The sequence below is a fragment of the Lepidochelys kempii genome, chromosome 3 (assembly GCF_965140265.1).
Source record: "Lepidochelys kempii isolate rLepKem1 chromosome 3, rLepKem1.hap2, whole genome shotgun sequence".
In the NCBI taxonomy this organism is placed as follows: Eukaryota; Metazoa; Chordata; order Testudines; family Cheloniidae; genus Lepidochelys; species Lepidochelys kempii.
In genome coordinates, this window is record NC_133258.1 from 140,722,499 (window position 1) to 140,783,446 (window position 60,948).

Sequence of the window (60,948 nt, forward strand, 5' to 3'; positions counted from 1 at the left end):
ATGCACATTCTACCACCATTCTGCACTTGCTCAGCCTGTAGTTGAACAGCTCCTGACTACTGTCCAGGCTGCCTGTGTATGGCTTCATGAGCCATGGCATTAAGGGGTAGGCTGGGTCCCCAAGGATAACTATAGGTATTTCAACATCCCCAACGTTTATTTTCTGGTCTGGGAATAAAGTCCCTTCCTGCAGCTTTTGAAACAGACCAGAGTTCCTGAAGATGCGAGCGTCATGTACCTTTCCCGGCCATCCCACGTTGATGTTGGTGAAACGTCCCTTGTGATCCACCAGTGCTTGCAGCACTATTGAAAAGAACCCCTTGTGGTTTATGTACTCGCCGGCTTGGTGTTCCGGTGCCAAGATAGGGATATGGGTTCCATCTATGGCCCCACCACAGTTAGGGAATCCCATTGCAGCAAAGCCATCCACTATGACCTGCACATTTCCCAGGGTCACTACCCTTGCTATCAGCAGATCTTTGATTGCGTTGGCTACTTGCATCACAGGAGCCCTCACAGTAGATTTGCCCACTCCAAATTGATACCCGACTGACCGGTAACTGTCTGGCATTGCAAGCTTCCACAGGGCTATTGCCACTCGCTTCTCAACTGTGAGGGCTGCTCTTATCTTGGTAATTCTTGCGCCTCAGGGCAGGGGAAAGCAAAGTCACAAAGTTCCATGAAAGTGCCCTTACGCATGCGAAAGTTTTGCAGCCACTGGGAATCGTCCCAGACCTGCAACACTATGCGGTCCCACCAGTCTGTGCTTGTTTCCCGAGCCCAGAATCGGCGTTCCACCGCATGAACCTGCCCCATTAGCACCATGATGCCCACATTGCCAGGGCCCATGCTTTGAGAGAAGTTTGTGTCCATGTCCTCATCACTCTCGTCACCGCGCTGACGTCACCTCCTCGCCCGGTATCGCTTTGCCAGGTTCTGGTGCTGCATATACTGCTGGATAATGCGCGTGGTTTTACTGTGCTCCTAATTGCCAAAGTGATCTGAGCGGGCTCCATGCTTGCCATGGTATGGCGTCTGCACAGAAAAAAGGTGCGGAATGATTGTCTGCCATTGCCCTGATGGAGGGAGCGACTGACGACATGGCTTACAGGGTTGGCTTACAGGGAATTAAAATCAACAAAGGGGGTGGCTTTGCGAGAAACTGAATGGCCCCCTCAAGGATAGAACTCAAAACTGGGTTTAGCAGGCCATTGATTTCATGGAGGGAGGGAGGAGAAAATGAATACAAAACAAATCTGGTCTATCTCTTGTTTTGAGCCACTTCATCTATCTTTATACATCTCGCTGGCAGCAGAGTGTGCAGTACGACCGCTAGCCATCATCATCTCCTGGGTGCTTGGCAGAAGACGGTGCAGTATGACTGCTGGCCATCATCTTCTGCTGGCTGCTGATTAAAAGACAGTGCACTGCCGGTAGGACTCAATCACCATGAGAAAAGGGAAATGACCTGGCTGAGTCACTCCCATGTTTGCCCAGGCACCCCAACCTCGTTGAGGTCGGTTAAAAGAGCACCCAGGACTACGTCGACGACGGCTACCAGTCATACTGCACTGTCTGCTGCCAAAAGGCAATAAACTGCTGCTGTGCAGCAATGCAGTACCGCGTCTGCCAGCACCCAGGAGACATACGGTGACGGTTAGCTGAGCAGGCTCCATGCTTGCCATGCTATGGCATCTGCACAGGTAACTCAAGAAAAAAGGCGCAAAACGATTGTCTGCGCTTGCTTTCACGGAAGGAGGGAGGGAAGGGGGGCCTGACGATATGTACCCAGAATCACCCGCGACAATGTTTTAGCCCCATCCGGCACAGGGATTTCTACCCAGAATTCAAATGGGCGGCGGAGACTGCGGGAATTGTGGGATAGCTACCCACAGTGCAACGCTCCGGAAGTCGACTGTTGCCTCAGTACTGTGGACACACTCCGCTGACTACATGCACTTAAAGCATTTGTGTGGGGACACACACAATCGACTGTATAAAAACGCTTTCTACAAAACCGATTTCTATAAATTCAACCTAATTTCGTAGTGTAGACATACCCTTAGATGCCACTGACTCCCTGTGATGAGGTCTATCAGACCTTCTCTGCCCCCTGCTGGAGGCATCTGCACTCCAACACTCCTTGCCCAAGGAAAATCCACCCAGACCAGATGACCAACAAGACAATCCTACAGAGCAGTGGCTCTCAACCTTTCCAGACTACTGTACTCATTTCAGGAGTCTGATTTGTCTTGCATACCTCCAAGTTGCACCTCACTTAAAAACTACTTACTTATAAAATCAGACATTAAAATAGAAAAGTTTCACCACACACTATTACTGAAAAATTGCTTACTTTCTCATTTTACGATATAATTATAAAATAAATCAATTTGAACATAAACGTTGTACTTACATTTAAGTGTATAATATATAGAGCAGTATAAATAAGTCACTGTCTGTATGCAATTTTAGTTTATACTGACTTCACTAGGGCTTTTTATGTAGCCTGTTGTAAAAGTAGGCAAATAGCCAGATGAGCTGATGTACCTACTGGAAGAACCACTGCTCCAGAGGCCTAGAAGGGTCAAGAGGAAATACCAAGCAAGAACCAGCAGGCTAGTTGAGAAGGTTTGCTTGCATTTGCTTGAGGGCAGAGCTGGCTCAGACTGGGACAGGGGAAGTATGCCTCAGAACCAGGCCTGGCCCTAAGTACTCGCATTTTGAAGAGGTTTTTTTTCTTTGTTCACAAGCGCAGACAGCTGAATCCTGAGTCACTATTTTTGTTTAGAGATTGATGCCAAGCTTACAGCACAGGCCACCCTTCCCTGAGCGGGTGGCCAAACTTTGCAAACTGAGGTCTGGTCTACACTACAGAATTAGGTTGACACAAGGCAGCTTATGTTGACCTAACTGTGTAAGCGTCTACACAACAGTGTTGCTCCTGCCAATGTAACTCGCCCACTATGCCGACTTAATAACTCCACCTGAACAAGAGGCATAGCGCTTAGTTCGACATAGTTAGGTCGAACAATGTCAGTGTAGACACTGAATTACTTATGTCAACTTTAGTGGTCTCCAGAAGGTGTCCCATGATGCCCCACCATGACTGCTCCGGTAACTGCTTAGAACTCTGCTGCCTGGTGGTCAGGTACACAGGAGAACACCCCTCCCCTTTAAAGCCCTGGGAATTTTAAATTCCATTTCCTGTTTGCTCGGCATGGAGAGCTCACCTAGCAATTGCCCAGCTGACCATGTTGGCTCCATGCTGCAAACGCGCTCCTAACTGGAGTACACAGGAGGTGGTGGATCTCCTGGGTCTGTGGGGAGAAGAGTCTGTGGAGGTACAATTCCAACCCAGCCGTAGAAATGTCTACATCTATGAGCAGATTGTTCGGGGTATGGGGAAGAAGGGCTACAAAAGCGACATGTAGCAGTGTCGTGTGAAAGCTAAGTTTCTGCAGAAGGCATACCAGAAGCCAAGGGAGGCAAACAGTCACTCTGGTGCGGAGCTGCAGACATGCCACTTCTGCCAGGAGCTGCACGCCATCCTTGGTGGAGACCTCCCTCAAAGGCCCTGTCGATACTTCGGGGGAGCTGTAGTCACAGGCCATTACAGTGAACCCTGAGGATGAGGTTTTGGACTAGGAAAAGGAGGAGGAGAATGAAGGACTGGCGATTGGGGGATCCAGTGGTGCTGTGAGTCAGGACCTCTTTTTGACACCTGAGCAGTCAAGCCAGCAGTCCAACATGGGTGAGCCTGAAGCAGAGGGAGTAACCTCTGGTAAGTATGCAGTTTGCTTTGATATTGCTCGGACACATCTGTTCATTTATTCTTTTTTAGTCATGCTGCAAAAGGTAGTGAAATAACCAATAAAGGTAGAATTGTTATCTGCGTCTTAACAGTTAAGCAAAGGGAGCTCTGCAGAATAGTTTGTTTATGTGCACCGGGATGGCCTGTGAATCCTCCAGAGAGATCTCAAGGAAGCTTTCCTGGAGGTAGTCTGCAATCCCCTGCCGAAGGTTTCTGGGGAAGGCTGCCTTATTTCTTCTGCCGCGGTAGGACACTTTCCTGCGCAACTCTGCAATTACTTCAGCAGGCATGATTGCAGCACACTGACTAGCAACACATGGACCCAATCTGCAGCTGGATGCATGCAGGAGCTGTTCCCTTTCAGCCTTCATTACCCTCAGGAGTGAGATATCAGCTAAAGTCACCACTGCCTGTGGACAATTGTGCCAGTATTCAGTTCAGTTGCCCTATCCAAATACTCATGGCCTCCCCGCCTTTATTGTCTCAGCTGCCCACCACTACCCCTGTGGGCCATACTCATCATGGCTGAGAATGCCTCTGTGCCTCTGAATCCCAAGCAGATGTGAGAATGTAGTGCTTGTGACTTGCGTGGATCAAGGGGAGTGAATGCACTCACAATAGTACCTCTAGCCATTGTTTCTTTTACAGCTGCAAATGTGGCAAACTTAACTGCATGCAGTACTCAAGGTGTGGGCATACCAGGGATTTATATAATAGCATTATGATATTTTCTGTCTTATTATCTATCCCTTTTCTAATGATCCCTCATGTTCTGTTCGCTTTTTTGACTGCTGCTGCACATTGAGCAGATGTTTTCAGACAACTATCCACAATGACTCCAAGATCTCTTTCTCATGTGGTAACAGCTAATTTAGACCATATCATTTTGTATGTATAGTTGGGATTGTGTGTTCCAATGTGCATTACTTTGCATTTATCAACATTGAATTTCATCTGCCATTTTATTGCCCAGTCACCCAGTTCTGTGAGATCCTTTTGTAGCTCTTTGCAGTCTGCTTGGGACTTAACTATCTTGAGTAGTTTTGTGTGATCTGCAAATTTTGCAACCTCACTGTTTACCCCTTTTTCCAGATCATCTATGGAAAAGTTGAACAGCATTGGTCCCAGTACAGATCCTTGGGGGACCCTGGAATTTACCTCTCTCCACTATGAAAACTGACTATTTATTCCTGTCCTTGTTTCCTATCTTTTAACCAATTACTGATCCATGAAAGGAGCTTCCCTCTTATCCCATGACAGCTTACTTTGCTTAACAACCTTTGGTGTGGGACCTTGTCAAAGGTTTTTTTGAAAGTCCAGTACACTATATCAGCTGGATCACCCTTGTCCACATGCTTATTGATCCCCACAGAGAATTCTAATAGATTGGTGAGGCATAATTTCCCTTTACAAAAGCTGTGTTGACTCTTCCCCAACATACCATCTGTGACAACCTCTCTCCATATTCACCATTTTATAAGGTGATGATATACTTTGTACAAAGTATGTCTTGTGAGGTATCATTTGCAAAGGCATAATCTGCTGAACATTATTGTCCTGGTAAGATATGAGTGGCAACATGGTAAGTAAAGTTACAAGACTCTACATTGTTATAACGTGCTCCAAGGTTAAGAAAAGCAGGCCAAACCAGTTTTTCAGGGACAAAGACACACTGGCAGCTAAGCCAGGTGTTAAAGGGCTATCAGCAGCTTAAGCAGCCATTTTCCTGCAGGGGGCAGGGGTAAACAAAAAATTTACACTCCATCACAGGGATGGTTTAAGCTGCACATCCACAAGAGACTGTTTTGTCACCATGAGGATGTTTTTAGCACAAGAAATTGAGTTATAAAGAGGGAGGAAAACGCTTGATTTCACTATCCTCCTTCATCTGTGTTCATGACATCAACAACTCTTAAAGAACTAAACTTGTGGGGGAGGGAGTCCGGGCTGGAGGCTTTTCAGCCAGTACAGATTGCTGTAAATGTATGGTGAGATAAAACCTTTTTGATTTTAAGTTCACTTAGTTAAGTTAGGTATTAGCAAATCTTCCACATAAATATGTTAAAACTGTGGTGAGCTCAAGAAAGGTTATTAACAGATTCCCAGGGACCTCCCTGAGGATCTGGGTCCCCAAATACAAGAGCCAGCAAGCACTGAAAATGTGCCAATAGCAGAAAAGCTTCCTCCTCTCTTACGCTAGCAAGTAAGGAACTTACTGACCTACTACTATGACATGGTGTTCTCCATCCAGCCAGGGTGAACACATCTTATGAAACGACAAATCCAAACCAGCCCAGAAGTAAACCCAGAACATGAGACTTATGTTACTGAGCCGCTCCGCAAAACCATGGAACAGAAGGTACAGGCCATGTTAGACCTTGGAATCATTGTGGAGTGCAAGAGCCCCTGGTGTTGCCTGGTGGTTCTGGTTCCCAAATCTGATGGGGGCCATTCAATTTTTGTGTGGACTTCAAGAGGCTTAACTCAGTATCACATTTGATGCCTACCCAATGCTATACATTGATGAACTCATAGGCCACCTTGGGGAAGCTAAGTCTATAACCACATTTGATTTAACAAAAAGGCACTGGCAAATACCCCTGGACCCAGATTCCAAAGGAAAGATAGCACTTGCCACATATCTTGGGCTTTTTCAATTTACAGCCATTCCCCTTGAATTGCACAGGGCCCCAGCCACATTCCATACACTTATGGACTATGTCCTATGCCACCACAGTCAGTTCGCAGCAGCCTATTTGGATGACATTTTTGTACAATTTGGCAGTTGTATCTGCTACACCTGGCCTCTGTGTTGCAATCACTGAAGCAGGCAGGACTCACTGCTAATCCAAAAAAAGGTATGTTTGGGATGCAGGAAATCCAGTGTCTCATAGGGAATTGTCTGGGTTCAACCACTGCAAGATTACACAGGAAGACTCCCAGTTCCCACCACCAAGAAACAGGAACAGGCTTTCCTGGGTCTACCCAGTTATTACCAAAGTGTTGTGCCCCACTTCATGACACGTGTAGCATCATTGACAAACCTCGTGAAGGCCAATGTACCCCAAGCAGTCCAGTGGATAACTGAGTATAACAAGGCCTTTGCCTAATAAAGGATATCCTCGGTCAACAACCTGTGCTATGGTGTCGGGATTTTTCACTCCTGTTTTATACTTCAAATGGATGCCTCCACCATTAGACTGGGAGCATACTGTCACAAAACTTTCAGAGGTTGGAACAGCTAATACTATACCTAAGATGGAAGCTGCAGCCACAACAGATCCAGTATTTTATCACTGAGAAAGAGCGCTGGCCAACAAATGAGCTGGGGGGGCATGAGGCTATTACCTGTTAGGGGTGCCTTTGATCTAGTAACAGACTATGCACCCCTTAAATGGTTGCAGATGAAGGACATTAACTCTTACATTACTCAGTGGTATCTGGCTGCCACACTTCCCTCTTCTATTTTCTCTTGCTTTCTAGGCAAGTTGATCCAAACTGTGTGCCTTAGCTACATGACCATCCTTCCTTGAAATTATGCTTTCAGTTTCTTTGGTTGATTTAGTACAAACTACGAATAACTGTAAATGCATCTTTAGAGACTGAGATGAAACAAACACCAATGCCAGATGATACTTTGGTACCACCGGATCATTTATACAGCAGGCAAAATAAAGTGTTGATTTCATTATATAGTTTAATAACCAGCCACACACAGTTAAACAAACTGCAAACCCTGAACAGTAAGAAAAAAATTAAATGGCTATCATATACTGTAAACAAAACCATTTTTAGACATATTTATATAGGCACCCCTATATAGCAAATAGTGATAGTAAATCATGGTGCACTTAAAATAAAACTGGAAGCAGTGTTTAATCTCTGTGGGTTACCAACCTTTAATCCAAGGTGGATTATTAGATTTGTATTTCAACACTGCAAAAGCTTAACTATCAATTTAAAACGTGTAAGTGCATTGATTACTCGTTTGCCTCCTACCTGTATAACACACATGATCACAATATTCCTATATATACCTAGTTCTGTAAATATTTGCGTACAGGAGTAATTTTACTCATTCGAGTAGTGCCACTGAAGTCAATATAACTACTTATGTGTTTTCAGGATTGAGCACAATTTGATCACCAGAGACAGTAGAAATCTGTGACAGAATCCCTGACCCACTCTAATTTTGTGGAACTACTGTATAAATTCTCCAGAGATTTTGTTTTTATTTCTATTCTGTTTGGCCCTAGTCAAATATTTTAATGAGATACAATTCTGAGTCACAAAAGGTGACTAATTCATATAGCTTTATCAGGGCATTAAAATGAACTATTTCTGCTAGGACAATTTTTATAATATGTCTGGAGTGTCCATTAGCAGCAGTTTATTTTATCTTCATCTCTGAGGCAACTCCGACACTATGGGTGTTACAGTGGCACAACTGTGGTACAATAGCTATGCTGCTGTAATGCCATGGTGTAGATGCTTCCTATTGGGAGGGAAGTGTTTTTTTCTTAGCTGGAGGAATGCCATCTCTCTGAGTGACAGTAGCTAAGTTGATGGAAGCATTCTTCCATTGACCTAGCTCAGCTGTTATCAAACTATGGGTCAGGACCCCAAAGTGGGTTGTGACCCCATTTTAATGGGGTCGCCAGAGCCTGCGTTAGACTTGCTGGGGCCTTGGGTTGAAGCCGAAGCCTGAGGGCTTCAGCCTAGGGCAGCAGGGCTAGGGCTCTGACCCCTCTTCTCCCTCCCTGCTGGGGTCATATAGTAATTTTTGTTGTCAGAAGGGGGTCGCGGTGCAATGAAGTTTGAGAAATGCTGACCTAGCTGCAGAAGTTAGGTTGGAATAGCTACAACACTCAAGGGTGTGAATTTTTCATAGCTCTGAGCACTGTTACTATGTTGACCTAACTTTTATATGTAGACTAGGTTTAAGGCCTGGTCTACCTTATAATAGCTATACTGGTAAACCTTTTCTCTGAAGTGACTGACTTTTATTCCAGAATAGCATGTCTATACATGGAGCTATTCTGGACTAGCTATTGCAGAATAGTTTATTTTGCAATAGCTGTTCTGGTCAATTTCCTCATGTAGGCAAGCCTTAAAATTGATTGAATATGCAAAGGAATATCAAATAGAATAGTCTACCCTTTGCATATTTAAAGGTTGTTCCTACACAATGCTCTGCCAAATGAAAAGACTGTCAGGACATTGGAAAAGCAAGTTAACTTATTAGTTTTTAACAAGTGGATTCATCCTGAAATGGTTTATAATTTTAACCTTGAAATAGAAGTGGTAAAAATTAGCTTCTAAAAACCCAATTGAGATGAATGAGGAAGTCCACACTTCACTTATCCTGCGCTATTCAAGTCAGTCTGAGTTTTTTCATTGATTTTAATGGAAACAAGATTGAGCCCTTGAAGCCTGTCCCAAATCCCACTGGAATCCTTTCATTGATTTCAATAGGCATTGGATCAGACCCTCAAACCGAAATCCTGTACCATTACAGTCAATGTGTCTTACAGATTGACTTCAGTGGAACCAGGAATTATCTCTTTGTACTATTGTTTCAGTCTGTCTGCAGAATCAAAAGAACATTGCTGCATAAAATTATATTCTGGAAAAATAACTTGCAAAAACAGATGGTCTAGCTTTTTAAAAAAAATATGAAAACCTAACTTCTGGGGAAAACGGTAAAATCCACGGGAAGAGCTTACATCTATGGCTTTTCTTGTACGCAGATTTGTTATGTTCCAGATGATCACTGTAGTGGGGTGGACACCTGCTCAGGCCCAGAGGAGTTTAAGATAGCCCTGGGAGAGGGCTGAGGCAGGGGAAGGGCTGGGCTGATTGGCAGAGCAGCCACAGCTGCAGGCCACACCCCAAACAGACCCAGCGGGCCTTACAAAAGCCAGGAGCAGAAGAGCACTCTCTAGCTCTGAGAGGGAGGGATCTGGCTGCTGAGACCTGAATAGAGGACCCAGTTGGGAGCAGGGCTAGGGAAAGGCCAAGAGAGCCCTGGCCTAGGAAAGCCCCAGGCTGTGGGCCTGGTGAGGTCTACTAGATATGGGGGTTGCAGGGGCAGCCATGGGTAGGTAGAGGCAGCAGGTCCAAACCCAACCTTGCTGGTGATGAGTGGCTCATACTGCAGTTCCCCTCAGGGCATGGGGGCTAGCTGGTGACTGGCAGGAGCCTATGACTGAGGTGAGGTAGGGATAGTGGGTGTGGGGGGGGTTCCCCTGGGAGGGGGAGACCCACAACTGTGGGGTATTGCCAGGGGGCAGTACCCTGTGAAAGGGGCACTGGGGACATGGGAGCCAGCAGCAAGGCAAGACACTGGCCTGAAGAGGGTGCTCTGTAGGCTGGAACATTAAATCCCAAGGACAACCAGCAGGAGGCACTGCTGGTGAGTCTGTGCTCTGTGACAATCACCAATATAGTGAATGCAGCAATATATTGATATCTAAGAACATGTTAATAAAAGGCCTAAGAAAGAACAAAAAAACCCTCTTCCACATGCTATGAGAATGATTTTCAATAATTGTATACATGTTATATAAAAAGTGAGTTGTGACTTTTTTAAACTATTTACCCTAAAGTACCTACCCTCAAAAGTGAAAAGAATTTTCACTGTCCTAATCCAGAGTTAGGGGCATCTCTGACCCTTTTGGTGGTCTCTCTTTAACTGCATGCCCTTCCAGGCTTCAAGATTTTTTCTCCTTGGTGTGGAAACATTTGCAGACTGCGTGCTGGTATGCAGCCCCCTGTGTAACAACTGTGATTGCTCAGCACACCTGGCTGGGTTTGAGCTCTGCAAATCTTCCCTTTGGAAACTGACCAGTGTGTGAATACAGGGACTTAAAAGAATCTTTTATTATTTAATCTAACAGTAGGAAGAAAGCATAAGAATGAAGGGTTTAACACAAGTTGACACATGTATCTTATCTGACTTCCTAAAGCTGTCCTAGATAACCCCACCTCTGGGACTAGGGCACAGTCTGCACCCCTGCAGTCTCTGCCTCTCTCCCTGACATGCTTTAACGGTTGGCTCTTTATCCATATCTAAATTATTTGTCTTTCCCTGTGTCTCTTAAACTTGGTGACACCACTTTATGTGCCCCCACCAGGGGGTGAAGGATAGATTTAAAAGCAGTTGGTTTTTTGCTTTGCCCTTTAATTATCAGTAAGTGAGAAGTGTGTTCACTTTCCTTTCCACATGCAGCCTAACCTATGTCTGATCCAATCCCTTGTGTTCATGGAGCAAACAATAGAATAACAATCAAACAGATGATCATGTAATATCAAATATTACAGACCTCTTCCAGTCCTTCAAAGTCCCATTCCATTATGGTTGCTTAATTGACAAACCAAAGCTGATTATTTCGACTATCCGTCTATCTTTCTGTATCTATCAATTTGTATTCTTATATGGCCTGCTTCACTGTAGTATCTGAGTGCCTCCCACATATTAAAAAGCCACACATTCAATAACAGTATATCTTTGTCAGTTTCTTCCTTCCAAGTCTGTACAAGTAATAGTTTGATTAGTTTATAGGATTTGTTTTCTTTTGTTTGTCAAAGTTGGATTATGTTGTATGTGTCTGGTGTGAGTGTAAAGAAGTTACTGAAGGAAAACTATGCTGAAGGAATGACCTTTGCCTTTAGTTATGACTCTCTTGTAAAAGTAAGTTCCATTGTCTAAGTCCAGCTCCTGTGAAAGTTCTACCCGCCTCAGTCATGAGCTTCCTCTGTGGGCTGACAGTTTCGTTGTTTTGGTAGAACAGAGGTGTTATAGGAGATCATAGAAGGAGAGGCAATCATTCAGATAGTTAGGCTTTGATTATTAGTACAGGAAACTTCATTCTATATTCAATGGGGCACCAATGCGGAGAGTGGAGGACTGGTGAAGTGCTCATAACAGCCTATGTTGCGAAGCAGATGAGCTATTGCATTTTGTTCCAGTTGAAGTGTTCTCAAGGGTTTAGTTTCCAGACATAGTGAATTACAATAATCATGTGTCTTAAAGAATGGGGCATAGTCATCTGGATAGTTGCAGGTTGAAGAGGAGGTTTTTGCTGCTATGGCTACTTGGAATAGAGTTCAAAAGGACCCCAAGGCTGAGGAACCTCAGTAGTAGCCCTTGACAGTGAGGGATGTTAGTGAGGGGGCAAGTTCATTCAAGTGTTTCCCTCTGCCTATTACTATCACCCCTGTTTTGTCTAGGTCCAGCTTTTGCCAGCTGGGCTGATTTTATCCAAGTGCTGATCATGATAGGCATAGAGAAATCTGGGAGATAATGGTGTTCATGTTTAACATGAAGGAGAGGGAATGGTGTTCTCAGCATATTGCTGACACTTCAGCCCCTGTTGTCTCACCAACTCTCCCAGTGACTTCATGTAGATATCTAAGAATATTGGGAAAAGGATTGAGTCTTGTGGGACTCACTGAGACATTTGAAGGTAGAGGAACACTTACCCATAACTCCTCTCTGGGCTCAGTCTGAGGCGAAGGATCTGAGACATTTCTTTGTGGGGTGAGAAAGGAAGAATGAGTCCTTGTGGCACCTTAGAGACTAACTCATTTATTTGGGCATAAGCTTTCTTGGGCTAAAACCCACTTCATCAGATGCATGGAGTGGAAAACATAGTGGGGCGGTATAAATACACAGCATATGAAAAGATGAGTTCCCTTACTAAGTGGGTGGTCACTGCTAATGAGCCAATTCAGTTAAGGTGCAAGTGGGCTAGTCTCAACAGTTGACAAGAAGGGGGAGAGAAGTATTCAGAAATCAATATGCTCAAGTGCTGCTGAAAGTTCTAGCAGTATAAGTATGGATATATATTTAACTTGTCACAGGATGGGAGGAAGTTATCCAGCAGGGCTGTTTCTGTACCATACCCTCACCAGAAGCCTGACTGAGAGGGGACTGGAATTCTGACACCTTACAGGTGGCACTGTAGTGTTTTTTCTAGCTTCTAGTTAACTTGCTTAAAAAAGATTGTCTAATCCCCATGAAATAAGTGCCACTGATGCTCTTCTGTGTCTTATCCTTCGTTGCATTTGCACAATGAGAATGGTGGGGGAACCTCAAGCTTATTTAGCTCTTGATCCTTCCATTTTGGGTTACGACTAAACACAGAGGCCATTTGTGAATGCCTAAGGAAAGCAGCAATGAGCCATGTGGTTATGGAGAAATTAAGGGCTTGGTCTGAGAGTCCAGTGGAAAGCAAAGCTTCTCCCACCTCTCAAGATCACTGTTATGCTCTGGTTGGGGAGGGGGAGAAATATCTTCTCATCCCAAGTTTGACAACCAGTTCAGCCCTGAGCACGTGACCAAACTTTGTCATGGTTAAACCTTTAATCCCACTTATGCTCTGAGATACTATTGGTAACTAAGTAATTGTTCATTTCCATGCCCTGCCCTAAACTCCTAGAAGGTAGATTTTTGACAGTATATCTGGAGACAGAGGATTCCAAATGCTTGGACTTTGAGAATAATTCTTTACTTATGGTACTTATTTATTGAAATTGATTGGTTCCACATATCAGATCTCTCAGAGCTGGAACCCAAACTATTTCAAGTGAGCTGGGTTCTAATTTGGATTGCAAATCATCAACAGAATCATTAAGTAGGTGACATTAGATTACAGAGCCAAATTCTATCCTCTGTTACACCTGACAAAAGGAAAAAGCAATGAGGTTTCAGTAACGTAACTAATGGCACAATTTGGCCTGTAGACTATTAATTACAAGTGGTGATGCATGAGCCCAAAAGAACCCAGCTTGACCTTCAGATCCTAGATTGAGTTTGCAGAATTGGCAGCTAGAAACACATCCATTTACTTGTGAACTGAGCTTTTCTTGGTATGTCTCACTGAGACAACAAACATGGCATTTCCATGATGCCTATGTTAGAGTCCTTTTTCCACAGCAGACTGGTTCTTTAAGCACTTGAGCCTATTGTCATAAAGGCCCCAACTCAGGAAAGCATCTGATATGCTCTCCTCAGGGCACCCAGAAGCATAAGCCACTGTGCGCTCTCTCTCTGCCTCAGCAAGAATGAGCTTTGCTGGGGCTTAAACTGTGTGTCATCTCTCTGCCACACCAGTCTGCCTCCCTTGAGACAATTCCTTGAGACACCACTCATCTAAACCTGGCCTTATAGGTAACAATCAGTGAACCCTTCTGTCTGAGTTCCCCAGAGACATCTCTCTGTATTGTCCAGTCCCTCTCACCGGACACTCACAAAATTATGTTCACTGACTCCAAAGAGACAATATTCGCACCATCCTGTTGGTCTAGCTGAGGACTCACCCTTTACTTCAAAGTTACAGCACTGAGATATTCTTCATAGTAAAACTAAGTTTATTAATAAAGAGCATAGATTTAAGTGATACTAAGCAAAGGAAAAGACAGGATTACAAACCATGTTTTCTAGTGTCTAAGACTCACTTTATCAAACTACAATCTTTGCCTAAACAGCTTTCTCATTTATGTCAAGTTACCAGCATTTCTAGCCCTTCTGTCAGGAGGATCCAGTGCTCTGAGAACTAGAGGGTGCTGTCTTCTTTATCCCCTGAGTAATGGATAACTTAACTTTTTGCTCCGCTTATATTTGCCAGAGTCCATTGCCTTTGCTTAAAGAGCTAGGAAAACCTCCTGAGGGTTCAGACTCTGGTATGTCTCTCAGTGTGCTCACTGAGTTGTTACCTCTGCTGCTTGTTAACTTGTTGCTTTGCTTGCCTTATATATAAATGTACTTTCATTGTCTGACTTATAAACCTTGACCCAGACAGGTAAATCCACATTCCTTTGCCCAAGACAGGCTTATTTATCAACTCTCTCCACAACGTATTTTAGGAACATATTTCCAGCACACATACATAAATAACTCTTTATACACAACCCATAAACACACCAAGCAAGGATATTCTTGACTAGCGTGTCACCAGTTCTTATACCCTATAAGACACTGTTTGACTAAATATTCTGACAGTGTGTTGAGTGTGCCCTTTGCCAGCTGGCATAAAGGGACTTTTAGGGTTACAGCATCCCAGGTCAGGACATAAGTATATGCTTAAGGCCTAATAGGGCTTAAGCACATGTTTAAAGATTTCCCAGAATGGAACCCAGAGTAGGCAAAGGCCATTTGCTAAGTTTAGTGGCTCCTTTCTATGCTTTCCTAGAATTTGTAAATTAATATGAATGTAAGGTATTTATGCTCAGTGTAGTATTACTAGAGGGGATTCACCATGACCTTGTACAACTGTATAATTTGTCTTGTTTATAATTTAATGCAGGCCCCTATCATACCATTATTGGCCTTTGCTGCAATTGAACAGTGTTCCCACCTTCCATGTTACTGCTAACCAGAATCCCTAAATCCATTTCATAGTTAGTAATTTCCAATATTTTATCCAGCAGTGTAGAGGTTGCCTTTTTATTTGTAGATGCAGAATAAATACAATTGTTAATGTTAAAATTAACCATCCATTTCATAGATCCTAAAGCTGTCAATTAAGGTATAACTATTTCCAATTTTTATGCCATGAACAGCTTTCTCCATACTGTGGCTACACCATAATTAATGGAGAAGGAGAATGGAAAGAGCATGGAGAAGGGTGCCAGAAATGCAGTGAGTGAACTAAGCCAATGGTAGTTATACTTAATTTCTCCTGCTGAGATATTCCCTGTTCACATGGATTATTCTGAAGGGTAGCAGTGAATCTTTTAGTCTGAAACAGCATAAAATGGTTTTATAATCCCATTTTGTGTATTTCCTCCTCACAAGGCCAGCCTTTCTCAATGGACCTGGATCCACAAGATCTTTTCCCCTTCAACTATTAAGACTCAAGCTGTTTCCTTCCCAAATCTGTGTGATCACTAACTTGTATTCCAGGAATGAAGAATGTCGTACAAACTCCCTAGTTTGTTTTGGTTTTTAGGAGGTACAGTAGGTGTAAACTCAAACATTTAAAGACAATACACATATTTAAAAACACATATCAGCCATCTAATGTGTGTCTGGCTTAATTGAGGTAAGCCAGTTCTGCACAGAATATAGGTATTTAATTTTATTATTGCCTCTAGTAGTGGTTACTAATTCACTTTCTCCATGAGGGAGAATGCATAGATTTTTTTTCTTGCCCTTACCTGTGTGGATTTTTTAAAATTGTAATTGTTCCAACAGAGGGAGGTTCCAAAGTCAACGTCTTCTATGACAATTATTCAGAACGAAGTTTTTGTGCTTAAATACAGCAGCCATTCTATTGTATAGAGGTTTTTATACTATGCTTGTCACCATTGCAACTGGGTGCCTTCTAGTAGGGCATTAAGCAATGTGAATAACTGTCACATATTGGTGGTTCTCTCCTTCTCTTCCTTGGGGAAAGAGAACATGCAGTGGAGTGTTATTTTAGTAAGGTGGCTTTTCTTTTTTTTTTTTAATGTTGCTGTCTATTTGTTATAGAAGGCAAGGTCAAAGAAATGTACTTTGCACTTGGAGTGGAAAGTGATGAGGTTTGTGATGGTCATTAGTTCCTCCGGGAGATCATTCACCATATTCTTGGATTGGCCCCCGCAAAAGTTTCATCTCCTGCACAGATGAGTTTTAGCCTTGTTATGGAGCACTCCATTGTGCCAGAGGAGCAAAACTGTGGACCATGATCTTCATCTTGGACCTTTTAGACAGTAGTTTAGGCCATGGAGCACTTTGAAAAGTGGCTGAGACCTTGAACATGATAGTCTACTGGAAGCCAGTGTAGAGACCAGAAGACAGGTTTGATGTGCTTGTGGTAGCCATTATTAAGAACCTCTGCAGCATTCTGTACTATTTGGAATATCCTAAGTGCTGAGGGCTTATATATTAGTGCGCCAGAAAGGTGACAAAGGCATGAATAACTGAGGGCAGATCATCATCCACTAGGATGAGACAGACTTAGCCAAAAGTTATCTAAAATGCTACTCACGGAGGTTGCCATGTGGGGGTGTAGCATCAGTGAGGAATCTACAAGGCAACAGAAGGTATGTCTACTCTGCAATAAAAGACCTGTGGCACAGCTGTGGCTGGCCTGGACTGCAGGACTATAAAATTGCAGTGTAGATGTTTGGGCTTGGGGTGGAGCCCAGCCTCTGGGACCCTTTCCCCTTGCAGAACTCAGCTCCAGCTCCTAGCACAAACATCTTCACTGCAATTTTATAGCCCCACAGCTGGAGCCCCATGAGCTCATGTCAGGTGACCTGAGCCAGCCACAGTCTTATATGGCAGTGCAGACATACCCAGAGAGTCTGTACTTCAGACTACTAAATACCGCTAGGAACATATCTACTTAACATTTTGTTCAGCATTCAAAATATAGTACTAGAGTCTGTACGGAAAGTACCACCCAGGGTAGGTATAATAGGGGACCCTGGAATGTGGGAGCCTCTGAGGGTTGTTTGTGATGCAATCTCTGGGCACAAATGCATAGAGTTAAGAGTAACACCAATAACTTTAGTGGATTCAGTTCTTATATCAACAATGTTAGCTTCTTCCATTGCTGTCCCTTCCATTATTTCCCTACATTTGACACCATTTTTTCCTTTTAAAAAAGCTTAAGGGTACATTCTTTTCAGAACTCTTAAAAATTCTTGTGTGTAGCAGCTGACATTCCAAGCTGTTCAATTAGTTGCTCCAGGTTTCCTTTAGCATTTGTCTGTGCCAAAACATGATTAGTAATTTCAACCCACTCATACTCTTGAGTGAGACGTTTGTGCATTAAGTTTAAAAGGGACAGTGTCATAGTTTAGGTCGAACTCTTGATCACTATAATCGTTACAATTTTTCTACATGTCATTTTTCAAGGCATATTGCCAGGAAACTAAAAAAAAAAATAATCAAATCCCTGTTTTAAGAGACATCCAGCACTGTGTTCTGCTCTTGTAGTTAGCCAAGAGATTGAAGCCTTGAACATTCAGGAGAAAAACAGGTGCTGAATGTTCAAGGCTTCAATCTCTTGGCTAACTACAAGAGCAGAACACCAACTCCTTCCTGGAGCCCAAACCCCCTGCCACAGCCCTAAGCCTGCTCCTGCACTTTAAACCCCATGGCCCCAGGCCAGAGCCTACTCCCCAACCTCCTCATTTCTGGCTCCACCCTAGAGCCTTGGGGAAGCCCTGAGCCTCCATGTCGCACCCATGGGACTGTATGTGACCCCCCCCAACAAATGATTCTGTATACAAGTCAATGGCCCCGATAGGGAAAAAAGGCTCTCCAACCCTGTGCTAGGTCAATGTGATAAGCACTCTGGAGCTTCTGAATTCAGGACAGTATCTGTAAGTCTTTTATTGAATTAGGCAACCAGAGGAGAAAATGCCAGGGAAAGAGGAGTAACAGAAAAAGTGAAATTGCAGAGCTGGGTATAGGGAAAGAAGGCAATGGAAAAGTCCCTATGTTAGTTTTGAAATGATTTCTCACCATTTCTTAGTTTCAAGCATAACTGCTTGCAATGGGGTGCACGCACCTCTCACAAGCTGCACCTGGTCAAGTGTGTGCAGGCCTGCACTTTCTCTCCCTGTACCCTCCTTGGGCTTAGGTCCTTAATTAGTCCCATAGGCTATCACTGGTCTCAGCACCATACTTCCTGGCCCTCTCTGTGTGTTTCAGGCCCCAGCTCTCCTGCTGGGACACTAAAAAGTTCAGTTCCCCTTCTGGGGTGCATCAAAATCCAGGCCACTTCCCCCAGTGAGTAATGGGGTGAGGGGGACCCAGGCCCACCCTCTACTTCAGGTCCCAGGCCAGGGACCCTGTAGATAGCAGCCATCTACCATGTCCCTTCATCTAAGTCACACCACTACTCTAATTCCCTGAACCACTTCCCCATGGCCCACCATCTTCACCCTTACCTCAGGGCCTTGTCCTTATGGAGTCCAAGCAACCAGCCCAGAACTTTTTTTTTTTTTTTTTTCCTCTCTCTCTCTCTCTCTCATGACTGCCCTGTCCAAGGTCCTGCAATTTTCACTCACTCAATGCTCTTCCAGCAAGGAACTGATCTCATACTGGCCCTACAGCTACTCTTATACTAGCCTGCTCAGCTGTGATTGGCTGTGTCCCACACAGCTGCTCTAGGCAGTTTGGAGGACTTCTCTTCTGCCCTTTTCTGGGGTGGGGTGTGACAGGGCTGTGAGCCCTCCAGCAGGGGGCCTCCAAACCTAGTCTACCCCATCATGCAGCTCCACTGCAGAAACCCTCCTAGTCATTTTCCCAGTGTGAATTGAGAGCTCTATTTTGGTGGGGAGGTGGGACCACTAATAGTTAAGGCAGAGGTAAACTTTGACTGATTTTAGAGTGCTATGTTTGGGATTCTTCCTCCTTCTCCTGTCCAAAGAGTCCCTTTTTTCCTCTGTCCTGCCACCCTCCTCAAAGCACCTCCCCCAGAACTTTCATCAACTTCAGCTGGAATGGGCTCACACTCCTAATGAGGTCAATTTATTTTTTAGTAATATTTAATTCCGTGCACTGGTAGCATAGATCAGACAGACCACAACATCTCCTGCTGCATTACGGAGGCTGTGGATGAACTCCTAGGGAAACAGATCCTAAAGACAAAACCTTGGATCTCTTGACGCTGGCAGACCAAGTGCCAGCTCATGCCAAGACCCCAGGCCTCATTGAACACTGACCAATGCATAGCTGGAAACCAGTCTGGCTTACCAGAGTGTTTTTAGTATAGCTAAAATAGGTATTCTACTTTATGAAATGCTTATAAATTGCTGCAAGCATTAATCTCACTAATGGTATCTGTAACCCATATTATAAGGCAATACTTAAGTGTCTATTTTGTAACTGTAAAAAAATGTTTGCTCTGGAACTGTAAATCCAGTCAGGAAAGAAACATCACCAAGTGTGAAATACTGGTTTGCACCCATGAAGATGGGTTATCTCCAGCCCATCTGGAAGGCCTATTGAATCCAAATGGGCCATTGTAAGCTATCAAAGAACAAGGACCTTGTTTACTACTCCCAGCACACCCATGAAGGGGGATGTCCAGAAGCACTCATCCCATGAGCTTGGACTCTAGGGAGATGGGGATAAAAATCTCTGACCAGAAGGAATTTAAGTCTTTTTATGCTGTTTGGATTCCAAGGGGCAAAGATTCCTAAACATAAACAAGAGATCCCCAGGATTAACCTGGATTAGCCCGAAAGGATTTATAGAGCTGGCTTACTTCAGCAGCTCTATTGCCATCTGAAACCTAAGACTGCAGCTCATTTGTGTGTGTGTGTGTTTGCCTGTTTTAACCTTGTAGTCAATCCTATAGTAAACCAAGTATTAACTAAGAAAAATAAATGAGTGTTTGTTTTTGATGTGAGATCTAAGGTACAAATTGACCTGGGGCATGTGACTGGTCCTTTGGGGACTGGGAGTAACCTGAATATTTTGTGATCTTTGGTGTAGAGTGACCATCTATCACAGTTAAGCTTGCCTGGGTGGCAAGATAGATCAGAATGCCCAAGGGTACTGTCTGTGAATCCATGTTAAGGCTTTTGTGATGCCATATAAAAAGGGAGATGACTGTCTGCACTAATATAATACCACTGTTACAAAATTGCAATAAATCTTATACAAAGTGTGCCTTGTAAGGTATCACTGGAAAAGTTGTGATCTGTTGAACAATACTGTCTTGTTGAAATGCATGTATTATCACTGGGTATGAAGTCATGAAACTTTGCTATGTGTTTGTCTCAAATATGTTGTGTTCCTGGATAACACCCACAAAACAGATTTACATTGAGACTAGCCAGCCATGTGGTGATGGGTCATTAAGAAGAATCAACTCTTCCAGTGGTCCCCTCCTGAAGACGCCTCAAAGAGCACAGACAATGGATGCCTCCTGACTCAGCAAGGCACTAGAACACATGATTCACGACTCCATGTTTGAGACAGTATTTTTCCAGGTACATGGAGGTATAAATTGGAGACTCTGACATCACCTCTTTGCCTCATTCCTGCCTCTCATCTCTGGCCTGTGATTTCTAACAAAGGCAGCCTGACAATTGTATTGTGCCTAAGGAGTTTACACTTGTTTGGTGAAATCTACATACAGAACTCACAATAAGTCTGGGGTTTGTGCCCTTCTTAACAGTCTGCCCTGTTGGTATTCTTGCTTGTGAGCCACTCCAGACAAAGACACACATGGAGAATATTATCAAATTGTCTGATCAATGAAGGAAGCTAAGAGAACAAAAGAAGATGGATGAAACTGCAAGGGAGCAATATTCTCATATGACATGAGAAATAGATGCACTGATTAAAGTGCCAAAAGAAGATTGACTTGGACAACAGTGGATTGATATACAGAATCCTTTGCAGCAAATGCCATTAGGAAAATCTTCCAAACCCTCAAAACTCTTTTGAAAAGTTTCCCTAGCAGGGAAAATACCATTTCACTCAACATTTGGGGTAAGTATTGCTGATAACTGTATAATATGATCAAAATGAACTTTAAGTTGGAAGTGAGAGGCAGAGGGGATCTACTTGAGAAGCTTGACTTATCCTGACTCCTCCTCCAATCTACAAAGTTGAAGATGTGATGTGGACACTGAAAAGCAATAAGGCCCCTGGAGTGGATAACATACAAGCAGAACTAATTCAAAGTGGTGGAAAGGCATTCATCTTGGTATATCATAAGCTTGTCAATGTGATTTGGGAGTCTGAAAAATGGTCCAAGACTTGGACACAATCCCTGATGGTCCCTAGTCCTACAAAGGGGGACAAAGCTATCTCATTATTGACATATCCGAGCAAAATATTATTGCACATCATCCTGAAGAGAATTGTGCCCAAGATAAAGAACTTTCTGGCTAAAGAACAAGCTGGGTTTGGACCCAAGAGGTACAATGGAGCAAATATTCAATCGGTATGTGCTGTGTGGAAAAAGTGATGGAGATGGGCAGGTGGCCCATGCCTCTGGATTTTGCTAAGGCATTTGACAGCATATGGCACAAATCTCTTCAGGCTATCCTGGGGCTGAGTAGAGCTGGTGAAAATGTAATAAGGCTGATACAATATTTCTATGGAAATGCAATGGCTTCAGTATTTATGGGGTGTGAGCAAAGTAGTTGGTTTGACTTGAGGATAGGTGTCAGACAGGGCTGCGTGCTATCACTGACCCTCTTCAACTGTTATCTTGAAGAAATTTTAAGAAGATGCTCTGATGGAAACCTACAGGATGGTGTATCTGTTGGTGGATTGAAAAATTAGTCATCTGTGCTTCACTGACATTCACAGGATGGGATCATGGCAAGAAGAGGTGCCAGAACTGCTAGAGAGTAGTGGTGGAAAGAGAAATTAGGTCTTAAAATATCACACACAAAGACAATGGTGGCAGTTAAGTCTGCTGAAAAGGCAAAAATATTCCTACCCAAATCTGAGGAGGCCTTGAAGTGCATTGAGCACTTCACAAAGGTAGTGTGACAACGAGGGATGGTAAACATCACTTAGAGATCTGACACAGAACTGGAATCACAACTGTTGCTCTAGCGACACAGCCACATTTGGAGAAGCAAAGGAATTACCATGAAGTGTAAAATGAAATTTGCTGCCATCTCATCTGTAGCAAGATGCTGAATGCTTGTGAGATATGGATGCTTAGGCTATGTTTACACTACCACTTCTGTAGGTATAACTATGTTGATCAGGGTTGTGGGGGAAAAAAACCACACAGGAGCAACATAAGTTACACCAATAGAAGCACTAGTACAGACACTGCTATGACGGCAGGAGAGCGTCTCCTGCCAACATAGCTACTGCCGCTCATTGGGGGCGGTTGGTTTATGTTGTTGGAAGAGCTCTCTCTCCCATTGGAATAGAGCGGCTACATGAAAGATCTCAGTGGTGCAGCTGTATTGGTACACCTGTGCCGCTGTTAGCTCTGGTGTAGACATGACCTTAGGAAACAGGACACTGAAGGCAGAAAGTCTCTTAAATTGAAATTCTACAGACAATTGCTGTACATTAGCTATACCGTGTACCCCTGACTAATGAGGAGGTAATTGCCCAAATTTACAGCATAGCTGAAGCGATACCTGATATCATCAAGATGATCAAAGAAAATTTGAGTTTGCAGGACATGTGGGTGGGATGAGCAGAGGAAGATTGCTGAAACAAGTTTGCAGGGACTGATGCCTGCTGCCAGTGGCAGGAGAGTGCTCATGGCAAACATGGTTCGATGTGGCTAACTGGATGGGATGCATCATGGCATTTTTCTCAAGGCTGTGTGAAGAGCAGGAACTGTGGAGGAAGATTGCTGGCCAAAGACTTCCATCTGTTGTGTTTACTTTTAATTGTGATGTGACTCTGTGGTGCTTTGCACTAAGAGAGACTGTATGCATGTATGTAATATTTAGAGTAATTTGCCCTAATGTTTCCAATCCATTCATAACCATTCAAAAGCATCTATTTTATTCAGATAACATAAAAATGTTGTCCCAGTAGGCTAATTATATGTTGTCTTAGGACTCTTACCATGCCCATTTCTTAAATTTTACATTATGCTTGAGTAAAAGGAAAGACAAAAATAACTAATGCAAGGGGTACATGGTGTGGTCATTTCAGCAAATAACATGTTACAGTATTAGAAAAACATTTCTTTGATCAAGCAAAGAGGTTTGGCTTCTGTTCAATTTTATAGCTGAACTGGCTGTTCAAGTTTCAATTATTTTGCATGAACTCTGAACACACAATAGCTGTATGTTTAGGAAAAAACCACCTATCTCTGCTTTTGCTGTACTTCTACATTAGAAAAAGAAGCAGTGAGGGCAAGGACCAGGGTCTAGTTCTGGGGCTTTTATAATGAATGTGCTTGCTGTGAAATCCTACATGAATACTATAGATGCATCTCAGTGCATCCTTAACTTAAGATTATTTAGGGATATTAATGTTTTTTTCCTCACTTTAAAAAAAATAATACTCCAAAATAACAAGACACACTACTCTCAGTGCAGCTTAATTAACCAGGCCCATGGCCTTTTCTTCCGATCATCAGTGGTGCAGATTCTGCTTTTAAATCAGCATAATTTGTAAAGAATGTATGAGGGTTAACATATATTTACCAGTATACCAATAGCAACACTAAACATAAATAAACAAAATTCCACAAATAAAATTCAGTATTTGGGTGTAGCCAGCAGTTTGAAACTTTTACACAAAAGATAGTGTGCTGCCTTCTCTATTGGCCTATACTCTCCTGAAGAAGATAAAACACAGTGGTCAGATTCTAAGGAATCCCCATTTTAAAATATTTTATTTGTTTTTATGTTGTTTGATTGTAGTTGCAGTGTTTGTGAAGAGTCATAAGCACTGGGGCTAGGGAGAAACGCAGGGAAGCAAGTTTATTTATTATTGTTCAAATTAATGGGAGCTGTGGTTTTCAGTGGTTACTAAATTAGACCTAAAAGGAGATTCCTCCAGGGCTGCTGCATAGACATGGAACCATTTGTACTGCAACGTAAACAACAGTGACCTATTTTTGCTTTGCAGTGTATGTGGACCTTTAACTGCACCCCAAAACTGTGCTGAAAGTTTGTATGATGGGTTAAGGCAGTGGCTCTCAACCTTTCCAGACAGCTGTACCCCTTTCAGGAGTCTGATTTGTCTTGCGTACCCCCAAGTTTCACCTCACTCAATAACTATTTGCTTATAAAATGAGACATAAAAATTCAGAAGTGTCACAGCCCACTAGTACTGAAAACTTGCTTACTTTCTCATTTTTACCCTATATTTATAAATCAATTGGAAACATAAATACTGGCCTTACATTTCAGTGTATAGTATATAGCGCAGTATAAACAAATCATTGGCTGGGTGAAAATTTAGTTTGTACTGGCTTCACTAGGCCCTTTGCTGTAGCCAGGCGTAAAACTCGATAAATATCTAGATGAGTTCATGTACCCCCGGAAGACCTCTGGGTACCCCCAGGGCTACATGGACCCCTGCTTGAGAACCACTGGATGGACAGTCAGGTGCCCTGGGGGTCCCTGCAGCTCTGTGACCTCGACCAAGTCACTTCCCCGCCCTTGGCCTGGTCCCCGCGCCGCTCTGCAAAGGCAGGGGCTGCGCTCAGCGAGCGGACCCGGAGATGGCTGCAGCCGGCCCCAGCGCGGGGCAGCGGCGCCCCGGGGGCCAGGGTCTTGTCAGCAGCGGGCCCACGACGGTGCCTCCGCGTCCGCCCCTCAGGCCCAGAGCTGACGGGAGGAGGAGGCGCTGCCGGGCGCCGGGCCGGGGTCGCTGCGCAGGCACCGGGCCGAGGTTTGGCGGGAGCTGGGAGCGCGCGGGCGCGGCCCGGTTGGCAGGAGCCGCCGGCGCCCCGCGTTGCCATGGTTACGGCTGGGGGCCGACATGGCGGAGGAGAAGGAGGGAGCCGCCGCGGGTAAGAAACCGCAGGAGCAGAGAGCGGCCCCGGCAGCCGCCCAGCCCTCCCCCCGCCCCATGCACTAGAAACACCCCCGGTCCCCGGGCTCCTCGAAAGCCCAGAGACCCCGCCTGAGCCGGGCCGGGGGCCTGGTGACAGGGTGGGGCGGGGGAGGGATAAAGATACTGCCGGGGGGGGGGGGCACGCTGGGAGATGGGGCAGGGCAGGGACATGGTGCACGGGGACGCTGGGAGAAGATGCACAGGGACGCTGGGAGATGGTGTAAGGCAGGAAGACCAAACCTGCCCAGACCAACACGTGGAAGGAGCATCCTGGTAGGTTTGTTTCTTCACAGTCTTTGCTGGGGTCAAGAGGGTCCCGTCCCCCGCATGTTATCCGGCCACTGTGCTTTTGTTTCCAGTCACGACGCATCACCTTACAGTTATTATTACTAACTTCAGGGAGTTCACAGTCCAGAATTAAAAGCCAATATCAGCTCACATGTGAACCAAGGATGAAATCTGCCTTTATAGTTTTAATTTTTGGATTTATGGTCTTGCTCAGTTTGTCATTGTGAAACTCCTGGTTTGCTAAATAAAAACAACCTTGCCCTTTGCAGGGCTTTGTTACCATAATAAATATTATATATATCACCTTAATTCATAAAATGATTTAACAAACTATATACAGTACCATACATGATGAAAATAATTCATCTACCACTGAAGTGTTTTTGTCTGAGATGAAGGGGATTGCATTTGGACAAGTACTCTAGGGCAAACCTTACAAAAAGTGTCATGGGATTGTTAATGACCGTGGAGAGTAGACAGTGGTTTTGTTTTACCACAGTAGAAAGGCACTCATAGTAAACTGTATGCAACTCAATTTATCTGTGTTGGATGAACAAACAACCAATCTCCTCTTGGGATCTGACTTTGTGTTTCCAGAGGATTTAAGTAGTTGGAATCAGATGTTTCAACCAGTCAGCTGTTCCCTCTGCCTGAACAATTTGTTATATTTCATTTTCAAATATAGCTAGTAACCACTGCCAAGAAAAAGTCACCAGTGTGATATCCTTAAATGAAGTGATAATGCTCATGGTATTTCAGTATAGGAGGCATTAACAGAGGCTATGTTTAATGGACCATAAGTATGATTTATAACCAGAATATTCAAACATCATGAATGCTAACCTCATTATATCCCAAGATAAAAGAACAATAACATTTGATTGCCCATAATTCTCAATATTTTTATTTATTTTAACCCTTATTTTTCCTTTCACGCCCTACTAATATTAGTTGTTATTCATAATTTGCAAACTTTAAACATTGTATTTGAAATAATCAAATTTCAGTAGTAAAAAATGTAATGTTTGTTGTTAATTATGAAAAACGGTATGATCAATAGAGCAGTTCTACAGAAATATTTGTTGTTAATAGTTGTGATGAGAAGTTGGAAATTATTGTTATATGTATTTCTAAAGAACCCATCACTGTCGTATGTAGGCACCATACATAAATTAAGAAAAAACATCAACCTTCCTTCAGAATAAAGAACTGATTTTTTTTTCTCCCTCCATTCAGTATTATGGGGCTAATAAATGAGTAGTTAAATCTATATAGTTCACTTGGTCCTGTAGTCAGGGCCACTTTATGCATAAATCTTAGGGGAATGCCTACCAAAAGGGAGAAGTCTTGCATCATGACCTGAAAGTAGTAAGACTTGGTCTTATCCTGATTTCTGCTCATAACAGATTCCACAGGTAAGAGCCTTCTACTTACTGAGCATTCACCAGAAAATTAGACTCTGGGTTGTATCAACCAGTGTTCATGTTGAAGCAGCTACAATGGTGAGTTGAAGAGGGTCTTTGAAGTAGCTTGACCCTCATTTAGGCACATAGGACTTTAAAGATAAGGACCAGGACTTTTAATAATAACTGGAATTTGCCAGTGTAGCACGCAGAGTATTGTGATGTACTTTCATTGGTCTGCCCAGCGGACTAGCTACTGCATCTTGAAGCATGTGTAGTTTGTGGGTAGACCTCTGGCTCCCGCAATTTGGTAGAGTGAGTTGCATTAATTCAGTCTCAAAATAATTACAGTGGCTAGTTCCACATCTTCTCATATAACAATACTTAGTTCTTATGTAGTGGTTTTCATCCATACTTAGCCTTTTCTGTAAAAGCACTTTGAGTTGTATGATTATTATTCCTGTTTTACAGGTAAGGAAATTGAGGCACAGAACAGCTAAGCAGCTTTGCCCAAAGTGACACAGCATATCATTGGCAGAACTGGGAACAGAACTTAGGGTACACGACTAAAAATCAGGAAGTCTAGCTACTGACCCATAATACCACTTAGAAAAAGTTGAGTGGAAAAGTTCTAGCTAGTGTTCTGGCCAACTAAAAGTAACAGGACATTTTTGGCTCCATATCTTTCTGGCCATCATTATTGGGATATTGGGTTTTTGCACCATTTTGGCAATATAAGACCAGACAGAGGAGATGGTCAGAGTTCCTGGTGGATTGTGTAGCTAATGTTATTAATGCTCATTCTACACAGTTTTCACAATGAGAATATTTTTTCTGAAGACAAATCAATATGATATTGAAGAAATCCAGCATCTTTTGTTCAGTTTTGTTTTCTCAAGTTTTGAACATTGTCCAGAACATTATTTCTAATAGGTCTAGTTAAGAATAATAATATCTCCTTTGAGAAAGATAGTCCAATGGTTAAGGGCACTAGCTTGGGACTTGGAAGATGTAGGTGCAGTTCCCTGCATTTCTAAACTTCATTTGAGATCTTGGGCAAGCCACTTATTCACTCTGTGCCTCAGTTCCCCATCTGTGAAATGGAGATAATACTTTCCTACTTCAGAGGATTGTGAGAATCAATACACTGAAGATTTTGAGGTGCCCAGATAATACAGTAATGGGGCCCATCTAAGTAGAGAGATTTTCAGCCATTCAGGGGGATTTTCTAATGTATCTAAGTGAGTCAGGTGCCTAACTCTCATTGAAAATCAATAGGAGATAGGCACCTAACTTGCTTTTTTAGCATTTGTGAAAATCTTGCTCTGATGGAGCTTAACCCCCATCACCTCCAAAACAAGGGAAAGAACTTAGTCCTGCTCTGCGCCTGGGGGGTAATTAAATAATTGCCTCCTGGCCAGAGGAGGTGGAGCTAGGCCTTATAAGTAGACTGAGGGAGCACAGTTGTGTAGAAGAAAGCAGTCTCTGGTATGGAGAATTTTTGGAGTGGGGCATAACAGGAAATGATAGTACATACACACTACAGAAGCAAGATAGCTCTTGCAAGTGAAGCCTTGAGATAGAGCTAACAAGGGAACTACCATGAGGCCTCAGGGGGTGGAAGGGCTGTTATTTTGATTTGTTTGGACTTATTTGTGCTACCCTTGAAGGGGTATAGACTTTTATGTGACTTGGCTGGAGGGCCAAACCACAGAACACCTAGCAGCGGAGACAGGAGAAGATACAGGCTCAAAGGCTATTGCAGACCCAAGGGAGAGCCCCAGTAGGTGGTACTAGAGCTAAAAACCCCATGCAATGCTGTGATCTGAGATGAGGGGAGGCCCATGAAGTGAGGATGTGCTGCTGTGCATTTGCTGTTCCTCATAATGCTCTTGTGAGGTAGTAGTATTTCCTTTTTACCAATGATGAGCTGAAACAGTATGGTGAAGTGACTTGCCTCATTAGTCTTCAGAATTAATCCTATGCTGAGATGAATGGGAATGGTTTGCTTCTCTTTCAGGTGAAGTGTTTCTGCAGACTCTAGGTAGGAATCAATTAGGGCTCTCAGAATTGAGGCATCTAAAATCACTAGTTGCTAGAGCTGGATAGAAATCTTACAATGAAGCTACATTTTGTCAGAAAATGCTGACTTGCTGAAGTGAAGGCTTGCCAAATCTGTTACAGATTTGACAACACATTTGCTGAAACACTAGGAAGCCCACATGGCAGGGCTGCCACAGACCCTGGGAGTGAGTCGTAGGACTCCCAGGTCCATGACAGGGACCATAGCAAAGCTGAAAGTCTTGGCTCCCTGCCAAGAAGCAGCTGAATGAAATTGACATTTTTGTCAGTTTCACAACTGCTATTCATTCAATAACAGCAATAAAACTGACAAGAATATTGATGTCCTATTTTGTTTTAGAAATGCCATATTTTGGTGTCTTCAGAACAAAACTTCCAGATTGGTACAAAAGCAAATTTGTTAAGCAAAACTCCTGAGTTTTGGCCAGTTATACTAGTCACTTTTGAAAATCTTGTCCCTAGTTTTTCACCAATTAAGCAGTGCTCTGCACTATAAAATAGAAATTACAGTGTGTATATTGACAGGTTTCAGAGTAACAGCCGTGTTAGTCTGTATTCGCAAAAAGAAAAGGAGTACTTGTGGCACCTTAGAGACTAACCAATTTATTATTTATTAACTAATAAATTGGTTAGTCTCTAAGGTGCCACAAGTACTCCTTTTCTTTTAGTGTGTATATTGTGGATCAAAGAGCACAGTAACATTAATTGCATTGCCAAATTAGCCTTTGGGGTATTCCCAGAAATTCTTAGTTGTAGGCTTCTACTAGTTTTCATGGTTAGTGCTTCCCTTGGGGCCTATTATTTTAAACTTTTTTCCTTCATCTGAGTTTAAGTTCCTGATTCTGTGTTTTATGGATGTACACAGCAAGAGACAGTATAGGACCAAATTCTGCCAATTCTTGTGCACATGCTGAACTTTATTTGCACAAGTCATCCTGTTAACTTAAATAATTATTCACAAGAATAGTCTCACTGAAGTTAATGGGACTACTTGTGTGAGCAAAGTTATGCATGTGCCTAAATGTTTGCGGGATCAGGACCATAGTGTCCATGCCTATTCTCATTATCTTTTGTTTCTTTATTGTACAGCTACTTTTTTCCTAATAGGTATTCTGAAAATGTATTTTATACTCAGCTGATTCTACTATTGCTCTTTTTTGCTCTCTACTGTTTCTGTTATATGTATTTTCCCTTCTGTCGTTCTGTTTTCTTTCCCTTTTCATGATGCTTAATTCAATGTTTTCTTTTTTGTGTGTGCTGATGGCTTCCTTACACTTTGACATAACATGTCAATACTCCCAAGCTTTAACATCTCATTACTGTTGTTGCAAGAACCTGAAAGCAAGATGTCAGATGGTGCCCTACTAGAGCCTAATGTAGAATTAGTGAAAATAGGTCTCTTTTCTTCCAGTAATCATATAAAAGGCAAGGGTTGAACATCCTTATATCTTCATAGGAATGTCATGTAATTGATCAGTCTTTCTGATATAATAAAGATGGTCTTGGGTGTGGGGGAGAGGGAAGTGAAGTTAAGATTCATAGATATTAAGGCCAGAAAGGACCAATAGATAGATCATCTAATCTGATCATTTGCGTAATAGAAGCCATAGATTTTCACCAAGTAACAACTTGTATTGAGCCCAGTAATTTTGGGTTTGACTAAAGCATATCTTCCAGAAAGGCATTCAGTCTTGATTTGAAGATTTCAGGAAATAGAGAATCTACCACTTCCCTTAGTAGCTTGTTCCAGTGGTTATCAATTGCTTTTGTTGGTAGTTTGATTACTGTTTGAAATATGTAATCACCCTTGATAACTTCATTCCCCTACCTGTATTTTGCAATTTAACAGTTCATATATAGGATTACATTACATTTAAAATCAAATACAGAATATTGCCAACACAGACATTCAGAAACCATGAGTGAGACCCCATCCCAAAATCATGAGATTTTTTTTTTTAAATCACAATTTTTAAGCCAAAAATAACCCAGGGTGGTGGTTCTTTGCTTCTGGATTTTGACCCTGTAGGTTACTCTTACATCCATTTCCCAGCTTTTCTTTGTAACATTAAAGGCTAGAAATGTACTACTTTTTTCAATCAGCGATACAAGGTAAGTGAGGTAATATCTTTTATTTGACCAACCTCTGTTGGTGGAAGTGACGCTCTTTCAAGCTTTACAGAGCTCTTCAGGTCTGGGGTAGGTTACCAGAGTGTCTAAGATGAAATCTGAATTTCTGTTTTAATGCCATTATTCCAGAAAATCGGGCTTTAAGAAAAGCACTAAATATTGCAAAACTCACAATAAAATCACAAAAGCTGGCAATACTGATTACAGGTAGCCTGAATTAGTGTGATACATACCTTCTTCTGACTCCTTCCACATGTGTGTTACCTATGTCTACACTAGAGACCTTACAGCAGCACATCTGTACTGATGCAGTTGCGCTGCTATAAGATCTCTTGTGTAGCCATGGGAGAGACAGCAGAGATAATTAAACCATCCCCAACAAACAGTGGTAGCTATGTTGGCAGGAGAAGCACTCCAACCAACATATGCCAGCTAAACTTATGTTGCTCGGGTGTGTTGTTTTCTCCCTCATAAAATCCACACCCCCGAGTGACAAAGTTATACCAATATAAGTTTGTAGTGTAGACCAGAACTCAGTTAGCAATACACAGGTTGCGGGCTGCTATTGAAATTTTAAGCACTGTGGCCCAGAACTTCAGAGGTATTTAGGTTCCCAAATTTTATTGAAATCAATGGGAATTAAGTCCCTAAATATCTGAGGATCTAATTCTGTGTCCTTTAGGTCTTCTCAGGGCATGTAGAATCAATACACTGCTTAGGCCCTGATGCAGCAAACCACTTAAGCACATGTGTAACTTCAAGTAATACCACTGAATGGGAGTACTAATGCACTTTAAGTTACACATGTACTTAAGTGCTATCCTGCATCACAGCTTTAAAATAGATTATGCAGTTTTCTGCATGTTTTCTAATTTTGATAATTTTTGCACATTACAGCCACTCAATTTCCCCCGCTCTCACAAGCCTTGGGAGGCAGGCCAAAACTCGCTTACAGACAGCCCCTGCCAACCTGAAGCAAATACTCACCAGCCACTACACACCACACCACAGAAACACTAACCCAGGAACCAATCCCTGTAACAAACCTTGCTGCCTTCTGTGTCCCCATATCTACACTAGCAACACCATCATAGGACCCAGCCACACCATCAGGGGCTCATTCACATGCACATCTACTAATGTGATATTTGCTATCATGTGCCAGCAATGCCCCCTACCCTGTACATTGGCCAAACTGGACAGTCTCTATGTAAAAGGATAAAATGGACACAAATCAGACATCAGGAATGGTAACATACAAAAGTCAGTAGGAGAACACTTCAATCTCCCTGGACAGTCAATAACAGATTTAAAAGTAGCCATCCTTCAACAAAAAGCAGACTTCAAAGAGAAAACTGCAGAGCTACAATTCATTTGCAAACTGAACACCATCAATTTGGGCTTGAATAGGGACTGGGAGTGGCTGGCTCACTACAAAAGCCATTTTCCCTCTCTTGGTATTGACACTTCCTCATCAATTATTGGGAGAGGACCACATCCACCCTGACTGAATTAGCCTTCAACATTGGTTCTCCACTAGTAAGGTAACTCCCTTCTCTTCATGTGCTAATATATATTTATTCCTGTGTCTGTAATTTTCACTCCATGCATCTGAAGAAGTGGATTTTTTTTACCCAGGAAAGCTTATGCCCAAATAAGTCTGTTAGACTTTAAGGTGCCACCGGACTCCTCATTGTTTTTTTGGATACAGACTATCATGGCTACCCCTCTGATACTTGATTATGGACTGTATACACGCAAACTTTTAAGCTTAAAGGTTCAGCTTATATTTGAGACTGAAGTAGACAACAAAATGCAGTCATTTTTATAGACAAAACCATGGCTGACTTTTAAGGCAATTGTGGATTTTTTTTCAGAGAGAGATTTTCCTATTTCCATCGTGCATACAAGTGTAGAAATTTTGCAGATTAACTCTACCTCTAGCTCACTAATTCAACAAGAAATTAGCAGGTTTGTAGAAAGCTGTCAATAATATTTTGTCTTCTGAACAATGCCAAGTATCAGATTCACAATGCTAAAGGGGATTTGCAGTGCTCATACAAATGATCTTTTCTCCAACTGTAGTTAATATGCTGTTCAGAAGAATTTGGGTTTTCATTCCATATCTGTGTGCTAATTTTTTCACATCCTAGATTTTCTCCAGTTTAGAAGTACTTTTATGTTGTGGGAACAAATATATAATTTGCAATAAAATTTGGCAAAATGGAGTGCAGGTGATGAGCTTGATCTACTGGTTAGCATAGCACTACAATGGACCTGCTGTGTGAAAAGTTCATTATTTAAAAGTGGCTTCTAATTCTGGATGCCCAGCCTTAGAAATCTAGGGTCGGATTTCCCCCCCCCCCAGAAACTGTGAACACCCACAATTCAAAATGAAGTAAGTGGTAATGGTGGGTGCTCAGAACCTCTGAAATAATAAGGCCACTTACTTAGGGACTCTAGTATAGATTTAGATGCTGTAGTGGGGTGGTAACCCTGCTCCTGCCGGAAGGGGATAAAGCAGCCCCGGAGAAGGCTGCAGTGAGGAAAGCTGCGCTAATTGGGAAAGCAGTCACAGCTGTAGCCAGTGCAATCATGGCCCAGCTGACCCTTATAAGAGGGTGGTGGGCCAGAAGGATTCAGACTCTCTATCTGTAGAGAGAGAGAAGGACTTGGCTGTCTGGGAGCTGAGCAGGGTACCTGAGTAGAGTAGAGCAGAGCTGAGGAAAGCTAGAGGAGCTGGGGAGCTCCAGCCTAGCAAAACCCCAGGCTGTAGGCCTAGTTAAAGGCCTATGAAAAGGTACTGGGCCTGCAGAGGGGCAGCCCAGAGATAGGCAGAGGCAGCTGGTCCAGCCCCCCTTGCCGTTGATGAGTGGTTCATAGACTGCAGTCTGCTCCAGGGAGCGGGGGCTAGATGATGACTGGCAGTAGCCACTGAGGTAAGGGAGGGATAGGGGGTTGGGCGTTCCCCTGGGAAGGGAGACCCAGACTGAGGGGGTACAGCCAGGGGGCAGAACCCTAATCTAGAAGGGCACTGGGGTCTGGGAGGGACATGGGTGCCAGTGGCAGGCAAGACACCGGCCTGCAGAGGGCGTTCCTGGCCGGAAGAGCTAATTTGCAGGATGACTGCCAGGAAGCACTGCACTGGTGAGTCGTTGCCCCGTGACAGATGCCTAACTTCTAGCACTCGTATGAAATTTTGACTTGGGTAGCTAAAGTACAGCACCCAAAATTAGAGGCTACTTTTGAAATTATTCCTTGTAGTGTCTGTCCCTCTGCTTCCGTATCTGTAAAACAACCAATTCATTTGGCTTTTATGAGGATTAATTAACTGATAAATGTACTGCATTGAATATGTCAGTTGAGGGATGTTGTACAAGTGCAGAGTAATGTTCCATTATAGGCATATAGAAAACTCAGGTGCCATGTAGCACATGGGCTTCTAGTAGCCAGTCTTAATAAATTATGATACATAAGCAATAACACATGATGAGCTTTGTGTGTTAGCCAATAAATGGACACTCTATCTGTGGTGTGATGCTCGCATGCTGTAGTAGTATAGATCGTAGATGGCCCTAGATAAAAGCTGAACATACCAAAAGTTGACATTCATTGCCTGACACAGGCATGTGCAGAAGATGTGCTATTGTATATACAAATTATTTTAAGACCAATTTTTAAAATTCTTAATCTTTTTGCTGTTTTTTTCCGCTTTACATTGATTTCCTCAAAGGGGCCAAAACCAGTACTTCAGAGAGGTCAATCTGAGATTGTACACTAGGCAGACCATGTGTGTTTTACCATAGACCAACTCTTGTCAGCAGAACTCTAGTAGTTAAGATACATATGTATACAAAAGTCATACTTCTAAAAACTTTGTTTCTTATAAAGTAATTGCATGAAATCCAATGTAGTCTTCTGGATTTTAAGGATTTAAAGAATATTTTTTTGCAATCTATTGTGTCCTTCATCCCAAATGTCTTTACAAAGTACAGTATTCTAGCACAATGGGATCTCTTTATAGTTAAGGTTGAGAGTTGCTTATTGTTTAAAGGATGACTGTTCTAAAAGCGCCAAAACATGCTATGCCTCATGGGCCTGTGGGGTAGGGTTATGGGTGCGGGTTTTAGAGTTGTGCGGGTTTTACACAGGGCTCTGCTCCTGGCCCCACGCCCGGGGTCCCAGCTGCCAGCCCCATTGTAAGGGGGGGCACAAGGTAAAAAAGCTTTGGGATCCCTGCTTTACAGTTTCACTGGCTTTCAGTACCCCCACTATAAAAAGTGTTCCAGCGCCACTGGGTAGGGCTTGTGCTCCAAATTTGGGATCATTTGAGCAAGGGATTCTTATGATACTCTCTCCCTAAAATCAGCTGTTTTCAAAATCACTTGGTTCTTCTAACTTCTTTTATGCTCACCTGGGGCTCAGACTATGCTTTAAATCCTCCCCAAACTGATCTCAGCTTCTTAAGCTTTATCTCAGCCAGGGTGGGGCAGCTGCCCAGGGTGCAAAGCCACAGGGGTAGCTTGAGCTGGTGATGCCAGGCAGGCCAGCCCTATGGGGGGAGGGCATGGGGAGGACCCCCCCCCAACTCACCTCAGCGTGCCACCCAGCCTGTCTGGGTTGATGGAGTACAACCAAAAAATCTAGGGGGGCACATGACTCCCGTGCATCGCCTCTGGTATGAGGTGCAGATATGCTTGTTTGCCCTGGATGCTAAAGTGCCTAGTTACAGCTTTGATGTATATCTGTGGAACACAACACAAACAATGCACTTTCTCTTAGTCTTTTCTTATGTCTACTTATTATGCCACCCACTTACTGAACCATTCCCAATAGCTATTGTTGGCTCCAGGGGGAGGAGTTAAGGGTGAACTGTGGGGATGGTCTGTACCTTAACTCTGTATTGACTGGGTTTCAGAAGTTTGTTTGTATTGCCTTAACTCTTCAATTCCTGATTTTCTAAGATTTCAGTGTTGATGAACTCACCATGCTGGAAGGGCAAGGCTCCACTGGGTAACTTTAATTCTGTGTTAACAAAATGGGGGTTAAGACCTCTAGGTACCAGTGGCAACCACAGCTTCTCTCACATTGCTTTCACATACTCTGAATGTTTCATAAACCAAATTGCCAGGATACAGAAATATGTTTGTCTCTAATAATCTCTAATAAACAGACTGTAAATAGAAAATACAAATTATGTCAAGAACTGGAAAAATATAATACTTTGGGTATAACTATGAGGAGGAGATGGAGTAACTCTTTACATATGGACAAAGTGACAATGAACTATTGACTAGATCTTCTAAACTGCTATTCATGCACATTGGAAAACATAATCCCAACTATACATATAAAATGAGGGGGTCTAAATTTCCTGTTACCACTCAAGAAAGAGATCTTGGAGTCAAAAGAAATATGAGGTTCAATAAGGATAAGTGCAGGGTCCTGCACTTAGGACGGAAGAATCCAATGCACCGCTACAGACTAGGGGCCGAATGGCTAGGCAGCAGTTCTGCGGAAAAGGACCTAGGGGTGACAGTGGACGAGAAGCTGGATATGAGTCAGCAGTGTGCCCTTGTTGCCAAGAAAGCCAATGGCATTTTGGGATGTATAAGTAGGGGCTTAGCGAGCAGATCGAGGGACGTGATCGTTCCCCTCTATTCGACATTGGTGAGGCCTCATCTGGAGTACTGTGTCCAGTTTTGGGCCCCACACTACAAGAAGGATGTGGATAAATTGGAGAGAGTCCAGCAAAAGGCAACAAAAATGATTAGGGGTCTAGAACACATGACTTATGAGGAGAGGCTGAGGGAGCTGGGATTGTTTAGTCTGCAGAAGAGAAGAATGAGGGGGGATTTGATAGCTGCTTTCAACTACCTGAAAGGGGGTTCCAAAAGGATGGCTCTAGACTGTTCTCAATGGTAGCAGATGACAGAACGAGGAGCAATGGTCTCAAGTTGCAGTGGGGGAGGTTTAGATTGGATATTAGGAAAAACTTTTTCACTATGAGGGTGGTGAAACACTGGAATGCGTTACCTAGGGAGGTGGTAGAATCTCCTTCCTTAGAAGTTTTTAAGGTCAGGCTTGACAAAGCCCTGGCTGGGATGATTTAACTGGGAATTGATCCTGCTTCGAGCAGGGGGTTGGACTAGATGACCTTCTGGGGTCCCTTCCAACCCTGATATTCTATGTTGTTGCTCTCTAGAGGCATGAGGCCCTTTTAATTCTCTGCAGGTTACTCAAAGTGGAATTAGTAGGTGAGATATAGGGAAATTGCTTTACAATTATGAATTTACATTATACTTGTGACTTTATTAGGTTAATTGTTAATATAGATACATATCTGAATAATTTATATCCTATTTTCCCAATTCATGTATGTGAATAACCAGCGTAAGAAGTTAATATATTGTATTTTAAGCAAATAAAGAAATTAATTCTGTGAGTTTCAAGGGTGCTGAGCAACCTGCATCACCCAGTACACTGCAGACATAATTTAACATTTTGTATGTGGGGCAAGAACACTTCAGAAGGTAACATTGTATAACAAATTCATCAGGCTGTTTGAGACTGGACCTTTTCTTGTGAGCGTCTACCACTACCTAGCATTTTAGGGGGCTGTTTCATCTTGGTCCAACCTGCCTGCCTGTCGTCCTGATGCCGTTTCTTCAAACTGTGACTTTTCAGTTCTGCAAAAGGAATGACAGGCTTTGAAACTGCCATGGCTCCATTGCATAGACTGTCAGAGCAACTGGCCTTGAAAAAAGAAAGGAAGAAAAAGCTTATGTCTAATGATAAAATATAGTGATTTTTTTTTAAGAGCCACTTTTTGAAGTTCTCATTATTCTGATGGTGGCAGAGCCACATCTGTTTGTTTTTCTTCTCTTCCCTGCCCTGACTGCAGCAATAATTCTTTGAAGAAATAATGTCACGAACAGGACAGATCTGCTGCTAAGGGGTGGGCTTAAACAGCCTCGTCATTGTAGAGAACAGCATGGATCCTCTAAAGAGGAAAAATCCAGATTGAGAGCAGCCAGGAAAATTAATTTGGGCATCTCTATTCCCACCATTCTCAAAAAGTGGGAGTGTCTGGAGCTTTGTGTAGCTCTCATAGGAATAAGTTTAAAAATCCTAAAATATTGGGAAATCTGGCAAAGATGATAAATGAGGGGAAATTGGTCTGCAAATAGCTTTTATATTTAACATTTGATGAATGAATTTTAAGGCATCTTCTTTCCCAGTTGCTCAAGTGTTTTTAAAACTAATTGAACCTGAGAAAATGGAAAAAATTGAGAAGTATGTGAAGCATTTTAGCGATATAACAGATAATGTCTCTTTTTTTCTATGTGTGACTTTGCTGGGAATTAGTTGCATGCAATGGAATTTTCATATACCCTATAGATCCTAGGTTTCATTCAAGCCATAAAAAAAATCTGCTATTTTGTGCCATTACTACCCAGTGCTTTTACACATTGTGCCTTTTCCAGTTTGTATATTCACATTATAATTCTGAATACATATTCCTCAAAATAAAGTCCTTGGTGTTCTACTTGTTATGTATATGTTGTGTATATCATTTTTTAAAAAAATATTTAAATACAGAGGACTAGCTCATAGCTCTTCTAATCTGCACCTAGTAAGGCTCCTCCATATACACACAAATTTGCGTACATTAGAGGAGTAGTATAGCGTTTAAAGGCCTGACCCTGAGAAGAGCTGAACACCTAGTGAGGCTATTTCTACACTTAAACCACTATGGCGGCACAGCTGCAGCCATTTAGTGTAGCCACTCTCTCTACTGATGGGACGAGTTCTCCTGTTGCTGTAGTTAATCCACCTCCTTGAGAGCCAGTAGCTAGGTCGACAGAAGAAGTCTTCGATTGAGCTAGTGCTGCCTACACCCAGTGTTAGGTAGGCTTAACTATGTTGCTCAGTGACATAGGCACTGACTCCATGGATGCTCTGGAGCACCCACAGGAAAAAAAAATAGTGGGTACTCGGGAACCAACCAGTGGCCTGGCTGATCAGCTTCTGTCCCTTCCCCAGCACCTCCCACCCACCAGTGGGCCCCGCTGATCAGCTCCTCCATCACCCTCCCAGCTCCTCATGCTAGCAGAGGATCAGCTGTTTAGTGGCGTCCAGGAGGTTCTGTGAGGAGGGCCAGGAAGAGGCAGAGTAAGGGCAGGATGTGCTCAGGGGAGGGGGTGGGAAGGGGTGGAGCGGGCACAGGAAGAGGTGGGGTGGGGACTTGGGGGAAGAAGTGGAGTGAGGGCTGGGTCTGGGGTGGCATGGGGGGGTCGAGCACCCCTGGGAAAATTAGAAAGTTGGTGCCTCTACTCAGGGGTGTGAAAAAATCCATCCCCCTGAGTGATGTAACTGGGTTGATATAACTTGTTAGTGTAGACCTGGCCTTAGTTCGGTGGGAATTATAGGTGCTCAGTAGGGGCCTGATCCAGGAGCCATTGAAGTCGGTGGAAAGACTTCCATTAACTTCAGTAGGCTGAGGATCAGACTTTAAGTGCTTGGCACCACTTAGGATTAGGTCCACCTAGGTTTTAACCACAGCTGAAAGCAATGATGAAAACACTTTAGTTTTAAGTGGATACAAGTACAAACCACATTCATGGTTTTAGCTAGCTTTTGAAAAGGTGCTGCTACGTGGTCTAGTTTTGTAGGGTAGAGAAGGTGTAAGACACCAAATGCAAAGTAATGCGTTTGGAGCCAGATACAAACCTATTTCTCTGAATGGGAGTCTTTCCATTGTGTTTAGTGTACTCTTGATCAGACCTGTAGGCTCTAACTGAAGACCAGACTATACACTGATGAAGAATTGTAATGTAGTGACAATGGAAGAAGCCAAATTGGTAATAAGTTACAGTAAAGACAAATAAGATGTTAGTGCCTGATCCTCTCCTGCCTTTTATAGCCATTTACACTTGTGTAGAACAGTGGCTCTCAACCTTTACAGACTACTAGACCCCTTCAGGAGTCTGATTTGCCTTGCCTGCCCCCAAGTTTCATGTCCCTTAACTATTTGCTTACAAAATCAGATATAAAAATATAAATTTCACAGCACACTATTGTTGAAAAATTGCTTGCTTTATTCTATGGTAAAAATAAAATCAATTGGAATATAACTTTTCATTATGTAAATTTCAGAGCAGTATAAACAAGTTACTGTCTTGAAATTTTTGTTTATACTGACTTCACAAGTGCTTTTTATGTAGCCTGTTGTAAAACTAGGCAAATACCTCGATGACTTTTTGTACCCTCTGGAAGACCTCTGCATATCCCGAGGGGTACATGTACCTTGGATGAGAACCAAGTAAAATATATATAAATTCTACCGAATCACAATTCTCTACTCTCAGACACTTGTGATAGCATTTTATACCTATTTTCACAGATATAAATTAATGCACAAGGAGCAAGACAGAGGAGAATTAGGCCAGTAAGTTGTATCAAAAAACATTTAATATACACAAAGAAATAAAGTATTTTACCTATGTACAATACCATCATGAAGACCCAGTAGAGTTATTGCATCCATTTTGGGGAATTGTGCATCTGTGTGAACAGACACATTCTGGAGAGGGTCCAGAGAGAAGTTACCAAATTGCTCAAAGTGGGGGAACAAAAAAATCAAAACAAAAAACGCCTCAGAAGTAGATGCAGGAAGAAAAAAATTATGAAAGAGAGAGACAAATTAAAAGGGAAGGAGACAGAGATATGGAAGAGAAATAAATTGCAGGAGGGAGGAGGAAAAAGATGGACAACAGGAGGAACAGCTACTCTGCTGAGAGCAATGCAAAGAGGGCACTAAAGGGATAGATGCATTACCCTCAACAGATGGAGGGATTGTTGCTATGATGTGGGCCCTTTGAACAGAGGAAGAAAGTAGAAGGAGAAAGAGGAGTCCTTTCATCTCTCTCTTCCCAAAAAAGAAAGGGATCCTCAAACAAAGAGGGATAAGATTAAGAGGCAAAGAGTAAGATGCTTAAAGAAATAAAGGAGTGGAAAGAGACAGACATAAGACCTGGTGGTAGAATGGAATGTGTGAAACCTAAAGCTAGGGTGAATAGGGGGAAATTCAGAGAAGTGAATCGTTCCATTTTAGGGTAGAGACTGTATTTGAGTCTTTCTTCAGATGATACTTAAATTAGAGATAAAATTCATTGGAATAGCTTGGTGAAACTTTTTTTTGGTTTTGTGTCTTGCAGAAGCTGTAATAGCAGACATTCAGAAAAAGATTACAGACGCTTTTGAAGTGTTTGACCATGAATGCAATAAAACTGTGGATGTCAGGTTTGAAAATCTTTTCTCAGAGAAATATTATGACTTTTTTTGCAGAGCAAAACACTGCCCTAAATCCTAAACCACTTTAACAAGAAACAAAATTGAAATAATGCACCATGACCTTGATTCTGTAAACATTTATGCACATGCTTAACTGGACTAGTGTGCGTAGTCCCACTGATTTAAGACTGATACTGGATTAGGAGGCAGTGGGCTGGCAGGGCAAAGAGGAGCTGGAGTTGGGGAGAAACTGGGATTGATTGGGCAAGGAGAGTGGGATGAGGAGCCCAGGGAGGGGAAGACTGAGATTAGATGACAAGCTGGGTGGGGAGAGGGAGGGCCAGACTGGAACAATGTCAGGCTTGGGTGGAAGAGGGGCAGAAGGGTTTATAGCCACCGAAGCACACACCCCTCCAGAACCTGAAATGGAACCCAAGAATGACGTTCTGTGGTGCGGTGCAGTCCAGACCAGTGAGGGGCTGTGTCACCCCAGGTTGCAGGGCAAGGGTATCTCACAATGCTTTGCTACTGTAGCTCCTACCTGAGCTGCACACAAACCGCCTGCCAGCATGCAGGTCACACCCTGAGTGTCTGTATAGCCAGAGCCCTGGTCTGCCAGTTCTGACCCCAGCAGCCTGTCAGCAAACACCAGATACACTCTAGCTTCTAGTAGCCTTAGTTACTATTTACAGGGTTACCCCAACACACTCCCAGTCTTAGTTTCCTTCAAATACATGTGTTCTGCACTGTCCAGCCCTCTCCTGCATAGTTCAGATATATTAGGTCCATTGCCCCTCTAAGGGGATCAATATATGATCGTTTACTCTCCCAAATGGCATTACTCACACAGTTCACAACACTGGATTAGTTTTGATTACATAATAAAACAAGCTTGTTTAACTAAAAAGAGATGGGTGTTATGTGAGTGCAACTACAAGGCATTAAAACCAGAAATGGTTACGAGAGAAATAAAGATAAAATGATTTACAGTCCTAAAACTTAAACTAATATTAGTTCAAGATAAAATTCTTACCACATGCTCCCAGCAACAAGGCTGACCAAATGACCAGGATCTCTCCCAAAGTCAAATGGGCTGGTTTCTTTTGTCATTTTAGGGGAAACAGCAAGAGATGGATGGGGGAGGGAGCTTGGGGTGTTTTTGCCCCTCACTTTTATAGTTCAGTCACACTCTGAAATGCATTTTCATGAGGGTTACCCCTAGATAAAATTCATACTTACTGTGAGAATGGAGACAAGGACAAAAATGATTAGGGGTCTGGAACACATGAGTTATGAGGAGAGGCTGAGGGAACTGGGATTGTTTAGTCTGCAGAAGAGAAGAATGAGGGGGGATTTGATAGCTGCTTTCAACTACCTGAGAGGTAGTTCCAGAGAGGATGGTTCTAGACTATTCTCAGTGGTGGAAGAGGACAGGACAAGGAGTAATGGTCTCAAGTTGCAATGGGGGAGGTTTAGGTTGGATATTAAGAAAAACTTTTTCACTAGGAGGGTGGTGAAACACTGGAATGCGTTGCCTAGGGAGGTGGTGGAATCTCCTTCCTTAGACGTTTTTAAGGTCAGGCTTGACAAAGCCCTGGCTGGGATGATTTAATTGGAGATGGGTCCTGCTTTTGAGCAGGGGGTTGGACTAGATGACCTCCTGAGGTCCCTTCCAACCATGATATTCTATGACTCTGGTGGTGAAAGAGGTTCCATGCTGCTGTTTGCTAAAATGCAGCTAGATCTCTTCATACATCCCTTGTTGCCAAAGAATGGTTACTTGATAGGTGATTAACTATCACCTTTGATGATGCCTGACTAGAGGGGTCAGTTTATCCCTTGTCTTTGAGAAACAGATTTATCCACTCCCCAGACTTGTCTGGTGAACACCCTTCAGTCATGATGTCAGGTTATATTCATAACTTTACATATAATGTTACTACATAAATCTCACCATGATATTATTGACCAGCAAGTTATTAGTTTTCCAGTGATATCTTACAAGGGATATTTGGTACAAAGATTGTTACAATGGTGTGTAGGGTGTGAATACAAGGGTGTCTTTGGTCACACCGGGGTTGCCAAGTCTCAGTATTCCTGCTGTCAGTAAATATCTATAAAATCCACTTGCATAGTATGGTTCCTCCTCCTCTAATGCTGGTCCATGTAGAGGGTGACAACTTACTCTTGTAATTAGTTTCTCCAGTAGCTCAAGTGGCAGAGGTCTGCACTGTGGATCTAAAGGTCCAACCTTGATGATGATCCATTTAGATGTCAACATGAAGCCACAGATGGAACATCAATTTTTTAATTTGCTTTTTTAAAAACCTAGGAAGTTACACACACGCACAAGTGTTAAAAGAACACTAAGATTGTAAATGAAGCAGTTAAAAGTTAGGAAATACCAGAATTAAGGTTGCCTGTGCAACCCAAACTTGGTTCCCTTGTGTGTATGCATTATGCTATAGTCTTGTATTATATGTTCACACACTATTTTTCCCACAGGACCTGTGCTTCATTCACTGTACAGGATGGACCTGGTTTGGGGATGTATGACGTCCTGAGGCACAATTTGGACTGTGGAATTACTGCGTCTCCTTAATTCTCTCACTAACGGTGCCTTTTACTCTGCTCTGCTAGCAGCCCCTTTAGGCTTTGCTCTCTGGAGGCATGCCCAAAGTTATATGAATGCACTCTCAAGCCACTCATGAGGTGAATACAGGGAGACCACAGAAAATTGCCCCAGCCTTGCACCCAGAAATGTGTTCGCGTTGTCAAAGGGTAGTCAACGTGCACCAGCCTCTAAGCTGAGCAGATCCCCCAAGCGCTTGAGACAAACTTATTGGTTTCGATTAAACATCAAAATAAGTTTAACAACTAGAGAGATTTTTTTTTAAGTGATAGGCATAAAGATCGGAGTTGGTTACATAACAAATAAAAGTAAACACGCACACTAAACCCTAAACTTTATCAGGCTAAGCAAGATTTGAATCTGTTTTTCTCACCCTGCTGGACATTGCAGCCCGTTTTCAGTTCACACTAACTAGAAAGCCTTCTACTTAGGACCATCCCTTCCCTCCAATTCAAGGAGACTTCTTTGTCTTCCAAATGAACTTACTTCCAGATGTTGAGATGGGGGAGGAGAGAGGTGAACTGATGATGTCACTGTCCCTTATTTTATATTCGCCTCCAGGTGTTGGAAAAATCCATGCTGTCATGGGGGTTAGGCTACCTCCATTGTGTACATGAGCTGCTGACCATCCTTCATGCTGGTGAATGGCCAGTGATGGTTACTTAACACCTGGCTGGGTGTTGGTCACTCTTTTGTTGCTACTGAAGAGCTAGTCAGTGGGAGTTTCCCAGACTCTTAACATGTTTCAGTAACAAGCATATAACAAAGTCTTTTAACTTCATATATAATGATATACACATTTAAACAGGATAATGAGGTTCATTAAATTAAGACTTTTCAAATGATACTTCACAAGGTATACTTTGTACAAAACATATTATAATCATATGATAGTAGTGGATATGTGGGTACAGAGGGTATCATGGGGTACAGTAAAAGAAAAGGAGTACTTGTGGCACCTTAGAGACTAACCAATTTATTTGAGCATACGCTTTCGTGAGCTACAGCTCTCACAAAAGCTTATGCTCAAATAAATTGGTTAGTCTCTAAGGTGCCACAAGTACTCCTTTTCTTTTTGCAAATACAGACTAACACGGTTGCTACTCTGAAACCTATTAATATATGTGAACCACTCAGATATTACAGTGAAAAGCACCATTGAAAAGTCCATGAGGAAATAAATCCTTCTGTCTTCAGAGCTTTGAAACCTTTCATTCTTTTAACGTATATATTTTTATATAATAAACAGAGGATCGAGTTTCAGAGAAAAGACTTCAGAGATAGGCCATTATCATTAACATTTACTTTCAGTCGTGTTTTCATTATTCTTTTTATATTTTCACTAGTGTGGATGCACTGAACAATTTTTTTTTTCTTCACTAGTGGAATGTCATCAATTCAATTACCAGGAGTTCAGTTCTCCAGTGTAAATATAGCTTAGGGTGACTGGAGAGCTAAAGAAATTGATATCCGAAGAGACTGGAGGCTGAAAGACTGAAATTGATAGTGGAAGAGATTTTTATTGCAGACTTTTTAAAACCCTTTTTTCCCACCCTTATTTAATGTCAATGTCCAATAAACACTAGAGAGAGAGGATTTTTTTTTTTTTAAGATTCAGCACCCCAGCCTCTCCAGTTGAGGGATGAGGGCTCACAGTACACATTTCTGAAGAATCACCCCTCAAGAAGCCTTATAGCAAAACTAGGAGGGAGAAGACTTGACATTCCTGATATTTGTAAAGTAAAACCAGAGAAAAATCCTTTTAAAAATGTTCCAGCCTTCTTTTATACAACCTAAAGAAAGGAAAAAAAATGAGGGGACATGAACCCAATTAAAAAAAAAATCTGTGAAGAGTACTTGAAAATAATCTCTCCTGAATCCAAGGGTGTCTATTTTAATACTTTATTTTGAAAGAAACATGCCCTTATGCTGAAACACTTTCATACATGCTTATCTTTAAGTGAGTATTTTCCATTACTTTCACATACCACCTACTTTAAGCATGTTTGTAGGGTCAGGGGCAATAACGAGAAATTGGATTTTTTTTCCGCGCGTTTACCCAATATTTATTGGATATAACCATCTAAAAATGATTTAGTTAGTATTACTCATTGATCTAGAGCCAGGGAAAAAGTTATGTAATTAAGTCATCTATTTATATTGTCTGCACAGTCTTTGTTAAATTTCTTAATATTCTGGTGACCTAAATCAGTAATTTTTCAGCAATACACATTTACTGTAAATTCTGTAGAGTAGCCATAGCCTTTGTAGCTACTCCTGCTTCTGTAGAAGTATTTGAGAAAAGTGTGCTCTTTCATTTTGAATACCAATGAGGAAATCGGCTTACACCTTGCTGTCTTTCCTGGCCTGGGTAGGAAAGAGCTTTTACATTAGTTGTCCTTTTCCTTTTGATATTTCTATCTGCTAGGTGCTCATTTTAACTGTTATTTGGTTCTGTATATTCTGGTATATTGTTTGTATTACTTTAGTGCCCAGGAGCCCTGACCCCATTGTGACAGGCATTGCACATGTGCACGCACACACAAAAAATTACCCGTCCCTCTCCAAAGTTGCTTAAAGCTAAGTATAAGACGAGACAACAGATTAGATATGGACAGGCAGGGGAGTACAAGGAAACAGTGAGACAATGTTAGTCAGTATGACCAATGGACAGTGGTCAAAGCATGCTACTAGCCATGAAGTTTGCTAAAATCTTCATTTTTTTTAATTGTATGTTGGATGTGTATTTTGAGGGAAACGCTGGGACAATGAAATGATATGAATAAACTTTTCCTTGACAGTTTCTTTCTTGAGATGATAAACCGTAAGATATGAAAGGGGAGGTCAGAAAGTCTATTAAATGTAACAAACTCACTATTTCATGTCAAAATTATTACCCTATAAAAATCATTAACAGTATTTCTTCACGCATCCTTCCTGATTCATAAATGCAATTTCTTTTATCTCCCTGTTTTATCACATTCAGAATAGTAGGTGATTATGTTGTGTCAGAGGGTGGCAGTACTGCACAATTCTTAACCATGGTCATAAAAGTATTATGAATATTCTCTCTTGGAACATCAGGTACCCTTGAAGAGAAGGTGAGATTTTAACCTATTTGCAGAAAGCCAATACCAATATACTGCCTGACCTTTAAGCATGCACGTACGAGACTAAAAAGAAACAAGCTTTGCATTGGAAGATGTTCTGCTCTTTTTCTCACAATATAAATTACAAAGAGGTTTTTTTTGTGATTACTGCAAAGTTTGTCCTGCAAAATATTACTTTTTATTTGATAAATATGACATTTAGGATTATATTTCATCTGCAGTATAAACTCAGATTAAGTAGATGAGCATTAAACTGTGATTCACTAACTCAGATGCATCAAGTAGGTGAGCATTTTGCTTAGATTCACCATCACTTCTGTGTGCTAGAAACTATGCTAGCAGAAGCCAAAGATGGTGCATCAAGTGGAGGGGGGAGGCTGGCAGGGAAAGATAGTGATTCAGCTGGGGTCTCTAAAGCTTCTTTACTCTATGCCACCACTAGAACCTGGTATTTAGCTTCCTTTAATCCTGGACACCAAAAACAACCGACATGGCCTTATTTTTACAACCCTGGTCCACCCATTCTACTATTCCCATCTGCTGCTGTTACTTTTCATCGTGTGTGCAATTTGAATGTAAGCTCTTCAAATCAGGGACTGTCTTCCTCTACATCCTTATGGTGCCTAACACATTTTGGGTGTTACTGTAATAATGTGATTGTTTTGTAAGTGTTTGATTTTTATCTATACAACTTCCACTAGAAAACTCTAATTGTCTGTTAGATGCACTGGCAGTGATGGATGAACCTCAAAAGTTTAAGAATCCTATAGCATGGATGTTTATGCAAGGTTAACTGAACTTCTTTGCTCTGGAATTGGACTAGAAAAATTTCAAGAAACACACACGAGTTCCTGTGTTTCTTGATTTACATCACACCAGAAATACGAAAAAACCGCACCCCTTAGTTGACATAGATTTGCCAGCCAAACCCCAAATACAGACGCAGTTATGCTAACAAAGGCACTCTTCTATCGCTATAGCTAACGTTGTTCATGGAGGAAGTGTTAATATGCTGACAGAAAAACGCTCTGTGTTAGCACTTACACTGTGGGGATTTGTGTCGGTATAGCAATGCCAGTATCGCTATACTGGCAAAAAGAAAAGGAGGACTTGTGGCACCTTAGAGACTAACCCATTTATTTCAGCACAAGCTTTCGTGAGCTACAGCTCAATGCATCGGATGTATTTTTGTGAATACAGACTAACACGGCTGTTACTCTGAAACCTGTCATTATACTGGCAAAGCATTTATAATATAGACAAGGCCTAAGATGCAACTGGGAAGTGCAAAGATAGATGGATTCATTTTTTTAAATTCACAATTTCAAAATGGGAAAAATTAAGTTTGAGGTGGTTCAGGTCTGTCTTTTTTTTTTTAATCAGTTGAAACCAGTTTGCTCATCTTTGACCTCTAGAAACCTCAGGTGAATTTATATGTACACTGTGACACCCTTCTAAATTTCTCAGATAGCATCTCTCTTGATATTTAATTTTTTGTTTCTATTTGAGGCATCACTAGTTTGGTCCTAAATTTTATTTGGAACTTCATAACAAGTGCGCTAGATTTGTTAGTAAGGTCTTCCACTCATGAACCACTAATGTGTGCATGCAACATAGAGCCAGGCTGGTAATCTTGACCATGTAGTGGTGTTTTCAACTTTGAAGCTCACTCAACAATGCTGCACCCGCCTTCATTTTACCTTCATTTTACCTTCATATAGGACTTTTCATCTCAATGGATTCCAAAGAGCTTTATTAACTATGGTATACAGTATAAATATAGACCCTGCTGAAATCCAGCCATACTGAGAAAGAGAACTGCAGTCAGGAAGCAACCTACATACAACACAACACACTGCACTGCAACAGGGGGAGAGCAGATTTTGGGTTAAGGCCACAGGGCAAACCCATATTCTTTCAAAAAGTGCCATGAGATTTTTTTAATGTCCACACAAAACAAAGAGGATCTTAGTTTTAAGGCCTCACTATAAACCACCACCCTCCTCTTCCCTCCTTCTCTCCCTCCCACACACACTTGCTCTGGGTTGATAGCTGGTTCTGCCATAGGTTTTCTTGTACTCTAGATTTACTGACCAAAATGTTTTTTTCTTTTTCAGAGAGATTGGTACAATCATCAGGTCATTAGGATGCTGCCCAAGTGAGGGCGAATTACATGATCTGCTTGCAGAGGTAAGCGGTTTGTCTCTTGTAATTTTTCTTCAATCTTACAATTTGCAAAAGTTTTAATCTCTGCATTGCTGTGTGGGAGACCTTAGCTTGTTTCCCAGAGGCTGGAAATGTTATGGAGACAGGTCACTCAGCAAGGGGGTCCCTCAGATTGCCTTGAGCAACCCCTAAGGCTGATACGGGAGCAACACTGATAGAATACAAAAAGGAATCTTTTCAGGTCCGGCTACATATCGGCTGACAGACTTGGGCTAGCAGGGCTTTAGAAATAGCTGTATAGACAGTGCGTTGAAGTTACAGCTTAAGCTGGAACTTGGGGTCTGAAGCCCACCCACCTCCATAGATTTCAGAGTCCAAGCACCAACCCAAGCCGCAACTTCAAAGTGCTGCCTATGCAGATATTTTTAAAGTGCGAGCCCCAAGTCTGTCAACCTGGTCTGGGAGGCAAAATGCTTTTGTCTCCTACCAAGGATGGTTACGGTGATCCAGTGCCAAGAGGGTGGGGGAGTTCTTTGTCAAGAACCAAGGAAAAATATACCTTTGCAGATGGAAAAATAAAAAAGTGAGTTCCAAACTCATCAGGTTACACAAGCTCCAACTGAATTAACTTCTTGACACAATCACGCCAAACAGAATGAACAAGTAATACCAATTAACTCATGAAATAGCATTGAAGTTGTGACTTTAACCTCAAAGAGCTTCTGAGGAAAGACCTGCCATGTATTCTTCTTTTATCCCCTATGATTCCTACATATTGCACACGTCTGATGCATTATTTAGTCTATTTCAGTGCGACGTTCTTTGTTTCAGCAGTTCAACATAATGGGGGGAGCTAAGGATATGGTTGTACCCATAATGGCGATTTTTCCCCTTTTTGTGGGTTTGTAATAACGTTAATGTTTTGTTTTAAACTGGCTTTTAAACATTGTATTGCCTTTTCTGTAATGCTAGGTCACAATTATTTGAACAGTATAAAAGTGAGATACAATAGGATTATTAAACCAGTTTCCTTGATTATGGTGATGCTAAAAATGTATTGGTGCATTGAACTTCTGTACCTTTACCAATATTGTATGGCTCAACCTCCTCATTCCAACCCTTTTTTCCTGATTCTCTTTGAGTCTTCATCCTTTCTCCCAGGATTGTCTTCTCCTAAAGTTGCTATGCAATCTTTATTCTTTAAAATAACATTTAAAAGGGTTTGGTTTCTTTCTAAATTAATGGAGTTGTACTAGTGTAACTAGTAAGCAGAATTTGGACTAAATACATTTTGAAACTAAAAATTGCATCTCACAAGTCTAAATTCAGGTTTAAAGGGAGTAATACCCTACAGTTTAGCTATTTACAAAACAAGAGGTTTTGAGTACTCATGCAATGGTCTGAACAAGCAACTTAGTTCCTGTGCGTTCTGCTGCAGACAACGAAAAATTGAGATAGCTGGAAGCTGCAGCTCTGTATATAACCTGGTGCTGAATGTTCAGTGCCATGAGGTGATGCTTTTGTAGCCCCAACAGACATGGCTTTCTAGAAGGTTCCAGAAATGCCAGTCCTATGAGTGTGAATGTCCAAAACTTTCTCTTGAAGATGCACAGTAACTAGTCAGTAATCTTTTCTTGCTCATTTCCTTCATCCTATAAGTCCGAGTTCCCACTCCCCGAATTGTGTGCAGGGAACTTCTACTGGTAAACACCAGTCCAATGGTTTTTTATTTTTTTTATTGAATACTTTGATTTTAGATTGTAATTTGTCCGCTCAGTCCCTGCTCTATTTCTACTTCCTAGTAGGAAACTGGGGTCACCACAGTGACGATGCATAGGGTGGAGCCAGAGTGCGGGACACAGCAGCAGAAATATTTTCCACGACTGCCTCCTCTTCTCTTTTGCAGGTGATATCAGGTTGAAATGCTACCTTGTGGGAAGGAAAGATCCCTTGGAAGTAGCCTGAAGAGAGGGGTGTGTGTGTGTGTCCTTATATATACACACCCCCCCATATGTCATGATGCTGGAGTTTGGCTCCCACCCAGAAAATTTTGCTATCCCTACCTCTTATCCGTATGCCAACTCCATCCCCCCTAGAGTCTCACATAGCAGTGGTTCCACTCCCTGGCTCAGCTGACTCTCTGCTCTTTAGATGAAGAGAAAGTGCAAAGAACCAGCAGAATAGAAAGTTGTCTTGCCTGCTACAGCCTGCCTGCTGTGGTTTTGCTCCCCTTATTAGCAGAGTTCCCCAACTCCTATCTTCAACCAAGAAGTAGAAGACAGTCTGAGGAAAGAGAAATTTATGCTCCAAAATATAAATAATACAAAAAAAAACAAACCCACATGGATTGTCATTTACTGATAAATGAAAATCTCTGCACCCTGGCCCAAGATTTACAAAAGAGAAATGGAAGGAGATGGAGGAAAGATGGTCAAGAATTAGGACACTGACCTGGGACTCTGGAGACCTTGGGTCCAAACCTTTTCCACCATAGACTTTGTGTGACTTTGAGCAAATCACTTAGTTTTCCTTCTGTACAATGGGGAAAATAGTACTGCCCTACGTCACAGTGGGGGTTAGTGTAATAATACTCACAAGACACTAGTGTTCAGATACTATGGTAATAGAGGTCCTAGAAGTACCTTGACTAGATAGATGAGTATAATGCTTTAAATATTTCACCCTGCAGTAGCTATTACTGTCATAGCCCCCATAAATAGAGCAAAAAATACAGGCAAGAAGATGAAATTTTAGTGAAAAAGCAATTTTAAGATAGGAGTGACCATGATGGTGGATAAGATGAAGATAAACATCTGCAAAACTTGAAGGACTTAAAGCAAAGCATTTATTTGGCCTCTCATTACCACCTGTCCAGTGTTAAGGAAAGAACCTATTTTCAGTCTTTCTGCATTTTAGAGTAGAGAAAATCCCAAGACACCTCTGGGCCTACAGTACAAATGAATTGGTGGGTGCTTCCCTCACTTTGACATCAGTAGGAGTTGAGGTTGCTCATCACCTCACAGTAGCGGGTCCATTATCGGTGATGAAACACTTCTTTTACCAGGAAATGCTTTATTGGGATAAAATGCAAACGGTAAACCAACAAAGAGACAAATCTAATACTTTATTTTGTAAGTCACAAATACATGTTTTTGTTACATCGTGGATTCTGGAGCGGCTATTTGCTACTAATGTGTTTTTTCTTCCCAGTCTGAAAATTAGGACCACATTTAGCCCTGTGGTGAGCAGCTGCAAATCCCATTGATGGAAATGGCGATTGAGAGTGCTTAGCACCTGCTGGATCAGGCCTAATGGTTCTGGCTTTTAAACATGATTTATTTGCAGTATGATCTTTATGTGCCCTTTGGGACCTTAGTTAATGTATAATATAAGATGTCTCTGTATAGTATCTATAAATACTTACCACATTACTACTTCTGTCTTTTTGGTTTCCTAACCTACAGCCCGTTGGAACATAGGTGCTTCATAAAACATCCTTACTACAGACATTGTCTCAATATTTGTGAAGCATGAAATAGTTCAGTTTATTGACTATTATGTCATGAGAGGGAAATTAATTTTTGCCATCCATTTTATTGCATCTTTGCAGTGTATTCAGCATTAAAATAAACAACCCTGTAATGATTACAGAGTTATTCGTGTATAGAACAGCTTCATTTTCTAACAAAAGATTCTCTGTTATAAGGCACAGCAGACAGAGGGCAACGCTGTAGCTTCAAGACATTGTCGGAACTGAAGGGGTGGGGAATGAAGATGGACTGTTCATTGGTGACTGCTGCTAGAAGTGTTGCCCCTGAGGCAACCAAAATGCCTTTCAGAACACACAGTGAACGCAGCAGCTCCTGCTACATGCTTTAACTGGGTGCTGCATGTGGTGATCCCTCCTCTGGCTCATCTCCACTGATCATGCAGAAAAGGACAGCAGGAGCCTTCTTGCCACATTCTTTCCCGAGGAATTTAGAACCACTGCCTGTGCTAGACTTCTTCCATTCTTGCCTGCTAAGAGTGCAAGGATTGAGTGTGTCTCGTCCCCATATGGGGTTGGTTTTAACTCAGTTGCTCTGTGCCCACCTTTGTATGGGCACAATGTAGCCCAGAGTGTTCCTTTCAGGAGTGAAACTTGAAGTTTTCAACACAGGCATGTTCCTGAACAATTAGAAACTCTTTTTGTTCATGCTGCTTGACCCCTATGGAAGCGTAGGAATGCAGTGAGGTCCCGGTAGTCTTTCCTATAGTGTGTAGAAAATCTTTCATTAATATACTTGGTTGGCAAGAAAAGTCTTTTCTTTGTATATATGGTATTTGTCATTTTCCCCACCCTTTTGTCTGTTTGACTGCCTTGAACCGAGAGCCGCTGCCACTTCGGCCTCTCCCTTGACAGCACTCTCTGGCTGTAAAATATCCGGAAACAACCATTCAGTCTTTGAGAGAGAGTACAGTATGCTGTATCGTTTATAAACACTTTGTGTGATAACTTAGCATCGGTTACTGAGTACCACTAGAGGACAATATTGAGTCGTTCAAAGCTCCCACTATAATTGTCCTGTAGCTTGTCTGGGGATATAGTCTCTTCCTTTCGATTTTTTTTTTATTTGATCACAAGTATTTCACTCAGATGCTGTGATGAGTGAGTTATTAAAAAAAACCAAAACATAAATTGCTTAGAAAATTAAAGTGAAAAATCTATTATTGCACACACTTTGGCACACTCTCTTGAGCTACATCTACATTATGAGCTAGGGGGTACAATTCTCCTGCTCATATATACATACCTGGGCTAGCACTCATCAAGCTAGCAGGATTATAAATAGTAGTGTAGCTGCAGTAGCATAGGCAGCAGCAGTGGAGGGCATGGCTTAGCCATACTGAATACAAACCTGCCTGAAACCGGTGGGTATGTATTTAGCTAAGACGGGCTTCCACTGCCACTGCTCCATGGTACTGCAGCTACACTGCTATTTATACTCACACTAGCTCCATGAGAGTGAGCAAAAATTTGTGTACATGAGCAGCGGAATCATACCCCCTAGTTCATAGTGTAAACATGGCCTTGGTTAGATGCTAAATTTTCTGCCTGACACTCTTGAGAACAAAACCCAGTAATATTCACTTAGCTTAATCAATTAAGTACTTCATACAATGTATCATTACTATTTATTTATTATAGGCTAGATTGAGCTTTTATGATCAGCCCTGCGTATGGGCTGGCGTGTAGCCATGCCATCTGACAAGGAAAAAAAAATGGCCACTCAGAGATGAGTGAGGCCTTATAGATCCAACCACTTCTTTCCTGTCTGGCAACTTTAAGACTAGTCAAAATCTAACCCTTCTATTTTAATGCAGAGCCAACTGGTTCTCTTTTTAGTTTTCTAATGTGTCATCTAAGATTTAAATTTACTATCCTTCTGTTTTAATATCAGGTAGAAGAAGAAGAACCTACTGGGTATATTCGTTTGGAAAAATTTCTTCCAATGATGACAAAAGTATTAATGGAAAGAAGGTAATGGAAAAATAGATTTATTTTTTTTTCTATGTTGTAGCTTGGTTCAGATCCATGGGTGGCTGATTTTGACCAAAGATATTTTTATGTAACTGGAAAAAGTAAATATTTTGGGTTTTTTTTAACTCTATCCAAGTTTGATAGTGATGATGAGTATTTTAGTTCAAACTGATTTAATCTAAAAATGTTTTAGTCACTAAAACCACACAAATAATATCACATAGTTTATAGTCACTGTGAATTATGATGTGTCGCTTCTCTTGTCTTGTATAGTGTGAATCAAAATAAACTTCCCATTCATCTGATTTTGTGTGTCTCTAAAGAGATTTTATCAAAATAAAGGTCTTTAATCATCAGGTTTTTGCAAACCTGAGTTTAATTTATGGGTAGACATAGCATGTTTCTAATAACACATAAATCAGCTTCATATTAATGTGTTAACAAAATAACTACCATGCACAGTAAATATGATTAGCAGTCTAAAAGGTTAACTGGTCTGGAAGTAGAAGGCTATACATACAGTATTCAGAGGCATGCAGTGGTCTTTGCATTTACAGGTGGACTTGATGTGTTTTCATTTGTCCTTCATTGTAACAGTATTACCTGTAATGAACTTACCTTTATTCTTAAAAAAAAAAAAGGTGGCAGTGTCTTAAAAGTTTTGTGAACCCCATAGTTTTATATCCAATGCTGCAAAGTTCTTTTGCATACAAAACTCCAACTGACTTCAGTGGAATGTAGTTCTGCATGATTAGGTTAAATTGTTTCCTTGCATATGTATTCTTGCAGCACACATAACTTGCAAGCTGCAAGTGTGTTTAAGTAAATTTTCATTTGTGTTTTTCCTTTTTCTTTAGTGTTTAGGATTTATTGTGTATTGTTTTGTTACTGTTGTGAGGTCCTGCTTCCAAAACTGCATAGCCCTTCAAGTCATGGCACTAATTGTCCTAATTCAATGATTTCAGATACCGGCCTATTCCAGAAGATGTACTTTTACGTGCATTTGAGGTCTGTAACCACAATTTTAAAGCATCTAGTTAAGGGGAAAATAATTATTGAATCTTGACTCCATAAGGTGTTAAACCAAAAGGTTTTATTTATTTCTTTTCTTTAGGTTTTAGATGCGAATAAATGCGGACATCTTACTAAAGAGGAGTTAGTCAAATATATGACTGAAGAAGGTAAAGATTTTTGCTAATTAACATATAAAACATATATTTAATAAAAGAATACACTTGAGTAAACATTGCAGAACAAAACATTTCAGTTGCAACTTCTCCAGGGAAAGGATGTTATCTCTTTAACTGTTTGTACCATATCCTAGACCCCTCTGGTACTTGAAAAATAATTCAAATTAATAATTAAATTAATAATAATCATGAACAGTTCTTTGAGATGGCATCTGCATATTTCCACTTGTGACAGGCACCCTGATACCACTGAGCTTCCAGAACTTTCTAGAAAATCAGTGCCCAGATGAGCACCATCTTGTGGCATCAAATAGTCAGTCAAATTTATAAGAGGTTGTACAGTTTCCAACCCCTTCATTTCTTTCCTTTCCATGGCTACCTGTAGATATAGTGTCCTGCTATGTTCTGTGTATGAGGAGCTACTTTTTTTTAACCAAAGATCTCCTGTTAATATGTTTAGAACTGTAGTTGTTTAGGTAGTTTCTGTGCCAATGCACATCTTTCTTGCAGGACCATCTCTTTTCTGGTTCAAGAGCATTATGTCCAACCCGAAAGAATCGGAGAAAAAGACCAGATTTAAGCAGTGTATTTTTATGCACTTCCATCTTTCCAAAGTTTGATGCACATATCTGTTGCCTGAAGTGTTTGTATTTATTGTATGGGTTGTTTGGCATACCAGCTCTTTATGCCTTGACTTCAAAAAGACAAACATACTTCACTCCTAACTCTCCCAGGCCTTTCCTTGGTTCAGGGCCCTATTCTCATGCAGGGACACAGCAGCCCTTCATCAGCTCTTAAGCCACCTGCAGCAGGAAAACAGAAGACTTTGGTGCCGGGGTTTGCCCTTTTTCTGGCACCAGCTCAGTGGAACGCTATGCTCCATCATCTAAGTCTCTCAGTGCCAAGACATCCTTACTGCTGTGGACTTGGACAGTGCCTCCTCCCAGAGAAGAACCAGATGGTACAGCCAGGGCAATTTCCTCCGTTCTGGAGTCTCTCTCTTAGCCCTGAAGGAGCCTCTAATGTACTGACCTCTCCTTGGATCAGGGTTTTCAGTTGGGCTTGATATTTGTGGAGGTCTAGATTCTGTTCTTCTTTGCCCTCAAGTGTGGGGCCCAGAGAGGTTCTCCAAACGGAAAGAGTCAGTGCCACCACAGAGAAGGAAGAGGAAATACCACGATGGATCTAGGAATTGTCTGGGTGGCATAGATGCCGACTCTGTGGGTGCTCTGGGGCTGGAGCACCCACAGGGAAAATTAATGGGTGCTCTGCACCCACCGGTAGCCAACCTCCCTGCCCTGCTCCCCCGCCTCACCACCTCCTCTACCTGCTCCCAGCACGCTGTGTCTCTGCTCCTCCCTCCCTCCCTCTCAGCACTTGCTGCCCCCAAACCGCTTTAGCAAGTGCTGGGAGGGACAGGAAGGAGTGGGAACATGGAATGCTCAGGGGAGAAGGTGAGGAAGAGGCGGGGCTGGGGCGGAGATTTGGGGAAGGAGTCGAATAGGGGCAGAGAGGAGGCAGAGTTGGGGTGGGGACTTTGGGGAAGGGGTTGGAATGGGGGTAGGAGGGGGCTGGGAAGGGGTGGAGTCAGGGCGGGGCTGGAGGCAGAGGGGGTTCGAGCACCAACCAGCGCCAGAAGAAGTTGGCACTTATGCTGGGTGGATTCAAAATGTTGGTCCCTCTTTTAGGCTCTCCCTCTCTTGGAGACAGTGATGGTCCTTCTGTGCCAATGTGCCTCTATTTTTCACTGTATCCTTTCTTCCTGGAAGAGAACCAATAGATTGAGATCTTCAGATCTGGAGGATCTAACTGTCTTTTTTCAGTGCCCCAGTTAGCCTTGATGCTCTCCATGATGGATTTGAGGCACACCTCAACATTTCTTGGGATGAGGGAGCAGTATCTTCTGATAATTCACTTTTCCCTTCAGGCTCCACTAGGAGCTTCTCTCCCACAAGTCTGAATATGCAGACAACACTGTTGAAGAATTACAGTACTAACAACTCTTTCTGGTAGCATGTGGAGTGACTGCAAGCTCAAGCTCCTACAGCATGTCTGAAAACAGAAGATAGAGTCCCTAACAGGACAGTAGTAGAGAAAATACTGCTCCATCTACAACCTAATTCGCCTTTGGTGTTAAGGTCAATCTATGACTGAATATGTGGGGAAAACAAACTATGGTATAAGCTTTCATGAGCTACAGCTCACTTGCATCTGATGAAGTGAGCTGTAGCTCACGAAAGCTTATACTCAAATTGGTTAGTCTCTAAGGTGCCACTAGTACTCCTTTTCTTTTTGCAAATACAGGCTAACACGGCTGCTACTCTGAAACTATGGTAGTTTTAGATGGGAGAGTTTTAAACATCTCTAGTGCAGCTGCTGTTGGAGGAAGGAGTTTAACACATACACTGCACTGCTCACCACAGGCATGCTAGTCCTGTGCAGGGATAAGAAGTAAAATCATTTCTCCAAAATACCTGTAACTAGTTGGAAAATGTGTTACGCTAATGTAGGAAAGATCTACTGTTTCTTGGACAATCAGAAGCTAATGTTTGTTAGGAAATCTCCCGCCATTTCACTAATTTCAGTGCCGCTCTTCCACCAGTGGTGGCAAAAGTGAGAGAACAAGTGTAGACAGGGTACAGCCATGGTGAAAATGGCTGTGCCCTGTCTACATTAACAGTCCCACTATTATGATCCCAGGTTAACTGCACTGGTGCTAGTGAAATGGTGGAAGGTTTCCTAGAAGGATGGTGTCCCTAGCCTCCGTTTGCCAGAAGCTGGGAACGGACAACAGGGAATGATTACCTGTTCTGTTCATTTCCTTTGGGGCACCTGGCATTGGCCACTGTTGGAAGACAGGGTGCTGGCTAGATGGACCTTTGGTCTGACCCAGTATGGCCATTCCTGTGTTCCTGAAAAAAGATGCTGCCTTTAAGAATTCATCCTGATTGACTAGAGCTTTTGTTCTGTAATCACTCCCCATTTCCGGGAAGTTCTAGAAAAATGAAAAGACAAAACCACCTTATTTTATGTTTATATCATTTTTTTAATCACCCATGGGCGAACTTTTCACAAAGTGACCTTTTCCAGACCTCAAGAAGAGCACTGTGCAAATTGAAAGCTTGTCTCTTCCACTAAACAACATTGGTCCAATAAAAGATATTATCTGACCCGTCTTGTGTCTCCTATCCTGGAACCAACACAGCTACAACAACACTGCAAGTAACTGGTGTAAGTGAAAGAATTGGGTCCTGGGTCTGCCTGTCTTCTGCCTGAGTACCAAAAGGATTTCAAAGGAGAGCCCAAACACTAAGTCTATTGGATAAGGTTGACTAATATATAGTATCAGGACAAACTGACACTTCTGTCCTCTTGCAGGTGAACCTTTTACACAGGAAGAAATGGAGGAGATGCTGTCTGCTGCTGTAGATCCTGAAACAAATACTGTTCGTTACAGAGATTATATTACAATGATGGTAGTAGATGAAAATTAGAGTCATCCTGTAGAACTAATGGGCCACTTAGTTACACCAGTGTAAATTTGGAGTTAGTCTGGATATACAGTGGCATCATAGAAATCAGAATCTGACAGTGTTTGTAATTCCAATACAATCTTTATGAAAGCGTTTCCTTGGATTTTGTATCTTTGAACACAAGAAACATTTAAGGTGTCTGAAAAGGGGTTATTGAAAGAAATATTGTATAGAAGATGGGAAAGAGGAGAGATAAAAAGCATGGAATTCAGATGTATAAGTGACACACAAACAGGACAAATAAGGAACAAGAAACTATTTTAGAATTACATTTGAAAAAGTGAGGGTGGGGGGGGGGGGGGAAATGGGACTGTTGCAGATCTGTGAGGCTCTTAAGATGGCTGAAATTTTAAAGGGATACTACCAAGATAAAATTTTTATAATTTAAAATAAAATTTATATTTTAAAATAACACTTAGAGTTGTAAAATACTTTCAATTTTATTTTCAGCATTTATTTTTTGTTTACTTTCTTTATTTTACTCACATTAAGCAATGAAACTAGTCAGTTTCATTTCAGGTTCTCATTCACCAGTACATAGTATTTTTGCTTCAGTTTTAAAAAGAGCAGGGAAATCCAAAAATGCTGCTAATTTAAATGTAAAATAAAAGAAATCATTAAATTTCTGTTTAATATGGGAATTGACAGAAAAAACGCACCCCCTTTTTACCATAACCTAAATGTGAGGTCTCAATTATCTAAGTGTGTCTTTTAAATAACAATTCTGCTCAGTTTTGAATGGAAAGATAATGGTGAGGAAATCAGAAATCTTTGTGTAACAGGGAAATTATGGAAGAACACTTGAGGCCATTGTGAATAAAAGTTATGCTCTTACAATTTTTTTTTACTTTTATCTCAGTTATTTGTTAAGCATCAACAGTAAGCTTGGTTCTGTATCTTATACATATAGAAAGAAATGGTCCTTGTTCTGGGTACTTACAGAATAAGTATTTTTCACTCATTTCACCTTTCATCTAAATAGCTCAAAGCACTTAGCATCCATTAATTGAACAAAACTCAGAACATTCCTATATTACGCCTATAAAACCTTTTTACAGATGGGAAAACTGAGGCAGTGAGACATGAAATGACTCTCCCATCTCTCACAGTGTCAGTGTCAGAGTTGAGAACAGAACATAAGCCTCTTCTTTGAGTGCTTGTTCATGTCAATTCCAATCAGGTGTGCGTACGCCACATGCACGGTAGCTGGAAGATTTTTCCTCAGCAGCATCCATAGGGTTGTGTGGATGTCCTGGAGTCAACCTGCCAACCCACTACCCCCTCAGTTCCTTCTCTACTGCCTGTGACACCTAGATGGAACTC

At 42.0% G+C, this 60,948-nt stretch overlaps 1 protein-coding gene across 1 annotated transcript; it reads left to right on the forward strand.

The window, feature by feature from the left end:
- The first annotated feature begins 24,943 nt into the window (after positions 1-24,943).
- DRC8 (dynein regulatory complex subunit 8) lies at positions 24,944-59,906 on the forward strand. The gene is made up of 7 exons (XM_073335272.1): positions 24,944-25,230; positions 41,398-41,482; positions 49,333-49,405; positions 54,823-54,902; positions 55,868-55,910; positions 56,017-56,083; positions 59,471-59,906. The coding sequence occupies exons 1-7, from the start codon at positions 25,200-25,202 to the stop codon at positions 59,584-59,586; spliced, it is 495 nt and encodes a 164-aa protein (XP_073191373.1). The 5' UTR covers positions 24,944-25,199; the 3' UTR covers positions 59,587-59,906.
- Positions 59,907-60,948: the final 1,042 nt, after the last annotated feature.

Coding starts and splice junctions, on each gene's coding strand:
- DRC8 (XM_073335272.1), top strand. CDS start 25,200: ATGGCGGAGGAGAAGGAGGGAGCCGCCGCGG. Junction 55,911..56,016: donor TACTTTTACGTGCATTTGAG/GTCTGTAACCAC, acceptor TCTTTTCTTTAG/GTTTTAGATGCGAATAAATG. Junction 56,084..59,470: donor CAAATATATGACTGAAGAAG/GTAAAGATTTTT, acceptor GTCCTCTTGCAG/GTGAACCTTTTACACAGGAA.